At 43.1% G+C, this 71,877-nt stretch overlaps 2 protein-coding genes across 3 annotated transcripts; one reads left to right on the forward strand and one right to left on the reverse strand.

Annotated features, from left to right (window-relative positions):
• The first annotated feature begins 4,733 nt into the window (after window positions 1–4,733).
• Window positions 4,734–11,702, forward strand: Mmp21 (matrix metallopeptidase 21). Its single transcript, XM_028772551.1, has 7 exons — window positions 4,734–5,192; window positions 6,119–6,650; window positions 7,712–7,851; window positions 8,117–8,258; window positions 9,583–9,840; window positions 10,459–10,631; window positions 10,793–11,702. The coding sequence occupies exons 1-7, from the start codon at window positions 5,031–5,033 to the stop codon at window positions 11,090–11,092; spliced, it is 1,707 nt and encodes a 568-aa protein (XP_028628384.1). The 5' UTR covers window positions 4,734–5,030; the 3' UTR covers window positions 11,093–11,702.
• Window positions 11,703–12,513: 811 nt separating this feature from the next.
• Window positions 12,514–55,145, reverse strand: Edrf1 (erythroid differentiation regulatory factor 1). 2 transcript variants are annotated; one of them, XM_028772529.1, is made up of 25 exons: window positions 54,941–55,145; window positions 53,732–53,940; window positions 52,083–52,149; window positions 51,371–51,496; window positions 49,026–49,150; window positions 48,646–48,802; window positions 46,173–46,274; window positions 45,792–45,913; window positions 45,001–45,112; window positions 40,266–40,413; window positions 40,080–40,188; window positions 39,554–39,665; window positions 38,641–38,904; window positions 36,827–36,898; window positions 36,381–36,531; window positions 33,413–33,601; window positions 32,939–33,139; window positions 31,474–31,692; window positions 29,558–29,781; window positions 27,736–27,894; window positions 27,438–27,587; window positions 26,090–26,243; window positions 21,862–21,977; window positions 20,133–20,284; window positions 12,514–14,183 (listed from the first exon to the last, which is right to left on the reverse strand). In XM_028772529.1, exons 1-25 carry the CDS (start codon window positions 55,049–55,051, stop codon window positions 14,009–14,011), a joined length of 3,726 nt encoding a protein of 1,241 aa, XP_028628362.1. In that variant the 5' UTR covers window positions 55,052–55,145; the 3' UTR covers window positions 12,514–14,008. The 2 variants fall into 2 exon arrangements, with proteins under 2 accessions (XP_028628362.1, XP_028628361.1); XM_028772528.1 differs by having other exon boundaries at window positions 12,514–14,186.
• Window positions 55,146–71,877: the final 16,732 nt, after the last annotated feature.

Consider the following 71,877-nt stretch of genomic DNA (forward strand, 5'->3'; position numbering starts at 1 on the left):
TGTAACTACAGCTACACGGAATCCAACTCCCCATCCACAGAGACATTTACACACAGTTTTTAGAAGAAAATAAACCTTAAAAGAGATCGAAATTGGGCGGGAGAGATGGCTCAGAGGTTAAGAGGCTTCTCTTCCTGAGGTCCTGAGTTCAATTGCTATCAACTACATGGTGGTTCATAACCATGGGATCTGGTGCCCTCCTCTGGCCTGTAGACATACATGCAAACAGAATGCTGTATACATAATAAATAAATCTTAAAAAGAAAAAACAAGAGGTGAAAACTGGGTGGTGGTGGTACATGCCTTTAATCCCAGCACTTGAGAGGCAGAGGCAGGTAGATCCCTGTGAGTTTGAGACCAGCCTGAACTACAAAGCCAGTGCTAGGACAGCTAGGGCCACACACAGAAACCCTGTCTCTTAAACCAAAGTGGGGGGAGGGGGAGAGGGAGAGGAGGCCTGATGGGAGGCCCTTGAGTCAGTCACTGGGATGTGCCCTGGAAAGGGAATGGCAAAGTGTGGCTTCTGGCATCCTACTTTAAGATATGATCTTTATTCCTAAACATGCTCCTGTCACTGTTGCTGGCCATGAAGTGATGCAACTAACAGGGAGGGGAAGAACTTACAAGGATGTGAGTGCCATTTGGAACTCCTGTCAGGCCCATATGAGCTACATAAGAACAGAAGAGCTTCATACATGGTTAGTGGTGTGGCTGCAAAGGTGCTGTGGTTGTTTTGTATGAGATCTTAGAACCTATTGTAGACTGTCTGATCTGAAAGTGAGGGTGATTCCCCTACCTGCTGCCTTACCACAGGCAGGGGAAAAACAGAGTGAGGTAAGAAGGCTCAGCTTGATTCAGGACTTCTAGAGTCTGGTCCAGATTGTTTTATTTTAACCATATTTAAGCACAGCACAAGATTAGCCTGGCCCTAAGATAACATGGAAATCACTTAGGCTGTTGTAAAGCACAAGTGACAACACTCCTAAGAATGAGTTTTATGGTCTAAAAGCAATACTCACGATTTAGAGGAAGGGGTCTGGGATAGGTAAAAACATAAATACTGGGAGATACGGGCAGAGCCCTTCTCATCAGACAGCAAAGGATCACCAGGTTGTAAGCCTGCAGCATTCCTGAGTAGCTACACACCTCACTCAGTTGAAGAGGTAAGCTGTGTGTTTAACTTCCCTGGCTTTTCCCGTGCTTGTCTATGCACAAGCCAATGCTCACCCCTCCCCACTCCCTGACCCCCCCCTCCAGAAATCATATTTACACTGTTAACTTTCAAATCCCCACATTCTCAAGGAACCCTTTTCTGTGGAGGGCGCCTGTTCTTGGGGAAGAACAAGCATGATAATCAGTGCTAAGGATGCTGGCAGTACCTTCACATTCAGCTTCTCGGGTGTCCTGAAAACACTGTGCCAGATGTGCAGGAGCCTTGGGGCCAGCAGCTGTACTGAGTGCCCCCTTCTGGCAGACACTATCTCAGATTACAATGTCATTCCACCACGCAAGAAACAGGGAGCTTATGTCACAGCAGACTGCCTGTGGAGCTAAGGTGCAGTGGGACAGGAGCCCTGTGCACAGGCTGCTGTGTCAGCAGTGCCAGCTGGCCTTAATAGTCAACTTTTAGACCAGCGAAATGGCTCAGTGAGTAAAGACCCTGTCATGCAAACCTGGCAACCTAAGTTTGATTCTTGAAACACTTAAAACTGACAGAAGGGATACCCACAGAGTTGCCCTGTGATCTCCACACACACACCAAACACATAACATACACATACGTGGACACAAACATTAGAAAAGTTCACTTCATTCCTATACTTTTGGCTAAGGCAAAGCTGTGTTTTGGCTAAGGCAAAGCTGTGAGGAACAAAACCTTTAAATTATGTAAATTAAATTCCCATAGAAAAACCTTGTTTGGTGGAATACTGTACCACAGGACCAAGTTTCCTCTCAGAAAATTCAGTGAACAGATTTCTATTCCATTTTTAAATGATTTATTTGCCAGTCTGGTAGTACATACCTTTAATTCCAGCACTTGGGATACTGAGGTAGGTGGATCTCAGTTTAAGGCCAATCCTGGGCTACAGAGTGAGTTCAAGGATAGCCAGGGCTACACAGAGAAACCTTGGGGGAAACGATTTTTATCTCATGTTCATTGGTGTTTTGCCTACATGTATGTCTGTGTGAGGGTGTCAGATCCCCTGGAACTGGAGTTAAGGACAGCTGTGAGCTGCCATGTGGGTGCTGAGAATTGAACCCAGGTCTCCTAGACATTAAGAGCAGCCAGTGCTCTTAACTTCTGAGCCATCACTCCAGCCCTCTACTCCGTTTCTTTCCTTCCGTTGTTTTCAAGGCTGGATGTAGCAGGAAACCTAATAGAATCAATGGATTTAGGGTAAACATTACAATGAAATAGTTGGTTTTCACTGTATCAAAGGGAGACACCAGAATGAATAGTTGTTTTCTAGAAGTACTCTGATCTTGAAGAAATCATTATAGGAAAACATGATTGTTTTGTTTGTTATCTATAGAGTTGTTTTTCTGAAGGAACTTAAAGCCTTTGCACAACATTGGTCACAAATTGTCCCCGTACACCTGACATGTCTTGCATTATTGAGCGCTGCAAACTGTGCACAGAGAGGACTAATGTTTCAGGAGAGTGAGGTTTTCCTTCGGGAAACTTACAGATTAGATTAGGGGCTTTGGGATGAGAAAATTGTTTTACTCAAAAAAACTTTTGTGTTACAATCAATAAATAGGCTTTTGACGGCTCTTTGGCAATCAAATCAGTCCACAGAAGCTGGATCTCCCTGCTGCCAGCAAGGCTGTAATTCATCTTTTTTTGATTGATTAGCTAGAGGCTGTTGCCATAGATCTCCAGGTCACCCAGTGATCACAGATGCACAGATGCAGGAATCACCTGTGAAGCGTCTCTGATGCTGGTCACCTTAAAGCAGAATGAGGAACAGATCTCTATTAAAGGACAAGATTGTCCTCTCCAAAAGAAAATGGGGGGCTGGAGAGATGGCTCAGCGGTTATGAACACTGACTGCTCTTCCGGAGTTCCTGAGTTCAATTCCAAGCAACCACATGGTGGCTCACAACCATCTGTAATGAGATCTGATGCCCTCTTCTGGTGTGTCTGAAGACAGCTACAGTGTACTCATATAAATAAATAAATCTTTATTTAGCCGGGTGGTGGTGGTGCACGCCTTTAATCCCAGCACTTGGGAAGCAGAGGCAGGTGGATTTCTGAGTTCGAGAGTTCGAGGCTAGCCTGGTCTACAGAGTGAGTTCCAGGACAGCCAGAACTACACAGAGAAACTCTGTCTCGAAAAACGAAAAAAAAAAAAGAAAGAAAGAAAGAAAGAAAGAAAGAAAGAAAGAAAGAAAGAAAAAGAAAACAGGCCAGAGGCTGGCAGGATTTTCAGAAGTGACCATTTTGGGGCTCTAAAAAGACGGAACATGTGACAATGAGGAGCACGAGCGGTTGGATGCTGGACTCACCATAGCAGGTGCAGAGACGATGGAGGAGGAAGAGGAACCAGCTGAGGCAGTTTGAAAAGAAAGTGGAAGGGATGATGAAAGGGGGTGCCCCTGCTCCTAGGGAGGCTGAAGGAGAGACAAGCCCACTGACAGGCGGTAGAGGAGGAGGGTCCTCACGGTTGGTTGGGAGGGCGGACTCAATGCGGTCTCCATACTACAAATGCCTCATGTGTGGTCTTCCATCTCTGGTGTCGAATGGCACTGATCACAGCGGGGCCTCGGGCTGAGCATGGCAGTGCTTGGGTACAGATGGGGACCGTGAGATTTCAGGCTCAGCTCTAGACTCCAGGGATTGAGGGCTGCCTCCTTTTACTCCTTAGGCTGAGTAGTATGTGTAAGCCTCAGTGGTTCTAATTTACCCTCACCTAGACTCACTGACCACTGACTGGGACTCCATAATAAGAAGCTGTATTCAGGAACACACAGATACCCAGGGCTTTCTATGGGATTGTGACACACGTACAATGTACATACACTTTATAGACATACACATATGTGTCTGCAAGAAAATTCAGCATGGCACTGCCCACTTCAGAAAAACTTTTTCTTGCACTGGTTCTAAAATTCACTTTGCTATATGTTGAATAGACATTCTGAGTTTTTAATTACATTATTTACTATTTATTTGGACAGTGAAGGTTATGAAGGTTATAAAGCCATAGGCCAGGTCCTAAAAGGTATGTTGTCAGGGGCTAGGCTCTGCCTTGCAGCAGCACAGGGGGACACACCCATAGAGATAAGAGAGCAACTTGCAGGAATTTGTTGTCTCCAAACGTGTGGGGTCAGGGAATTTAATCTAGGTCATCCAGTTTGCCAGTAAGTGCCATTACCTCCTGAGCTATCTTGCCTACCCTAGACATTTTTTTTTTAAATAAAGAAAAAACACCAGTAAGGAAGGAAGAAAGAAAGAAAGAAAGAAAGAAAGAAAGAAAGAAAGAAAGAAAGAAAGAAAGAGAGAAAGAAAGAAACTAAAGTCCAAGAAACAAATTAACATGCCCTAAGCCCCAGACCACCCAGAAAAAGGAGACTTTAAACCTAACTGAAGGTTATGAAGGTTTTGAAGGTTAAGACAGTTATGAAGGTTATAAAGCCATAGGCCAGGTCCTGAAAGGCACGATGCCAGGGGGTAGGCTCTGCCTTGGAGCAGCACAGGTGGACTCACCCAGCACTTCTTCCTCAGTTCATTTAGGAGCAAACTCAACCACTAAAGTCAACACAGGAGAGCAATCCACAGGTTCACCACTCAGAAGTACTGTGACCCAGGACTAAAGGAAGAGGAATCGTCACAGCCATGAGAAAAGTGGCCCTGGGGTCTTCAAAGGCAGCTCACCTAGGCCTCAGAAGCAGCCTCCTAGCAGGCACACTTCAGAGCTGGGTGACAAAATGCTTGCTTGCTTATAAAAGGGCCGCACCATGCCCTGTTCCTTAGGAGGGAAGACAGGGACGCAGCAAGGTAGAAGGACCAGAGTCCCAGTGAAGCCATGCTTGCTGCCTCTGTCTTGCGTCTGACACTGCTGCTCTGCTGGCTAGTTGCACCCCAGCCCACCCAGCCTGAGAGGCTCTTCCACAGCCGGGACCGTTCGGACCTGGAGCCATCTCCCCTGAGTCGGGCCAAGCCCATTGCTGACCTTCATGCTGCTCAGGTAAGAGATGATGCACAGAGCACCAGCATTTGCATACACATGCAGTATACATCACACGTGCGCACACATACACACATGTAGAGGCCAGAGCATAACATGGAAGGATAATGGTGCGGAGGCAGAGAACCTGCTTAACCTGGCACCATCTTTGTGGAGCTGGGAATGAAACCTGGAGCCTTCCGCACGCTAGGCAACCACCTCTACCACTGAGTTCCACCTAGTTCCATCTGATGTTAACTCTAGAAGCAGTGGTGTCTAGGCAGGGGTCAAGCCTGCAGAGAGTAGCTTTAAATGTCAGCTGACATTTGAAGGTGAGCATGTGGTGCTGTCAGAATCTAAGGCACTGTGCTGGTGGCATCCCTCAGTTGGCCTCCTGCCAGCCTGGGTATACAGAAAAAGGACAGTCCCAGCAAGAATCCCCACAAAGTGCTATTGAGTGCCATCCACTGCCACAACCGGACTAGGGCTCCCTTTCTCCAGTCATGGCTCTGAAGTCTAGTACTTACCTCCATCAGACAGATGATATAGATTTCCCCTAAACTTCTGGCTCCAGGGTGCCCCTAGTGTGGAGGGCAATGAGAAGCAATGATAGGCAAACCTTGCCTCGGATGCCAAGGGCACCCCTCCAGCCCCCGTCTTTCCTGCCCCTGCATGCTGGAAACCCACCAGCCCACACAGTGTGTATCCACCTCCAGCCTTGACCTCTGGGGTGGCTTCTTCCCTCCCAGTCCAACCACCTGGCTGGCTTCAATTCTGCCCCTCCACAGGCCATGTGGCACCCATGACTTCACTCTGGTAGACCCTGGATAAAATCTTTTTATGTCTATCTTCTCTCTGTGTATCTCCTGCCTCTCTCCAGCTACCACAGCACAAGAAAGTCCCAGCAGGAGGCAACTTTATGAATTTAGGGCTTCTCTTTCCCACAGAATTTCCTATTGAAATATGGTTGGTCAGAGGTGCCTAGCCCAAAGGAGTCAGCAGGAGTCCCCGTGGGCTTCACCTTGGCTCAAGCTGTGCGTAGATTCCAGAAGGCAAACAGACTGCCAACCAGCGGGGAACTAGACTCACCTACACTGGCAGTTATGAACAAGCCGCGCTGTGGCGTCCCTGACACACAGCTGCCCTCTCAGGCTGCCCTGCCAACCCCACCAGCCCTGCCAATCCCTCTAGGTCTCCAGCCAAGGGCTCGACAAAAGCGCTTTCTTCAAATGTTGCTGCCCAAGCCAGGTGGGCAAGAGGAGGACGCCTCAGACACTGGGGCCAGCAGGGCCTTCTCCAAGAAGACACTGACCTGGAGGCTAGTGGGAGATGCCTACAGCAGCCAACTCTCTGGGGATGAGCAGAGATACATCTTTAGACTGGCCTTCAGGATGTGGAGTGAGGTGACACCACTGAACTTCCGGGAGGACCTCACTGCCCCTGACACCATGGTGGACATAAAGCTGGGTTTTGGGAGAGGTAAGAGTGGTGCAGCCTGGGGATCCCTTCCTGCCTGCTCTGCAGACACCCTCTGATTCTTCCACCAAGGCCCTATGCCCAGTACCATGCTTAGGCCAACCCGGGCCAATCACAGCTTGATTGCCTTGTTACCCAGAGTAATGTGGTTCCAACTCCTACCTGTTGGGGTTCTCTAGAGAGGACACCTAAGAGGGTAAGGAGGTTCTACTCTCCGTGGATATTTTAAGGTCTTAGCTGTTGGGGTTTACATGCCTGGAGCACAACACCCACCCTCCTGGTCACACAGAGACACAGCAGGTACAGTGTACTGACCTGTGAGAAGACTTACACAGAAAGCCACCACAGCCTCCTTGTTGGCAGACTGGACAAATAACCTGTCTTCCACAGCTCATCTGTGACTAGAGGTGTTCCCATCCACCTTGCTGTTCTCACTGGGTTAATTTCCTAATTCTAGGGTACATAAGACATGGTTTGTTATAAAAGTAGCAAGGGGACCCAGCTCCAATGCTATTCCCTTCATCAGTACTGGCAAAACACACACACACACACACACACACACACACACACACACACACACAGAGAGAGAGAGAGAGAGAGAGAGAGAGAGAGAGAGAGAGAGAGAGACAGACAGACAGACAGACAGACAGACACAGACACAGACACAGAAAAAGCCCAGTTAGCATCTAGACGTTCCTAGTCTTTTTGGTTTTGTTTTGCTTTTTTTTGTAGTTTTTTTTTTTTTCAAGATGACGGCTTTCCTGTGTAGCTCTGGGTATCCTGGAACTCTCTTTGTAGACCAGGTTGGCCCAGAACTGACATCTGCTAGCCTCTGCTTCCTGAGTGCTAGAATTAAAGACATTCGCCAGCAGGCCCTGCTCGTTTCTAGTCTTTATAACCTCATAGTTGGCAGACACCAGGCAGCTCAGTCTGTGTCCACAGAGGACACCGATAGCTGTAGCAGATCCCAGGAAGCTCTGGTGCTGTCAAAGTCTGTGCTGTTAAGAGAGGGACTCAAGATAGGCACCTTCATTCACTGCTACCCACCCCTCTCCCCACATCAGGCCGGCACCTGGGCTGTCCACGGGTATTTGACGGGAGCGGACAGGAGTTTGCACATGCCTGGCGCCTGGGTGAGGTCCACTTTGATGACGATGAGCACTTCACTCCTCTCTCCAGTGACACAGGCATCAGCCTTCTCAAAGTAAGAGGCTCCAGCTGCTCTGCTGGGAAGCAAAGCACACTAGCCTAAGTTCAGAAACACAGCTTTTCCTTGTGTGTATAGCCTTCTAGACATAGAACGTTCAGCAAATCTCTGGTGGTGATTCCCCAGTAGTCACCTTTTCTCTCCCAAACAAGCACAGCTCTGCTCTGGGGATAGGACAGGCCTCTTTAATTCAGTGATTGGTTCCAGCAACATCAAAGACACACGTTTGGTCCTACACCCGTGGTTTGTGTTCCCCTCCTAGGTAGCTGTCCACGAAATTGGCCACGTTCTTGGATTGCCTCACACCTACAGGGTGGGATCCATAATGCAACCAAACTACATTCCACAGGAGCCTGCCTTTGAGTTGGACTGGTCAGACAGAAAAGCAATTCAAAGACTATATGGTAAGATGGGTCTAGGGCAGACCCTGCCTGGAGGGTACTGAGGAGGTTAAAGCCAGCAGGCTCTGCTCTATGCTCGTTAGGAGGCTGATCTCCAAATTGGTTGCATGGCTAAAGACCTGCCTTCAAACTTGTCTGCAGCCTTTTAAAATGATCACACTAGACCACACAGGGCCACAGGCGAAGGAAGAGCAACAATCCTTCTGTGTCTTCTCTTCCCCTCCTTCCACACTGGTGAGGACAGAGGACATCATGGCTTTTAGATACCCAGTTGTTATGCCAGGCACTGCCGGCTATTTAATACAAATGGGACAGAGAGATGGCTTGGCAGTTAAGAGCACCTTCCAGAGGTTGAATTTCCAGCACCCACATCTAGCGGCTCATAATCACCTGTTGTGGGGAAAATTTAGAGGCCGCCACAGCGGCGGGGCCCCGGAGGAACTTCCACGCTGTGGCGGGTCCCACATTCGGGAGGAACCCTATAGTTCCAGCAGCCTGGAGGCCTTGGCGGCGGCAGGCAGGCCCCAATAACAGGAGGAAGTCCTTGGTTCCAAAAAGGCTTATTGTCACGGCTGATGATTGATGGATCTAGGTGTACCCCCGAAAACTCAGGGCAATCCCGAGTTATATAGGGAGGGAGAAAGGGGGAGGATCGGGGGAGGATCTGGGGGAGGCATGTTTAATTTGCTCTGCCCTCTGGCCTTCATTAGTGTGTAAATCCCTAGGGCCTGAGGCCTATAGCCTGGCCTATGTGACTGAACAATGTAATTCTATGGAGACCGTGACTGCTTTTCAGGATCCTGGATTCTGGGGGGCGCCAAACTCCTGCTGGTTCTCACGCAGAATCCCACGCAGAGTCTGCAGAGTCTTGGGGTTCTAGGCACCTGCTCAACCATGACCCAGGATACCCTTACACAGTCCCACAACCTGTAATTCCAGATCCAGGGGATCCAATACCTCTGGCCCCTGTGGGCACACACACACACGAATATAATTAAAAGTCCAGTCTTTAAAAAAGAAAGAAAAGGGTTGGTTATAGCACAGATACCAGGCAGGGGAAGAGAGTGCTTCCATTCCTAGACCCTCATGTCCCACCTCAGTTCTGCTCCCACTCCTGACTTCCAAAGCCTGTTTCAGCCACATTGTCATCCTCCAGTAGAAACATGGCAGTTTGTGTGTGCCCAGAACCAAACATCTTTCCTCTCATGAAACCAGATAGCTTTAAGGCATTCCAACAGGAAGTGCTAGCCACGTAGTATCTCCATTCCGGACAATTATGAATGCTGATGCTTACAGTCACAAGTGGCTGCGTTTTTTTCTCTATCAGGTTCCTGTGAGGGATCGTTTGATACAGTGTTTGACTGGATTCGCAAGGAGAGGAACCAATATGGTGAGGTGAGGGTGAGGTTCAACACCTACTTCTTCCGCAACAGCTGGTACTGGCTCTACGAAAACCGCAACAACAGGACTCGCTATGGGGACCCCCTCCAAATCCTCACTGGCTGGCGTGGAATTCCCATGCAAAGCATAGATGCCTTCGTCCACGTCTGGTCATGGGGAAAAGATGAGCGGTATTTTTTTAAAGGTAACAATGCTTCTAGACGTGGCTCCATTTCTTTTACTGAACTTGTACTTAGGATATTTCCAGCACTTACCAAGGAATCCATGGTAATGTACTGGTAACCACTGCTTTTCCGTTTGATTAGGCAGACTGCACGCTCAGGGTGGGCTGTGTCCTCTGATCTTAGGGAGACTTGGTAGTCACCAAATGAATAAACTTTGGTCTCTACCATGGAAAGGAATGGTCTGTAGACTAAGTAAGACTCAAGATACTCACTCCATGGTGTTCATGGCTTTCACTGTGAGAGGCAACTAGCATTCCAAACACAGCAGTGATGGGCCGGGCAAACATTACTGGGGTCAAACTGAGAAGTCACAGGAGGCCTGAGCAGATAGCTGAGTGAAAAAGTCCTGTTTCTCTGGAATCACGGGAGAGGACCATGCAGGGCTGACTTAGGATCTGCTGGCAGCTGCCCTTTGGAGTGACACTAAGCAAAGGGGCATGCCAGGCTCTCAATAGGATGGTGGGTGAAGTCTCACTTCGGTGGAGTTTAGGAATGCTGGGCTGCATCGCTGGCCCATGCCATATTTCTTATAGTCTGGGATTAATAAACCACATTGACAATTTTGGTTTGGCTCTCAGGAAACCAATACTGGAGATACGACAGTGAGAATGACCAGGCACACACACAAGATGAACAAGGAAGGAGCTACCCTAAACTGATTTCAGAAGGCTTCCCTGGCATCCCCAGCTCCCTGGACACTGCCTTTTATGATCGGAGGCAGCAGTTAATTTACTTCTTCAAGGAGTCTCTAGTAAGTATCACTGCATCCAACTTCTTAAAAGATCACTTCAGATCTACGACACAATGGCAGATCATCAGATGGAAACATTTAGAACATCTACAGAATTCAGTGCAAAGTCAGATTAACAGTCAGCAATCATCAGCAGCCTGTCTCTCTTGCTTTATCTGCAGGTATTTGCATTTGATGTCAATCAAAACCAAGTCCTTAATTCTTATCCAAAGAAGATGAGCCAAGTGTTTCCAGCAATAATGCCTCAAAACCATCCATACAGAAACCTTGATTCAGCGTACTTCTCCTATGCACACAACTCCATTTTCTTTTTCAAAGGCAACTCATACTGGAAAGTAGTTAGTGACAAGGACAAACAACAGAATTCTCGGCTTCCTCTGAATGGCTTATTTCCAAAAAAATCGATTTCAGAGAAGTGGTTTGATGTTTGTGATGTTCACACCTCTACACTGAACATGTAAAGGGAAGACGAAAATCAAGACTAGGACTCAGAAACAGCTTTAAGAGAAAGCGTCAGCTTTCTTTGCAAAGAAAACAAACCAGATTCTTAGTAGCTAAAGCAAATATGGCTTCCTAAACTAAACCAAACAAGAAGGCATTACTTGAGGATCAGTTGCTAGGTAAAACTTCTTTTAGAAACATCAAAAAATTTACCCTATGGAATCCCCGTCCTTTCTTTCGATGCCCCACATGAACTCCATTCAGTCCCAATAGTGCCACCAGGGTCCCACCATTGTGTACAGAAATGGCTTTTACAGCACTTAGAAACTGAGTTCTGGTCTGGGTTAGGGCACAGGAATGAAATTAACTGCAAAACACACATCATAATGACATGTTTACCATTTGACTGTGGGGTGGTTCTGATGCTGTCCCATTCCCAATTGGGTTCTTGATCTGTCAGTAAAGAAGCCATGGGCCAATTTCTGGGTGGAAGGAATAGGTGAGACTTCTGGGTCCCTAGAGAAAAAGAGATGGATGCAAGGGAGGAGTTTGGCAGGCTTCTCATGGAGAAAAGTTGAGCAGATGTGTGAGGTCTTAGACAGGGAGGTGGCCTGTGGCCACTCCTACAGGTGGGAGGTACATAGATAAGAATGCTTTTCCAGGTGGGATAGCAGTGCCCAGCAATTTTGTCAAAAGTTGAAAAGGAACAACTATGTGTCTTTTATCCATGGATTCTAGGGAAGCTGGGTGGGGCTGGTAGCACAGGCTGTTCATGGAGCTTAGGTGGGGTAGCGAGAGCTACATGCAACATTTGCCAAAGGTCCCCAAAGTATCTGTTTGGGTGACACAGGTATTCCCAGCATCCACATTACTTCTGCAGCCTGTGGCGATTGCCTCCTGCTGCTGAATGCACCTTCTGTGCATAGGGCCACCCACTAACTGGCTCTGCAGATCATAGCCTTTCTGGTTCACTGTAATTTGTGTTCTGTCCTTGCAGAGCAGTGAACACTTCCCTGTTTCTGTCCTGTAGGGCAGGCCACAACAGGGCTCTGGAAGCTAGCTGGGTAACTGCAATTTTCCTCTCTAGAACAGGCACTAACCCTTTAATTTCCACACAATATGGCTTATGAATGCCTTGTTTTTTTTTTTTTTTTTTTCCTGAGATAGGGTTTCTGTGTTGCCCTGACTGTCCTGGAACTCTCTCTCTAGAGCAGGCTGTCTTGGAACTCGGAGATCTGCCTGGCTCTGCCTTCCAGGTGCTGGGATTAAAAGCATGTGCAGCTGCAGCCACCACCACCACAACTGGCTGGCTTAAATTCTTAGCACACAAAAGCCAATGTCATATATGATTATGATATCTGAACAATAAAACTAACTGGAAAAGGTTTAGAAACCTGAGTGACCAGGCCACAGATTCTTCTGAAGGAACAGCTAAAACACATATATTTTAGAAAGCTTTAATTAAAACCAACACAAGTAATTACAACACATTTGAGAAGTATCTTTTATTTCTCCTGCAGAAAATTTCATGTTATTGCTGACAAGGGAAAGAGCCAGAATTTCTACTTCCTTGCTTAAAAACCATTTTCCTCCTATCAGAAGGCTTTTCAGTGAAAGAGAGGGACACGAGAGGGACACCCCAGCTTGTTTCTAGGGAAGCAGGATAAATCCTGTTGGGTTCATCTGCTCCAAGGGTGCTATGCTCAGTGGAAGCAGGCAAAGGGTTCTCCAGTGGAAGAAGGGCTATGTTCCTATGTGTGCATTCGCTGCAGAGCAAAGAACATAGTAGTCCTCAAACGGGACTGAAGAGTTGGCGCAAAGCTTTACAGTTTCACCAAAGCTTTAAGAGTTGCAATGATTAATTCTTGTAAACAGATGCAAATTTGTTCCAATGACAATGCAAATGAAACAAGGAACTGACAAATAGTGAGACAATTTGCTTTGCTGCAACGGAGACCTGCTTACTCCAGTGACAGAAATGGCTGCAAGTGGGGCTTGTGTGAAAGGGAATGCAACAGTGGCCAGACACCAGAATATCACCCAAGCAGAAAAGTCTGCCTGATGCAAATGCTGCACTTCCTTGAAACTGTTAGTTACAGCCTTACAGTCCCACATGCAATAGGCTTTGGACAAGATCCCCAGAGCAGCAGGCACAGCAGAATGTTCCATGAGCATGAATGTGTGAGAGACCTTTGCCTTGAACCCTAGGATCTATGTACTTCATAAAGTTTTGAAATCAAAAGCAAGAAGATCAAATCAAAGCAGTGTGAAGAATGCAAGTGGGAACTACCAAGGTATTTTAAATAAATAGCTTATTTATTCAAAATAGTTCTCTTACCTTATTCACAGTTTCAAGTTAAAATGAGAAAGTGATAGTACCTATTTTTTACCAATGTCACACACAGTCAAAGAAAAGTGAGTCCTTTCAGAACATGCACTGAAAGGAGACCTGCACAATTTTCAGTCTTCAAACCTCCCGCGCCAGTTTGGAAAGGGTACACTTTTGTGTCACTTAGAAGGAAGCGTTGATGTGAACTGTTTCTACATGCCATTTGAACCCATGAAATCACTTGAATAAGAGTTCTCTTAACATTTTGTCCAAAATAATCTCATCTTACACCCAAGTGCTTTAACTTTAACATACTTCAAGAATATCTGCAAGTCTAATCACATCACAGGAGGTCTGTTATCACTAAGGAACCATGTACTTCTTGAGGAAATACATTCAGAAAACTTTCGGTTCCATTATAGTTTCTCACCTTCATAGGAAGAAGCCAAACCACCCCACATCGTCTGCCTGCCATGGGAAGCAAATATCCACTGTGGACCTGATTAAATGGCATTTCCTCATATTTAATATGTCTCAGCACCGAGTGGACAGAACAGCTCCAGGATGGGAAGGCACTGACAAGACAGTCCTCCGGCACAACTTCAGGTCAGGGGACAGCACTGCCACTTGATCCGCTGCTACCAGATGCAAGCTGCTCCAGCAGACAGATGATGACTTCAATTCTCTCCAGCAGAGTTGAGTTTCTGTTGGCAGTCGCTCTCAAAAGCTGCGAGTAAATCTGCTTGTTGGTTTGGAGGACTACATCTTCTTCAGCAGCATTACTGCTAAGGTCAAAAACAGACAGGTGAAGAGACTAGAGGGCAAGGCTGGAGACAACAGGCCCTTCCTAGAGCATCCGACTTATCTATAGCTGCTGAGTGAATCAAAGATCCTGCCTTAGCAGCAGGGGCTCTGCAAGAAAGCACAGTGAGCAGCCACAAAAACATGGTCAAAAGAATAAGTCACCAAGAAAGTTGAGTGGGAGTTGGGCTGATCAAGCATGGAGAAGCTATGTGGCCATTCTTCTACTCAACAGTGTCTATCTCAACTGGCTAAGCTCTGCTCACAGACTCTTGACTCAACTTCTTCTTCTTCTTTTTTTTTTTTTTTGGTTTTTTTTTAGACAGGGTTTCTCTGTGTAGCCCTGGCTGTCCTGGAATTCACTCTGTAGACCAGGCTGGCCTCGAACTCAGAAATCCCCCTGCCTCTGCCTCCCAAGTGCTGGGATTAAAGGCGTGCACCACCACTGCCTACCTGGCTTGACTCAACTTCTTACAACTTGTGTAGATTATGCCTTTCTTAAGCTATTGTCACCCACTGAACTCAAGTTACTATTTATAGTCTCCCCGTGTCAAACAGATCGTTTTCCTCTTGAGATAATTAGCTGGTTTACCTTATCTACCATTTTACTCAACTAAATACTTAATGTTGGTATCTGGTTAAGGACCGTCCATGATGTTACTAACTTCTCTGTACCACAGGACAGGGCTCCATGACCCTCAGATGTTTCATAGCTTTTCCTCTCAAATCCTAAACCCTCTGAAATATCAAGAGATCCCACTCTGCTAGAGCAGTGAATGGTAAGGGCGTGATAAGAACAGCTCAACTTTAATCCAAAGTGGAATAAGTCCCCTGCAATTTAAGAAACAAAATGTGTATTTTGTCCAATAGCACCTACACAGTTGTCATACCACGAAGCACACTCAACAGCCTGAAAATAAAAATTTTCAACAAGAAAATTAATCCTAAATTTTTATTTTTATTTTTTTTTTTTGGTTTTTCGAGACAGGGTTTCTCTGTGTAGCTCTGGCTGTCCTGGAACTCACTCTGTAGACCAGGCTAGCTTCGAACTCTCGAACTCAGAAATCCACCTGCCTCTGCCTCCCAAGTGCTGGGATTAAAGGCATGCACCACCACCGCCTGGCTCATTTTAATTTCTGGGAACCTAAGTGAGTTAAGCTTTTCAATTATTAAGCCCACTTATTTTGCCTCAGGCTAAGGGGGAGAAACAGCAGTCAAAATAAAATAAACTACTAATGTTCCTTTCTGTTGGGGTTACATTCTGATTTCCTTTTCTCTTAAAGAACACAACTAGGTCTGCTTTTTTCAACAATAAACTTGTGAGCTGTTTTCACCTGAACATGAATGAAACACAACAGAAAGTCACAGACTTGGTAACCATAGTGATCTGCTTCAAACCTGTAGAGTATCATGTTTCTTGTTTAATAAACCTGAAAGCACAAACTGGCTCATAGGACACTGGGCCTACATGAAAACTTTAGATTAAAAATTTCTTCAACAAGCCAGGTGTGGTTGGTGGCACACACCTTTAATCTCAGCACTTAGGAGACAGAGGCAGGTATATCTCTGAATTTGAGGCCAGCCTGGTCTTCCTGGTGAGTTCCAGAACAGCCAGGGCTACACCAAGAAATCCTGCTTCAAAACAACAACAACATTTCTTCAACACAAATAACCTGGTCAGAAATAAAAATTACATAAGCCATACATAGAATTACTGTGATAACATATCAAAAGACTGAAACTATTACCTGTCAGACAGTCAATTCAAACCACTAATATGTGAAAAATCTTGCATTAGCTCACAGGATCTTATATATACTGCCACCTTGTGGACACCAGTAAATCTTAAAAACCTACCAGCAGTTCAGTTTTGAGGCAGTTGGTACAGTGACAGACAGGTAGATCAATGGAATAAAATTGAAGACCTAGAAATGAATCCACACACCTGTGTTCACTTAATTTTTAACAAAGGAGCTAAAACCTTCCAGTGGAAAAAAGACAGCATTTTCAACAAATGGTGCTGGTTCAACTGTCAGTCAATATGTAGAAGAAATGCAAACTGATCCATTCTTATCTCCCTGTAAAAGCTCAAGTCCAAGTGGATCAAGGATCTCCACATAAACCCAGATACACTGAATCTAATGAAAGAGAAAGTGGGGAAGAATCTTGAATACTTGGGCACAGGAGAAAATTTCCTGAACAGAACACCAATAGCTTATGCTCTAAGATCAAGAATTGACAAATGGGACCTCATAAAATTGCAAAGCTTCTATAAGGCAAAGGACACTGTCAATAGGACAAAACAGCAACCAACAGTTTGGGAAAAGATCTTCACCAATCCTACATCCGATAGAGGGCTAATATCCAATATATACAAAGAACTCAAGAAATTAGACTCCAGACAACCAAATAACCCTATTAAAAAATTGGGTACAGAGCTAAACAAAGAATTCTCAACTGGGGAAACTCGAATGGCCGAGAAGCACCTAAAGAAACGTCAATATACTTAGTCAACAGGGAAATGCAAAACAACCCTGAAATTCCACCTCACTCCAGTCAGAATGGCTAAGATCAAAAACTCAGGTGATAGCAGATGCTGGCGAGGATGTGGAGAAAGAGGACCACTCCTCCATTGTTGGTGGGATTGCAAGCTGGTACTACCACTTTGGAAATCTGTCTGGCAGTTCCTCAGAAAATTGGACATTTGCCAGGCAGTGGTGGTGCACGCCTTTAATCCCAGCACTTGGGAGGCTGAGGCAGGTGGATTTCTGAGTTTGAGGCCAGCTTGGTCTACAGAGTGAGTTCTAGGACAGCCAGGACTACACAGAGAAACCCTGTCTCAAAAAACCAAAAAAAAAAAAAAAAAAAAAAAGAAAATTGGACATCAGCATTACCTGAGGACTCAGCTATACCACTCCTGGGCATATACCCAGAAGATGCTCAAACATGTAATTAGGACTCATGCTCCACTATGTTCATAGCAGCTAGATTTATAATAGACAGAAACTGGAAACAACCCAGATGTCCCTCAACAGAGGAATGGATACAGAAAATGTGGTACATTTATACAATGTAGTACTACTCAGCTATTAAAAACAATGACTTCATGAAATTCACAGGCAAATGGATGGAACTTGAAAATATCATCCTGAGTGACGTAACCCAGTCACAAAAGAACACACATGGTATGCACTCACTGATAAGTGGATATTAGCCCAAAAGTTTTACCTAAGATACAATTCACAGACCATAAGAAGCTCAAGAAGAAGTGTGGATGCTTCAGTGCTTCTTAAAAGGAGGAACAAAATACACATAGGAGTGGAGACAAAGTGTGGAGCCTAGACTGAAGAAAAGGCCATCCAGAGACTGCCTCACCTGGCAATCCATCCCATATAGTCACCAAACCCAGACACTATATGGATGCCGGGAAGAGCTTGCTGACAAGAGCCTGATATGGCTGTCTCCTGAGAGGCTCTGGCAGAGCCTGACAAATACAGAGGTGGATGCTTGCAGCCAACCATTAGACTGAGTGCAGGGACCCTGATGGAGGAGTTGGAGAAGGGACTGAAGGAGCTGAGGGGTTTTGCAGCCCCACGGGGAAAAGCAACAGTGTCAACCGGCCAGATCACCCAGAGCTTCCAGGGACTGGACCACCAACCAAAGAGTACATGTGGAGAGACCCATGGCTCTGGCCACATATGTTGCAGAGGATGGCCTTGTTGGACATAAGTGGGAGGAGTGGCCCTTGGGCCTGAGGGGGTTCAATGGCCCAGTGTAGGGTAATGCCAGGGCAGGAAGGTAGAAGTGAGTGGGTGGGGAGAACACCCTCATAGAGGCAGGGGGATGGGGGATGGAATAGGGAGTTTCAGAGAGGAGACTTGGAAAGGGGATAACATTTGAAATGAAAACAAACAAACAAAAAAAACTAATAAAAGGGGGAAAAAGTTAAAGAGTCTCTTTTCCACTGTGTGTTATTTACTCTGTTTTCTGTTTCATTGCAAAGATGGATACATGCACTAACTGTAGTGAACATACCAACACACCTTGCTGCGTACTTGAGACTTCCTCCAATAAGAGCTCTCCTTAGGTGAGAGAAAGTTACTCAGAAGAGTGAGTTTAAGACTGAGGTATGCCCAAAAGAACTAAGTCATGGCTCCCTTGGTCCTCCCTTCCCAAACAGACTAAGAGCATGGAGGGGATGAAGGGTGCAATGTGGCTGGCAGTGCCCAGCATGTGTGAAGTCAGTCTCTCTGAGGTGTGGTGTGAAGGGATAGAGCAAAGCCAGGGGCACAGATGATGTCAGGAACCATCTTCCAGAGACCCATCTCACTCTAAATACAAGGTATAATCGACCCTCTCACCTACTAACACTCTTGGTGGATACTGAACCCAGGCACACAGAAACCCATACATTGTATATTTTCCCTAACACATGATAAAACTGAGCTTATACTAGACACAGTCAAGGATTAGCAGGACTTAGCACTGATTTTCTTTCTTTATTGAGAGCGTTTATCCCTTGCCAAAACTGGCATATTCAAATTGTCAGCAACTCTGCTCTCTTATGATCTGGGGCCATTATGAAGCAAGAGAGAATACATGAATACAGGCCACCAGTACTACAACATTCTGATCAGCAAGCAAACTTCTACTAACTAAAACAGGTAGACTACCAGTGTGTGTGGTGTGAACATTCTGCACAAGGGAATGATTTACATCCAAAGACAGCATGTACTTCATCAGGCTATGCAGTGTGGTCTATAACACTTAGAAGTTATTTACTCTGGAATTTTACATATTTTGAACTAGAACTGACTAAAATAAAGTATCAGAGGTAGAACTTTAGCTGTGAGCATCTACTATTGTTAGAACTTGGGTCCTATGCTATACAGAAGGTTGCAGTTTATAAAAAGAAATTCTCAACTGCAGCTCTGTTTCGGTTATAAAAATGAACTCAATAGAATACCTGGCAGGTGAAACCTCTCAGACAAACCAAATCAGCCTCTGCTGTCCTAACTGATGTCCAGTTTCCAACACTTCTGAGCAAATACCTATACAGCCAAGAAATAAAGAACATCTAGCTGGGCAGAGCTGATAGCAAGGGGCTACCTCATGGCTTGAAATGACCACTGTTAATGAGAGAGGCACTAAGAGAAAACTCTGAAACTGTACAATGTCAGCAAGGAGCAATTTGTGGAGTTATGGACAGAAACTTTTGGAATGCTAAATAAATGCTGTCAAAGCTCATAACACTGAGTCATACTATGTATAAATTAAAACATAAAACAAAAATACTTTACCTGTACCCCAAGATAAAATGATAAGACAGATTTAACTAGTAACAATGATGTATGTGGCTTCATTTTCTTTTACTTTTATCTGTTTTCATGTTTTGTAATATGGGGTAGATTGCACTTGTGTTTTTATATCATGGTCCTGATGTAGTACTTGGTACTTAATTTCAAGTTAATGATGCCAAAGAACAGCTCTGCTCAAACAGCACAGTGCACACATCAGCAGAGGACCCTGGGCACCCTGGCTGTGCACCTGATCGTCATTCTCCCTCCCTAGTATCCCAGCTGCAGCTACTCTCACATTTTACTACTAATCTTTAAAGGTGTAACAGGCCCTCAGTATCCACATCATAGCCTCGAATTCACATCATAAACAAGTTTTAAAAGTGTTACTACAAACAACTCAGGGTCTTCATCCCAAGGCTACTTGTTTCTCCAGTATCCGTATTTACCCCATGCAGTAGGCACATGGACATGATTCTTACCTAACAAGGAATAGTACTTAAAATCTTTGCATTTTCTACACACAACATAAATAATACAACCTGTTCTTTACATCAATAGAAGAAACTCATGTTCTTTTCATAGGTGAGGAGTTAGCAAAAAAAAGGTTCAATAAATAACAGAGTAATTTACCTCATTTTCCTTTTAGATGACGCCATCAGTTTGATGGATTGAAGGAGAAGGAATGACAGACGAGATTCAAATATACTAAGAAGTTTGATCACTTCTTCTCGATTAAGATGAGGTGAAGAATCAGCAGCTGGTGTAGCCTCATCATTCTTAGGCTAAAGACAGAATAAAGTTACTTTACCTAAGCTACCCTCCTCCCATATTTGATACACACACAGTGAAGGCTAAGCAGCCTCTTCAAATCCAGCAGACTACGGAATTATAAACAGAAAGCAGACCGAAAAGCTCCCTGATAAAGATACAGTAAAGCCCCCACACCTAAGAAATAATGACATAAAAGAAATGAATCCTACGTGGAATATCATGACTTCCCAGCACTGACTGGTTGTTACAGAAGCAACATGGAAACAGGTACTGCCTAGCCAGGACCTACCAGGAACGGAAGTAAGGGGTGGCAGGAGCCTGGGGCGCACTCAGCAGAAATGCTGGGCTATGCTGCAGAGCTTGTGGAACAAATGCTTCTGGGAAGTCAGCTGGGACTGAGAGCACAGCCTTCCCTGCTCTTGGAAAGTAAAGGCAAAGACACCTCCAAACCAGAGAAACAACTTTACAAGGCTTTGAAACTTCTAACAGGTCCCTTTATAACTATGGCTCATTAAAGACTGGGGTCAGTAATGCAATCATGCAAACACAGCTGCTGTGCTTTGGGGTTCCTGTGTAGTGTGTGGCCGTGAGCTGATGAACTTGGGACATGGGGACAAGGGAAGATAACTGGATCACTGGGTCCCAGCGTTGTCAATGCTGCCTCTGGAGAGTGTATCAAATAAATGTAAACTAAAGTTCTCAGGGGGTGGCTAAATGGGTGTGGGAGCTGCATGTGTGTTAAAGATTCTACAAGGCTAGCTGATTAGAACTTCCGTGACTGTGAAGAGCTGGAAAGCTGCAGGTCAAATCATCTTGGGCTATCTTTAGTACACTTCAAAGACATTCACTGCCCACCTGTGTCTGGCCTAACATCTATCCTTGTGATAATGAAGTAAATTCTTTTGGAATGTACAGATAGAACCCTAGCTTCTGCCAACCCAGACTAAAGATGCCCTCACATAGCAGCTGAGGCCTACCTAAAACAGATGCCCCTGCTTTCTTGTAACTTGTCTGCATGATATTCCCACCAGTATATTTATAAAGTCTGCCTTTCTTGGTTCTATTACTGTATGAGTTCAGGAAACTCGTGACATTCATCTGTGTTCCCAGGCATGATCAGGCATGTGGCTGCAGAATAAATGATCTTATTCTCCCTTGGTGATGAGAGCTATGTCTCTGCATCAACACTGGGCTGTCTTGTAAGTTTAAGTTATTACAAAGAGGATACTTCATGCCCTGTCCCATTCTGCATGTGGCCTGTTCCCTTTCCATGTCACCATGCTCAACATGGTTAAAGAGCCTTTACCAGGACAATGGTGCCTCTAATTGGCTGGATTTGCTGATGTGGATCACAATATGGGCCAATGAGCTTCTTTGTAACAACTTACCAGCCTCCAGCATGTTGTTATAACACACAAATGGACTAAAACTTTTAATTACATAAAAATACATTACTAATTATATTTTTATGTAGTGACACACACACACGTGCACACACACACATATACATCCATAAGTACGTGTCATATACCTGTTATATACATTTACCATTTAGCATCAGACATATAAAAATGTTTTCTCTAATTACCTGGTCACATTCCTCTAAAAGTTCCTTCCGAATGAGCTGGAACGCATGCTCAGTTCTTACCATGATATCAAGTGCCCCAGATAAAGTTTTTAACTTTCCAACATTGCTATTCTGACCTAAAATAAAAAACACAAATGATCATTCCTAAATGACAAGCCTATGAAGCCATCCAATGTTAATGTTACTGACTTTCAGTACTATAAAGGCAGCTTGTGCTAATCCTAACAAACCAAAAGTCAACTTGATTACTAGTTGAAAAAAAAAAAAGCACTCAGCCTACCTACAATATCTTTAACTTTTTAAAGTGGTTGCAGTAATGTTCACTTGCCTCAGCGTATGGTTCCATATGTTAAGCATACAATCTCCCTGGAATAGGAGCTCTAGTATCTAATGTATTAGTTTATAGGGGACCAATAGACAAGAGCCTGTGGTCCAAAGGTCATCCCATTATTTAGTTGGGTGAAGCTTGTTGAGTCAATTTAGTCCTCAATATTGGCTGTTCTACTGTAAAGTATCACACTTTTTTGTTCAAAGACAGATCAGGTGAGTATGACGCTCGTCTACATCCCTCAGGCACTGCAAGACACCTCTACACCTGTTCTCTGTTCACATTCAGTGTATGCAGGGCACTGCTGTGAATAAAGGATTAATCTCCATAGAAAGGTCTGGCCATTCTGTATGGCTCTCAAGGCCATCTATAGGTTTTTTTCAACAGTGCAATTTCTATGGAGTCTCTGGGCTGCAGAGTGATAGCTTATCTTTTAGAGAGGTGGGAGGCTAAGTTCTACCATGCACCCAAATTCTAAACACACTAGACTCCACATGTGGTAGGACTTCCGGGGTGGTTGTAACTGGGAAGTTACACATCACTGCTGGGATGAGGTGGGATCAGTAATACCTGCTCTAAGTACACAATGCAAGCTTTACTTCTGGGGCACTCCTGCTCTTCCTTGGCTGATTTTGCTGTAGGAACAGTGACTTTGGGGTTCTTTTGCAAACTGCAAAACCCCACAGACAGTGTCAGAGTCCTTAAATGTGCAGGAAGCATCAGAAGCAAAAATGGACATGGGAATTCCACATCTGTTAATGGTCACCTCCTTCCATTACAGTATAATCTACAACTTTCAAAATAGCCCACTACCTGGAAAGTCAATGGACAAGTAAGATGTCAGTGTAGATGTGGCATCTGGAAGGTAAGCCACTGACTATGTGAACTGCCTCTGGGAACAAATCAGACAACAGAGACGTGAGGAAGGTAAGCAGGACCACTATGCACTAGGGTGAACTAAGATGTAGTGTCACCAATGACAACACTTAGTAATACTGCTGATAAATTCCACAAAGCTGGCTAACTCCCCCTTCTCGTAAGTATCTCCATTATTTTTTCAAGATATTTATAGTACTAGAATGGTTCAAAGTGTTTTAATAAAAACATTGTTTTATTGTGTGGGGGGAGGTACATGTGTTAAGACACATGTTTGGAGGTCAGATGATAACTTGTGGGTCCCAGGGATGGAAGTCAGGTCATCAGATTTGGTAGCAAGTACCTTTACCTGATGAGCTATCTCATTTGCTTTTAAAATGTTTTCCAAAGGTAATTAACTACATCAATCCAACTGCGTCTCCAGTGACTCTCTAATAAAGTATGTGCTAATTATGAAGAATTCAAACATGTCAGAAAATTGCAAGATGCAAGTGAAAGGTTACCTACCCAGAGCCTAATCCATCCCATATACATCTGCCATGCATACACACTGACAGAAAAAAAAAATCAAAGAGAATAGTTTTAGAAATGGTAATGAATCCATTTCTAAATGGGTCTATAGGAAACAGTTCTCCTATCCTCCCAGAGTCCCTATGTACAGACAATAAACCTGTAGTTTCTTATTCTCAAGGGCTCTGTACCTCACACAAACTAAGTCACACATATTTAAAGTACATGTTACAATCTTTAATCAGACTGCCTGAGGTCAAAACAATTCAGATCTTGCCTTCCCATTCTGAAGTAGGTTATAGATTTTACAGGCTGAGCTTTCTTAATTCTAACATCAGATATTAGGCATACTCCAAAATACAAACTTCTATAAATGAAAGTTTAAATTTGTAATATTAAAAAATATTAAAAAATCAAGATGAGGAATTCCGGTCTGGGCCCGAGCATAGAGCAGGTCACAGGTGGCAGCTCTGTACCCAACCCCAGAAAACCGAGAGAAAGAGGGACTCCCAGGAGCTTGAACTCAGGCAGCATCCCAGGTAAAAATGAATCACCCGTGATGTCTGCTGTTAGAAGTTCTAATCCAGATGCTGGCCTCCAAACTTATACTACTCAGACCTTTGAAGGGCCACCGACAAGAACATCAAACAGCTAGAGATTGACATCACTAATCTGAAGAAATCCCTCGTTTCGCCGTCTGAAGAGACCTCCTAAAATCGCAAAGATCCTTATTGGACTTGATTTACTCTAGTACAACAGAAAAGGCTGTGTACAGCTCTTGACTGTGTACAGCCCTTAAAGAACAAGGTTGCCTTTACACAGACAAGACAAGGAGGGTTAAAGAGACCATGAAATAGGTAGTGAAGGCCCTAAGAAAAATCAGAGAAAGAGACAGATGAATGCTGGTACAAGAATTGGTTTTCAGCTTCTCCAAGGTTGTCAACCCTATTTCCTCCCATCTTGGGACCATTATTTGGGTTCTTTTTGCTTTTTTCTGCTGGTCCCTGGCCCTCAAATAGGCGGACTAACTCTGTGATACAACAGATAAATAATTTGGTAGCAAAACCTACTCAGATACATTATCATAAAGTTAGCTATGGAGGACCACGAGACTCAAGATGAGGTTGTTACTTTATACAGGGTGTTTCCAAAACCCATCTCCACCCAACCTAAAAGGGGGGACTTCTGCCCCTAGAACAAGCAGAGAGGGGCCACCCAGAACCCCCTCTGACAGGCGATCTGAATTCTTGCTTAGGCTGCAAGGCTAAGCACTGCAAGGGAATATAAATAAAAGATAAAAATATCTATCTGGGTTCCCTGAGGGACAAGCCTGACTGCATAGGGGTTAATGTCAAAAGTATCCCCTCTCCAGGAAAAAGACATCGGGATGGGTATGGCCCTCATGCCTCACTGGACAATGACAGGGGGACTGGAGCCATTACAAGGTCTCCTTCAAATACTGGAGGTCAGGCCTCTATCCCCGCCTTTGCAAGTTTAGAATTGCCACAGCCCTTCTATACTTAGAGAAGGGAGGAGATGTCAGGGGCAGCCCTGCTTACACACTGAAGGCCTAAAATCAGCCATAGGCCTAAAATTAGCAATAGGCCTGTCATACATGTATACTAACACCAAGTCTTGAGTCTCAGTGGAAAAATATTGAAACAGATGGCTATAAGCTAATGTAAACAGGCAGCTTTTGTGGAAATTTACAAGCCTGAGTAGTCATAGACCTTGTAAATAGGTAGCCTTGGCAGACAATACCATCTTAGATAAGGACAAGCGAGTCATAGGCAGAGTCATAGTGACTTGTCCCCTGAACCTTCACCCAGCCGATACCTGGTTTGGAAGATATCTGTATTCCCCCTGAACACCCACACTCCATTGTCATTCCCTTCCCCACATCCTGCCTTTCTGTGTTTATAACTCCTGTGTGAATGAATTACGATTTGAGAAAAAATAAATTATAAAAAAAAAAAAATCAAGATGAAATAAAGTTGGTACACTTCAAACAATAGTTGCCTTCCATATAAGAGGTCTCAAAAGCTAGCATTGCAGGCAAGGGGAGCTCTGGGCAAGAATCCTAGGGCAGGAACCCTGGAAGCATTAAGTGGTCAGAATGTTCTCTCATTCTCTGCTGTGATGATGACAATGAAGTCCTCTCACTTCCTGTCACCCTTCCCCATTTGTTTACCTATCTGAGCTCAAGCAGGTACTACAGCAGCAACCATTCCACAAACAATCAGAGCCCCCAGTGTCAGTCCCATATTTAAAGAGTGAGGAGCATGGATCCCATTCTGCTGCTTCTCCACCCAAACCTTTTCATACTTAAAAGTCTCTATTCATTTCTCTAGGTTTTAAAAAGCATTTCAAAAAAATGTAGGGAAAGCTTTAGCTATGGGCAAATTAACAGGAAAATGGTCCTGGCTTATATCCAAGAACCACACACATCATGGCCTCCCTTTAACACGATGCAGAAAACAGTCAACACACACGTATCTGAGAAGTCAGACTTACTGCTCATCTGAAATTCTGCAAATGCCACCCTTTCTAACTGCACTCTAAGCAGTTCACAGGGAGCGTCTTTGAGAAGCTGAAAGAGCTTTGCGGCTTTGCTGTAGTGGAGATCTGCCAGCACTCGGTGCTGCTTCCTAAGATGCTCATCACCAACCTACAAATGAAAATAATATGACAATTTAAAAAAGTTCCAAGGCTGGGGCTTCAGTATTATTACTCAACTCTGCTTGCATCACTCAATGCATTCATTTTTATTTTTTATTGTTGTAAGTTTTAAGTTCATTAATTTAAAATATCACTTAGTACCTGCTATGGAAATAATAAAATGAAACAGGAGACTAAGAACCATGAGTTCTCGATAAGCCAAGTGAGTTCTTGGCCAGTCTGAAATTACATAGCTGGTCTTTGTCTCAAAAATCTCAAGGAACAAAAGGAATAAAATTCAACGAAGAAGCAAGGGGCTCCATGTATTAGAGACAAGGCGGCAAATGACAGTGAGCCATGGGAGAGAAAAGGCAGTGTAACCCCTTCCATCAAGTTCTTAACAAATCAAAAAACAAAAAAACAACAAAACAAAAACCCCCAAAAAACCTAACCAGCCAAAAAAACCCCCCAAAAACAACTCATTCAGTCGTGTAATACAGAGGACCTAAACATGAGAGAACATCTGGAACAACACATCAGTAGGGAAGCCCAGGGCTCTACAGAGGAGCACTCTTCCATCCTCTGCATCCTCTGGCCTCTAGAGCAGGCACACTGGGGCTTCCCACAGTCCTTCAACTGTGTCCATGCTCCACTGATACTTTCTAGATGCTTTCCTGTGCATTTCCCACTTCACAAAGATGAGAGTTGTACTGTAAATCTTAATTTTGTACATGTGGAATAGGAGTGTGTGCACATGAATGCAGAAGGCTGCAGCAGCCAGAGGCACTGGATCCTCCTGGATCTGGAGTCACAGATAGTTTTAAGTTGCTGACTCTCTCAGAAAAACTACTACTATATAAAGCTTAACTACATTTATAACAAATATTAAGTAGCATACCCAGGAAAATACCTGATTTCCACACTAAGACACAATCATTTACAGAAGAGGAAAGTACATGTAATGGAAAACACCTGCACACACTCCTCTTCCACAAGTACATAATGAAGATTTACAGCACAACTCTCTCACCTCTGTGAAATGGGAAATGCACAGGAAAGGGAGAAGTACTGACATGCTAAGTTCTCCTAAAGCAGCGACATCAGCTAGCAGGAAGAAGTGGCATGTAAAACATACCAAAGCATTGGAGGAAAGGGGGATACTTTTAAATAAATGAAGCATGGAATTTAATCCGGATGGTCACACCTGGTTCCTCAGACAGCTGTGGTACATGGAAGCCAGCCTGTGATGGATGGTCGCAGCTCGGTACTGACAGAGGGGCTGCCGAGCAGTTGCCGAGTCAACATCGCAGTGCTTCAGGGACTTCATCATAGCCTCACTGACTTCCTTCTCAATCTGTTCAGATTTCAATGGAGAAGAATAAGCTTATAACTTTATACAAGCTTTCACATTAAATACTGCTTGCTAAAGATGACTGATGTGCAATATTAAATACAGGGATAGGTAGGTTGACTTCAGTTTAAAATTCAGAAAATCTTATCACCTGCTCCTGAGCTTTTCTGGATAATGGAGCATAATCTTGCTGTAGAGTCGCCATGGTGAAGTATGTAGTGGACAATTCCCAGTTCACAGAATCCCAAACAACTGGGTGCATGTCTCTGGTTCCCAATGACCTCAGCGCCTTCAAATAGTAATCTACGGCCTGTGAAGAGGGCAAGTGTTAAACATGTACAAAGAGCACACAGAAACGAGACATGTTTCAAAACACTCAGCCATCAACTGACTCTGGGAGAATTAACTAAAGGACAGCATCACCAAGAAGGAGGCAGGACAGTCAATGAAAGCATTTGGTAGAGATGACTCTGAAGCGGACAGAATGGCCCTGCAAGCTCTGTCCCTGGTGCTGCTTCCTGACTCAGGCTTGATGCAGGATGACGTGCTTTGTTGTTTTTTTCCCCACTTTAAGGGAAAATTACTTTGTATAACTAATAAACCACAAAAAAATGTAGTAAAATGAATTCTCTCATCCTCATCTTCAAATACTGGCCACAGTACTAGTCACATTAAGCTCCATCCCCCAGCAATTCTTATTATATTTCATGTAAGTATTTATTAAGTGTTGTGGATACACAAGTGTTTTTTCAAGTCACTTTTATTTTAAAATGTACTATGTCAGGTATATATTCCATTGAAGGCTAAATTTAAAGTTTCAAAACAGCAAATAATTTAAGTGCTCATATCTTTTTATAAATTTTTTGTTTTTATTTACTTACTCTGTGTATACATGCATTTTTTTTGTTTTTTGTTTTTTTTGTTTTGGTTTTTTGAGACAAGGTTTTCTCTGTGTAGCCCTGGCTGTCCTGGAACTCACTCTGTATACATGCATATTAAAGTCAAAGACAACTTATATGAGTTGGTTTTCTCCTTTGACCATGTGAGCTAAGAGGACTGAACTCAGAGCATCAGGTTTGGTGTCAAGTGCCCTTACCTCCTGAGTACACAGGCTCATTTCTTGTACTTGCTCTCTCCAACACTGGAGACAATGTGACAATTTGGTAAGTCAACCCCTCTCTCTGCAGGGTAGCTTGTAATCCTCCTGCCTCAGTCTCCTAACAGCTAGAGGTACATGAGTGCAACAAGCAGCCCAGGGTCATTCCTTAGACTGATGTTTAGTGTGTGTCTGTATCTGCTGTATATGTGGGGATGCATGCAGAGGCAAGAGAGAACAATGGGTCCTTAGCAGCTGGAGCTATGGGCAGTTGTGAGCTGTCCTACATGGGACCTAAACTCTGATCCTCTGGAAGAACAGCAGGCATTTCCAATTGCTAAGCCATGTCTTCTGTGCCATGTTCAATTTTTTACTATAATATAAACTGTAATTTTTAAATAAAAACACTCATACTAAACATTTAAAAAGTTATTTGCCCTTTTGCATATTCAAGTCTCTTAACTTTTTTTTTTTTGTAACTTAAGGATGTATTCATCTGTGACCTTACCTGTCATTTGTGCTCTGATCGTTTCTACTAGATTGTGACTTGCTTCCACATTTACTCTCTGACGTACATTTCTATCTCCCATGCTGGCTGGGGCACAGAGCCTTCCACCTGTATCTTCTGGTACTTTCTCTCTATACCCATCTTTAGTCCCCTGAACTCCAGCCTCATCAACACCATCTACCTAAGCATCTTTCCCCCGATAGTTCCACAGGTCATCCTCAGCACTAACACCCCACGGTTCCTAAGAGCTATCTGTTCCTTTGTCATCACAATGCTGTAATCACTTTTAGTTTATTTGTTGGAGCAAAGATCAAGTTCAGATGGATGAGAGTGAGTAGATGAAGCTTGATGTGAAGGCAACCACCTTACCTTGCTGTAATACAAGCCCTCTTCTGGAGAGAACTCCCGTTTGAACTCATCCTCTGCACCACAGTGCGCCTGGGCACAGACCCGCATGAGTCTTCCTGTGTTGCACAGCAGAAGGGCAGCATTTGTAGCATCATCAATCGACTCAAAGTTGTGAATCCCCTTTTCAAAACAAGAAAAGCTTTTTTTCCACAATTGTTGCTCTGCAGCAGACACAGATTTGCTCACTTCACAAAGAAAGAAAGAAAACAATTGCATAAGCAGACATCAGTGTCAACCCAATGGGGTCAACTGCAGCACTCTCTCTGATGCCTGTCACATGAGGAAATGCATTCTTCAGGAGTCACTGGGGTAAATCACTAACTCCCACTAGTTTACAATGTGACAATACTTAGGGTCAGGTCTTTGAAGAGGTGATTAAAATTAAATGAGGTCATTAGGAATGAGACTCTGATCCAATATGACTAGGGGAAAAGACACCAAAGGTATACATAGAGAAAGGGCCTTGTAAAAGCACAGTAGGAAGGTGGTGGCCTGAAAGGCAAAAAAAGAAATCTAAAAAATCCAATAGTGATATTGCCTTGACCTGGAACTTCCAGTATTCATAACTGGGAAGTTAAATTCTAATATTTAAGTTACCATCTGAGGCACTCAGTAGTCCCAGCAGGCCAACACAATTAATCACAGCCATTCAAAACCAACCAAGTAAAGACACCTGAGCAAGAAACTACATTATTAAACTTCAAACACACATCATGGTTCCAATTGAGTTTTAAGAGGTTATAGTTTATGTTTTATATAGTTCTCCTGGATTCTTACTATATACCACATGTTCTCTCACTGACAAACTCCAGATGTCACTTAAGCACTCAGGTTCTCCCACCAACAATGAACTTTCTTTCTTTTTCTTTTTTCTTTTTTTCTTCGAGACAGGGTTTCTCTGTGTAGCCCTGGCTGTCCTGGAACTCACTCTGTAGACCAGGCTGGCCTCAAACTCAGAAATCCGCCTGCCTCTGCCTCCCAAGTGCTGGGATTAAAGGCGTGCGCCACCACCGCCTGGCGTAACAATGAACTTTCTAAAGCATCATTTGTAACCCCTGGGCCAAGCATGGTTCACAACTTAGCAGGCATAGATGAGTTCAGTTTATCTGTGGCCCTGAGTTCTAGCCAGGCCCTTTACCTTCTCATAGCACCCAGTCTTTCCACTAAAAGCCCCTCTAATGGCTTCAGCTACCAACCTTATGGGGATGCTTTTCAATCCGAGGAGCATCATCCCTTTACAGCTCTCAGCACATTTATAATCAACTACTAAATTAGATCTTTCCACATGTACAGTCCACTGGTGTCACAAATCAACAGTGCAGCCTGAGCCTCTACTCACTGCTTCCTGAACTCCATGCAGTCTTCTGCTGCGACCCTCATCCCAGGCTCTTGTGCTCTACACACTCATGCCCCAGAGCCTTCCCTTCCTCATATTGGCATCCAGAGATCCTTTTCAGGGATGGCCAACGCAACTTTAGCATCTTTCCCAAAGCCTTCAAATACCCTACAACTGGGACAGACAGCTTCCCCATCCACCGCACTGCATGTATGTACCTTTTAGCATATTTCCCAGAGATCTGCAATTATAGCAGATTTTAAAAGTGGAAGAGGTACACCTGCACATCCAAATACAGAACCTGGCACAGGCTGGCTGTCCAAGCTGTTTCTGAATTGACCAGTCTACAGTATGGAAGATACTGGAAGGAACGAATCCCAAGGGGAAATACTGTTTTCTCTAGTTCTATTTCTTAAGATTTTAAGCAGAGAATCTTGTAATTACACATCCTCGGGTTCCAGTTCTTTGCTCCACCCACAAACAATACAACTGATTCTCAAGTACAACTGGGAATGAAGAGAAGGCCATAGGAGACACTCACCTACTCGCTCACCCTGTAGTGCAGCAGCCTGATTCATGTAGAACACACCGATTTCATTTCTAATGTTTCCCATTCTCTTCAACACTTGCACATAGTGTTCTGGATTCTGACTTTTTAAGTCACTGAATTGCAAGATTTCATTAGCAGCCTCATAACATTTACAACTAACTGAAAGCTGACTTTCTAAGTCTGTAGATAGATCTGTTGCCCATGCAAATCCTAAGAAAGAAAGAAAGAAAGAAAGAAAGAAAGAAAGAAAGAAAGAAAGAAAGAAACAAAGAAAAAAAGAAAGAAAGAGAGAGAGAAAGAAAGACAGAAATGAATGAATTAGATATATATATCAGGAAGTGATGTTATGAGCTCTTACTCCTTAATACATGTTAAATGCCTGACATTTTAAGTCAAAAAGAAACTGCAATACAGTGTAAATACAGACTCTGTCAACAAAACAAAAATTGTAAATGTCACTGTAAAATGTCTATTAATAAAATGGTATTTTCCTAGAATATTCATGTTTGATTAAAATAGTATTTTCATGTCTATAAATACCAGCTATTTCTACCACTCAGATCTTCCAGGCTACTTGTTTTGTTTGGACTGAAGGGACTAGCTCCTGAAATAGAACACAAAGCCAAACTTAAGCCACCAAAGATACCAAAGAGGCTGCTGAGTGACACCAGACTCAGCATGGCACTACATCCAACCCCTGGGGAAAATGTGGTACTCCTGCTGTGACACCAATGCATGGGGGAATATCACAAAGTATTTTAAGTGAAGTAACTATGACGAGAGAAGTAAAATCTCTAAGGATTTTCTCTATTAAAATAATTATTTTAGAAAGAGAAAGGGAAGGGTAAAAATACTAGGAAATGATACATCTCTCTCTTCTAGCATTCTACACTAACTGTAATTATCCAAGACTGATACTACACCCTATTGGAGTGTGCTCACATGGCTGCTCTAAGCTGAGGAGCATGCTCCTACGGTTAAACCACTCTCTCTTGGTATGAGCTTTCTCTTAGCTCCCTGGGCTCATTCATAAAGTACTTAATCCATTTTCATCAACCATTTTTTTTTCCCCAAAACCCTGGCTTGCAGAGTTACCTAAATGTGTACCCACAAAAATCTCATCAAGAGTGAGTAAAGGAAACACAACTGTACTCAGACCTTAGTTAAAATATCTGAAGATTATCAGATACAAACACATAGGATCATGCTCTGTTTCATGGTCTCACTATGTAGCCCTGGCTGTCCTGGAACTCACTATGTACACCAGGCTGGCCTCAAACTCTCAGAGATCTGCCTGCCTATCTCACTTTGGTGAGATTAAAGGTATATACAACCACACTCAGCCACGGTCAATTATGGAACACTTAACCAAAAGGCTAATGTTCCTGACACTTTTGCAGCATACTTCCTGAGCTGAACAGATCATCCCACTGTGAACAGGAAGATGTCTGCATACCTTGGCAGCTGGATTCTCTGTGGAGACTGTGAAGGATCTCCTGGTCTTCTTTTGTTTGGTAATTAAACTCCTCAAGATGTGCTGCTCTGTTATTTGCATTCTGGGCCAGCATGAGTTGGATGTCGCCACAGAGTGTCAGGTATTGAGAGAGAAACAGCAGCACTTCAGACAGCATGTTGGTACAGAGGCAGCAGTAAGTATCTGTTTGAACAATGGTGAGAAGGAGAGCCCACAAGGACGTTAGAACTGATACTCATGGCAAACATGAAATCTGTGCTATGACAGCCACTGTCCACAGCAGGTGGCACTGGGTTTCATCTATTTCATAACAAGATGTTACAACACTGCTAAAAATAAAATTCAATATGCTGCTTTAAAATTGAATTGTTTGAGGAAGAGGAATGAAGGTTCACGATGACTTAATGCTTCCTTCCCTCCAGGGCCTTCAGGACATACTCAATTATGGTGGCTTACCATGGCTCTGTAGAGCTAGCTTAATGTATCTCAGCGCCCTTCCATACTTCTGAAGACTCATGGCAGCATCCGACAAAATGTAGTAGGCCTTTGATGACTTGAGAATTAGTTGAAGTTTCATTTTATGTTGCCAAGAACCAGGGGTCATTCCAGACTGCCCAGAACAACTGCCCTTCTGAAGGGAGCCCACTGTAACAGAGAGAAACATCACATTTTGTCTGAACTTAAGTCTCAATAGAAAATGAAAAAATACCCGGACTCAGGTACTACTGGCAGGCTGAGACTGGTAACTTATGGCAGAAGAAAGCAGCAGTGTCATGGCACCTTTGTGTGGGATTTCTAAGGTCTTCAACATCTGCCAGCTGTCTACAGTTTCTGTATCACACTACTAAACAGTATATAGACTGTAAAACAGAGCCTGTCCCCAGATATCAGATCAGCTTTTCTATTCACACACTAAGCTGTTTCCTAGCAGTCTTCTTGCACCTACTACTGATCAACTAGAGCCATTTCGTATCTGTGGCCTGCAAAGCTGCTTGCTCTTCCCTGTACTTTACTATTTTCTCTATCAAGAACACTGAAGTTGCCAGGTACAGTGACTCATGTCTAACATCAGCACTCAAGAGTCTATATTTGAGGCCAGCTTGGGGTACAGAATGACAACCCTGTCTCTAATGAAACCACAACACAAAAACCAATCCCATCTAGGTCCAGTCTCATTACTGTCTTCATTCTGTGAAATAATCATTTTTACACTAATCATGGTACCAGACACATAAAACAGTGACATAAAGTTAAAGGAGTACCTTGCTATCATACACTGCACCAGAATACTCTACACTGATAAGAACTAAATACTGTGAAATGAAGAACACTCCCAGCCCATGATTTAACTCCCTCCCTTCTCTCTCTCTCATTACTTTTTAATTAATGCCACATAATTTTTCAAGCTACTTTGTTGCTATGGATTGTGCCTGCATCCTTGTCTTCTGTTGCCATAAACATTTCCTGCAGGTGCGGCACTGTGAGAAGGTCTTGCTCACAGCTGTATGTACTGAGAGCTGTTTAACACAGGAGAAGAGGATTAAGTCGTTTCAGTGCAGACGAACTGGTGATATGGGACAGCAGCAAAGAGAATGTGAATGAGACTGATATCCTTTTTTTCTTTCTTTCCTTTCTTAAATTTTGTGTGCCTTTGTTATTTTGTGTGTTATTTGTGTGTTATTTCCCTGGAACTGAAATTACAGACAGTTGTGAGCTGCCATGTGGTTACTGGGAATTGAACACAGGTCAGCTGGAAGAGTAGCCAGTGCTCTTAACCACTGATCCATCTCTCCAGCCCCATCTTCCCTTTTCTTAAGCCTCACTCTATAGCCCAAGATACCATTGAACTTGCAGCAATCCTGCCTCAGCCTCCCAAGTGACAGGACTACAATTGAGCCACCAAGCCCACATTGGAGCAGGGTTTTTCAACAGGAAAGAGAGGCAAGAAAAGACATTTTAGACAACAGTGAAGTCCTGGTGCAGTTCTCTGAATGCAGAATGAGCCTTGTACACAAGGAGCACCACTAAGTACTAGAGAAAGAAATCTATCCCCTCTTCCCCTCTCATTTCTACATGTGTATTACTTTAAAACAACAACAACAAAACAGACTTTCAAATCATTAAAACAAAACAAAAAAAGCTAGAACTGGGGGATAGAGATGATGGCTCAGTGGCTGCTCTTCCAAAAGACCTGGGTTCTGTTCCCAGCACCCACATGGTGACTCACATCTGTAACTCCAGTTACAATGCCCTCTTCTGGCCTCTGTAGGCACTACATGCATGTGGTAAACTGACATGTATGCAAAACACCTATACATATCAAGCAAAAAATGAGTAAAACCTCAAAAAAAAAAAAAAAAATCAAAACAAAATAAAAAAAACCCAAAACTGGAACTGATTATCACAGTGTAAATGGAAAGGTAAATACAATTCATATTAAGAAACAAGATTTGTATTTCCAAGTAAGTCCACACTGTCTTTCTATGAGGTGACTTAGAGGGACCCTCCAGAAATTTTAAAAGCTATTTCTAGCTTATTTGACTATGGTACAATAGCAGCCATCTCCTGTAGGTGCTCATAATGTGCACAGCTCTAAGCACATGATGCTGTTAGTTCTTTACATCTTCTTTTAAAAACTTTTTAATGTATTTATTTAAATGTAGGAGTACTGCCGGGCGGTGGTGGCGCACGCCTTTAATCCCAGCACTTGGGAGGCAGAGGCAGGTGGATTTCTGAGTTCGAGAGTTCGAGGCCAGCCTGGTCTACAGAGTGAGTTCTAGGACAGCCAGGGCTACACAGAGAAACCCTGTCTCGAAAAACCAAAAAAGAAAAAAAAAAAAAAAGTTGGGGTATTAATACCTAAGTGCTACAAGAGAGCCTCAGATTCTTCACAGATGGTCAGGAGCCACCATGTGGTTGCTGGGAATTGAACTCAGAACTTCTGGAAGAACAGCCAGTGTTACTAACCACTGAGCAATCTCACCAGCCCACCTTTACATCTTCTAAGAGCCCCTAAAGAAGCTGCTGTCAGTGTCTCCAGTTTGAGAAAGAAAAGGCAGCTTAACTGAGTAGAGACATGTCCTTCAGACATGTCACTTCAGGGAGTGGTCTGGTTCTCTTTGCTCTTAAGACTCCAGACATTTTACAAGACCAGCAATTCTCTATAACGCTGTTGGGCTTCCCAAGGTTGACAACAGGAAGCAGGAGGTTCTCAGTAGAAAACTGTACAAAATCTCAAAATTATCTTTCAAGGAAAGGCTTCCCTGACTTTTCATTTACATGAATTCCTTTTTCTCAATCCCTTCTATATATTGGCCTTCTATATATTGACCAATGCTATATATTGGCCTTGACACAAGCCTTTCTGGCTATAGGGTAGTATGTTACTCTACTGAAGACATTACGTGCATATCAACCTACTTACTTTTGTCCAGGAACAAGGCCATCTGCTTCTCCAGCCCCTCAGGACCACCCCTTGTGGATTCATCTTCATATTTTAAGGGGATAGGAGTGCTGGGGTCAGCTGCTGGAAGGTCACTTTCTTTTTTGATGCTACTATCTACAGATTTTAAACCCTTTAAAAAGTAAGAACACACAAATACACAGCTTTATTCCATTCTTAAAAAGAGAAACATTTGCTACATCCCATTCACTAGCAGTCAACCGGAACCCAAGCACACAGCAGCATTTCTACCTCAGATATTTAGAACTACGTATGATCTGAAAGATTGGAAAAAGAATGATTTGGTTTTCACTTTAGATGAAGAAAATAAAATCACAGCAGGGCATCATCCAGATCATTAGGACACTAACAAACACCTGCAAATAAGCACAGACTGCTTGATCAATGAGGAACAAATCTAGACTTACCTCCAACACATAGCTAAGTACGAGTCGACAGCGTTCTTCCGTGTCATGGCAAACGGGAAACGCACAACTTGGCTTCAGAGACAAACAATGACAAGTTACCAGCTTGCTACCACAACAGACTAGCTCTCAATTCCCAAAATTATTACAACTTTGCAAAGCAGTAATTTAGAAATGTGCTCTGTATTGCAGTTGGTGAGGTATCTGATACAAATGTTTTCAGCACTCTTTCAAATCTTGCTTAAGACTCTGTAGCCCAACACTTAAAGTTCTAATAATTCTATTTGATATAAATGAAAGAGCAAGGGTAGTAATGCTTTAGAAAAATGCACATCAAAGCAAACAGGTCAGCTTAGCTTTTACTAGCGTTGACAGCAGCACACTGATAGTAACACCATCCACTTAGTAGTAAGTTAACAAGTACCACCCATCACCCAGAGCCCTTCCCTTTCTGTCATTTATTTGCTTAATTAAGAAACAAAACCTGTTAACAGTTCCCAACTAAGTGGCATTAAATGCAAGGGCATGTCACTTTGCTGATTCTGGGGAAGCGAAAAGTCACTCAGATGACTCAGGAGTTTATCAGAGGACAAAGTGAGTAAATGGAGAATTAGGAACCCAAAAGTGCAAACTCCTAAGTCATTCCACACAGGCCAGGCAAAGCTTAGACATGTTCCCAGGAAGATGACACTCTTCTGTGTGCCCCAGACACTGGGAAAGAGTGTTCTCTATAAAATCCGAGGATCTTAACACTCCATACCATCTTTAAATCATCCACCTGTCCTGAGTCCAGGACTCTGTTACAATGCAGTTTCCCCAGTACACGTTAGTAGTAATCACTGCTTTAACCGGAAAAATGTGATACTCAGGCTAAATGTAAACTAAGATTTAGACAGACAGACAACGACTTATTTGTAAGCACATTACTCATCCTAGATGGAAGCTTACACTCTGGCTAAGAGAGAAAACATACAAACAGGGCTATCAGGTACAGACAGGCTCTGAGAGAAATAAAAACAGTACAGTTTGGCCAAAGTGATCAGGGATCCTGAAGGAAGAAGCGGCACCATTTAGTCAAGACACAAGCCTAGAAAAAGGCAGCCATGAAAAATACATCAGGAAAAGCATGTACTAAGCAGAAACAGCACAAGATAACCAACTCTGATGCCTATCTTTATAAAAAAAAAAAATTAAAAAGTGTGGGAGTAAGAAAAGCAGGTCAGAAAAACCAGGCAATGACTTAGGGTAAAAGAAAGTTATGCTTTCAAACCCTGTACCTAAACATAGGAAGGCAGTGTACAGGAAAGTCCACTGTTGCCAACAGAGAGATGGTAGGGTGGTTAGTGTGACTCACGCCAAGAAACAGACCTAAAGAGGATGAAATTGTTAAGGTTCACCTGGCCCTAACCACAGCAGACACAAGACCACAGAAACAAGTACTGGCAACACAGTGGTAATTCACCAGTTTTCTCCACATGGATACCAAAGGGCCATCCCCTTCTCAACTCTGATTCTTTGCTCACTAAACAAATAGTAATCCACCAACAGCTCAAATACTAAACAGCAATGCCCGGGGAAAGAAAGACCAATGCTATATATTGGTCACCAGAAAGGAAAATCCCCCTCATAAAAAGTGGAATATGGACTCCCAGTTAGCACATTTGTTCACCATGGCTTTACATAATGTGGGTCAGTTACTTCAGGTAATTTTACTTCATTGTGCATTTCTAAAGTCAAGTTCTAGAACTCAAAAGTGAGTTATAAGAATGTCCTATTTTGCAAGGATAGCAACATAAATATAAATAAAGCTTGCTTACTCTGATCTGATGAATCGACTTGTATTTTTCTGGTACTGACAGTTCTCCAACAGACTTAATTATAGCCACTGCCTTGTTGTCGTCTGCTGGGTCAGAGCTGGTGCTGTAGGAGCCATTCTCATCACTGTCCGCCATCTCCTCCTCCTCCTCCTCACTGTAGCTTTCATCCGAATTCTCATTTAAAGGGGAGTCTGAACTTTCTTCCTTTTTAGGTTCATCCAACTGGAAAAGCTCTGAAAGCATGTAGTTGGCTGAAGCAATAATCTTATTTTAAAAAAAAAAAGAAAGAAAAAAGGAAGAAATATATGTAAAGAATGAAGCTGCCTCATCACACTGAAATCTTAGGGGAAGTCTAAAGATGAGTTGTTTTCACCACGATATCACACCAAGGACAGTTCCCAATCAAAGCTACAAATACCCTGGGTGTGCTCTGTGAAACCTAGACTGACTGTTTTCTTCCTTCTAGAAATTAGGTGTACTCTGGGTTCTCCTCCTCCTCCACTGCAGACAAGCTTTCATGTGTAAAGTGTCATAAGTAGAATATTAACAAATTCCATCTCATCTCAAGTGAGTGTCTCTTTATAAACTGTGATGGCTAATCTTTAATAGGCAACTTACAGTTACCATATAACCTATGGTTAAAGGGAAAATCTATGAATGGAACTTGGGTTTCCCTTACTAACAAATCTCATTTCTGTAATAAATCTTTAAAAGACTTTCTCATTGTGATAAAGCAAAGGAAAAATGCACACTCTACTAAGATTCCATGAGTGCTTGTCACTAAACAGAACTGTACTCAGCTGCAAGCAGTTAGGGGGATACAGTATGGAACAAGGATCTGACCAGGTTCCACTGCAATAATTCTCTATTAGTATTCCAGGACTGGCTTACTCATCAGACATGGCAATCTTACTTGAGGATGTCTGCTTTTGTCCAACAACTTAACACAGTTGAGAAGTAATGTTCTAATAGTTCCATAGTGTTTCTTGTTTTGATTTTTCTTCATCATCATGTTACAAGCAACCCTGAAAGAAAAGCATGTTAGTTTCACTACTCACTTAGCTTCTCCTGCAGGATATAATGAAGGCTCATCCTGTATCCTTCAAATGGAGTAATTGATGCAAAGAAGCACCCGATGCTGCATCTCAATCACCCACCACAACAGGTTACGCAGCAAGGCTGAACATTATTCAGTATAAAGTGTCTGTGTATTTCACTGCCCAACACACTGCAACCCCCAAGCCAGCCCCACTCTGCCATTACATAAACATTAAAAAGCATTTAAAAGCTTTAGATTAGATAGTGGAACTATTTCCTTATCTTAAAACTTTTGCTTTCAGACAGGGTCTTGCTACATGGCCTGGAACTGGTGATACTTCTCCCTCAGCTTCCCAAGTGTCACCATACTATACTGACACCTGAGTTCTTCAAGGACTCACTTGTATAAGAGGATAGCCACTGGCATCGTGAATGGGTTCTGGTACTTGTCTTCAGTTTCTTCACACAGAGTCGTCAGGTCGTAGAGCTTCACAATATCACTGCCGCTTGCTGAAAAGAGAGAAACAATTTACCTCATGGTACAGCCCTCACGCAAATCACTACCGTCCATTCGAGCATTAGCTTACCTTTAAAGAGCCAATAGGTATGCCCTTCTTTGGTACAATTAGATTTAAGAAATGATAAAATATTTTGTGCAATGTCTTTTATAACTTTAGTAGAAAAATTAGAGTTTTCCAAATTGGGGATTTCTTCTGTCTTTATCATTTCATATTTCTGTAAAGCACAAATGAATGGAGTTTAGGAGACACTGAGGTTAACAGCAACTTACTGTTAAAAACCAAGTAGGTAAGTCCTAAGTACAAATGTATGTAGCATATAGTTTAAACCTGTGTTTTTCAATCTTTTCTGGTTTCAACTGGCAAAGGGAGCTGAGGGCCTTCCCTTGCCCATAAGGGGATCGATCACTTGTGTCATTTTCTTGGAGTGACCCCAGGAGATGCACTGTTCCTACCAGAGCATGGACAGACCACTCTTCTCCACCTGATGTTTACAACTAGGAAGATAAATGAAGGTGGACTTTACCCATCAAGCTTTAAGAATCAATCAAGCACTCACTCTCTCGCACTCTCTCTCTGTCTCTCCCCCCCACCCTCCCTTTGTCCCTTTCTTTCTGCAGACACATGTATCAGTGGGCCAAGGGTAGAACATCACTCCAGATGTATTCCCTGAACCTGCAGAATTTTCCTTTGCAGGAATGGAGCACGTGGCAAGAAGAAAAGTTGTATGGATCCTACTATTGATTTTATATGTGTGCGTGCGTGCGTGCGTGCGTGCGTGCGTGCGTGCGTGCGTATGTATGTTTGTTTTTGTTGTGTTTGTATTGCTGGGGATAATGCTAAAAGTCTGTCACCTTAAGCAAGTACTCTGCTAAGACCCAGCCAAGTATTACTACCTTTAAGGTGCCTCCACATTTTTCCAGTTTGTGTTCTGTGCAAATTGCCCTCAATAACTCTTACCAAGCTTTCTGATTTAAGACTAGACATTCCTAAGGATGTGTCTCATCCTTCTATACTATAGTCCTCAATATGGTAATCTCCTTCTCCAGCACTTCACACTGCACTATCCCCTTCAATTTCACTTCTGTGTGGGAACTCCAATGTGTGACTTTATATAATAGAGTCTTTGGTGAGGAAACATATCAGCACCTATCCAGATCAAATGCCAACTTTTTCTCCAGCCCCAGTGTCTTAGTTAGGGTTTTACTGCTGTGAACAGGCACCATGACCAAGGCAACTCTTAAAAGAACAACATATAATTGGGGCTGGCTTACAGGTTCAGAGGTTCAGTCCATCACAGCAGAAACATGGCAGAATCCAGGCAGGCATGGTACAGGAGTAGCTGAGAGTTCTACATCTGCATCTGAAGTCTGCTAGCAGAATACTGACTTCCAGGCAGCTAGGAGTAGGGTCTTAAAGCCCACACCCACCAGTGACAGAGCTACTCCAACAAGGCCACACCTCCTAATAGTATCACTCCCTGGCCCCCATAGGCTTGTTCAAACATATGAGTCTAAGGGGGCCATAACTAAACACAGCATAATGCAAAATATATTTAGTCCAACTTCAAAGGTCCCCATAGTCTACAGCAGTCTCAACAATGCTGAAAGTCCAAATTTCAAAGTCTCTTCTGAGACTAATCTAATCACTTGACTAATTCCCAAAGCAAGACAGGAAACCAGCTGGGCAAATCCAAACTCTACGTCTCCATGTCTGATGTCAAAGTGGTCTTCACATCTCCAACTCCTTTTTCATCTTTATTAACTGCAACAAATTACTTTCTCCTGGGCTGGTTCCATTCCCTGTTAGCAGCTTTCCTCAGCAGATAGACCATAGCTCTGGCATCTCAAACATCTTGGGGCCTCTAAGGCAACTTCAATGTTATAGCTTCTTGTTCTATTGTCTGGGATCCACACATGATCTTCTGGGCTCCTCAAAGGGCTGGCGTCACTTCTCCAGTTCTGCCCTCTATAGCATTCTAAGCTCAGGTTGATCCACTCTACTGCTGTTCTTGGTGATCATCCTATGGTACTGGCATCTCCAATACACTGGGGTCTTCTGCTGCAACTAGGCTTCACCAACAGCCTCTCATAGGCTCTCTTCCTGGTGCCAAGCCTCAAATCCTTTGCATGACTCCTTCAGTCCTGGGCTATCAACTACAATTGAGACTGCACCTTCACCAATGGTCTTCCATGGCTTCTCACAGTGCCAAGCCTCAGCTGTTCTTCATGACCCTTTCATGCCTTTAAACCCAGTACCACCTGGGAGACTCTTACATATTACCAAGTACAGCTGCAGCATGAGTTACAACCTTGTCTGTCTCTGGAAGACAACTTCTCTGTGCTTTCAGAAAACACTTCCCAGAAGATTTCACCTCAGTGATGCTGGTTTCTTCTTAATCACTACTAATTTCACAGCTCCAGCTAAACAGGATCAATTGTCCTAGTAGTCCCTTCTATTTTTCACTCTAAAGCCAGAGTCACATGGCCAAAGCTGCCATGTTTTGCTGCTTGCTGGGGCTGGAGTGTGGCCTCCTCTTATTCTATTACCAGCATTCTGTTTTCCAACTCCCTTTCTGCCTAAGCTTGGCTTTTCTGTAACTTGCTCTGTAGAATGACCATGAACTCAGAGACCTGCATGGCTCTGTCTCCTGTAATGTTGGGGTTAAAGGTGTGTACCACCATACCTGGATCTAAATTTAGCTGGGTAGGATCTCACCCCTAAATCCTACTCCCTTATCTACTATCTCCTAGAACAAAAGATTCAGCTCCATACCACTTCCTGGTGCCTCTTTAATATTTAAGCCATACATTTTATATTTTTCCTTACTAAGCTTGCTACGTTTATTCAAAATGCTCTTCATGAGACTTAGCCAGAGAACAAAGTCTGTGCTGGGTGTTTCTGAGAGTTCCTTTGCCAATGCAATTAAATCTGAATCTTTCACCTCACACAGACTCTTCTGACAAGGGCAAAAGCAACCACATTCTTTACCAAAATATCACAGAAACAGTCTCTCAGCTACATACTAAAATTCTTCTCTGAAACCTCTAGAGCCAGGCTTCCACAGTTCAAATCACCCTCAGAAACAAAGTCTTCCTTATTCCTAGTAGGATAGCCCATTAAACTCCACTTAAAGCACTCCATTGCTTTCCAAACCCAAAGTTCCAAAATCCACATTCTTCCAAACAAAAGCATGATCAGGCCTATAGCAGTAATTAATACCCCAGTTCCTGGTACCAACTTCTGTCTTAGTTAGGATTTTACTGCTGTTAACAGACACCATGACCAAGGCAACTCTTATAAAAAAACAACATTTAATTGGGGCTGGCTTACAGGTTCAGAGGTTCAGTTCATTATCAAGGCAGGAACATGGCAGAATCCAGGCAGGCATGGTACAGGAGTAGCTGAGAGTTCTACATCTGCATCTGAAGTCTGCTAGCAGAATACTGACTTCCAGGCAGCTAGGAGTAGGGTATTAGGGCCCACGCTCACAGTGACACACCTACTTCAATAAGATCACACCTACTCCTTGATCCAAGCATATACAAATCATCACACCCAGCATCCCTAGCAACTGCATCTTAAGAATACTCATGAGACACTTTTTATGATTTCCTCATTCTGAAATGATTCAATGCCCCTATCTCAGTGAACTGTATCATTGTCCTAGACCTGGGACTCCCCCTGCTCTTCCTCCATCCCCATCATTAATACTTTCCCCCTTTCTGCCCTCTGCCTGCTGTGAACACCTCACTACAGCTACCTCTTAGCGTCATGGCCTAAGTGGTTTTCAAGCAATGCTGAACATTAGAATTGTGTACAAAGCTTCTTGAAAAGAAAGTTGGTTTACTGATCCTAGAACACTGTCATCCAAATACCCAGTTGCTTAAAAATCCTTAGGTGATTTTGAGATACAGTCCTGGAATAGACTTGGTGATGGAAAGCACAATCTTGCCAGATGCAATTATTACTGTGGCATTTTCTTCAAGCTTTTTGTATAGATGGAGTAGGTGTTTGCAAAACAAAGGAATGTGTTCACTGTGCACTTAACCACTTAACTTTGAGTTAGTCACCATGGGTGCTTGATATTAACATTACAGGCTTCAGTGGTATTTATGACCTTCTCAAAAATTTACTTATAATGTGTTGGGAGCCGACACCTCGCCGAAATCAGCTATCATCTTTACAGCCATCTTGAGCCATATACCCTGACAAGAGACTTGTTTTCAACAGCCGGAAACAGCTGAGCACACTCTGATAAACATCTTGTTTTTCTCACATATCTTGTTTTGCTGTTCAGTGCTGCCAGCTGCAAGGCGCACGTGGTCTCCACACTGCTGGGCACACGTTGTCTCCTCACTGCTAGCTAGGCACACGTGATATCCACGCTGCAAGGCACATAATGTAGTGCCTTCAGCTGTGCTTGTCCACGAGGGCAAGGCACGTGGTAAAGGGTATAAATACCTAGGATTTCATTTCAATAAACGAGACTTGATCAGACTCCCTGTCTTGTCTCCATTCTTCGTGTCTCCGTCCCCACTCTCTCTCTTGCTAGGCCCTGACCCGCGGACCGGAACAGCAGAACGGGCCATTACAAAGTGACCCCCAAACGTTAGGAATGATAGCCCTGAAAATCTAAAATTCTGCTCTAGCCAACTTAACCATAAAAATCCTAAAATTTCAGTTTATTCATATCAATCTTCCGGGCCAAAGACACATCTTCATATGTAAAGCCCTAAAAATGGTGACGTTCCCTCTGAACCACTCTACATTTGGAAGATCAGAACTGTCACCTGTGTCTTACCTGTACGATCCCATTTACATGGAAGCACATGACAAGTTCTGGTACATTGCAAATCAAGTTGTCCAACCAATAGTCAATTCCAGTTAACACATTAATTGGTTTGTTGTTATCCCTAAAAATACACATTTCTAGTGTTATTTGGCTCAATTAAAATGTCCCACAATAAATCATCTTAAATAATCTACTCTTTTCTCTCTAGACAAAGACTCCCATAGATACTTTCTGATCTGAAGGACCCAGATACACATAGCTCAATAGTTGGGTTATGTGTAAAATCTTTCCAAAAACTTTCCATTTCTAATAGGCATTGGTAAGTTCTCAGTACAAACAGAAGATGGTATGAAGATGTGACTGTGAGTTCCTTGCATGCTACTCACACAGCCCAAGGAACACTGACCACATAAATGACAATGCCAAGTCAGAATTGACGCTCGTTAATGAACGTGGAGCATTAAGAAAATGTTTACAATTACTTAAGGGGAAGTTGGTCAAGCAATTAAACAAACTCTTCTATTTTCAGTAGTTGTAGCCTCAAGCATAAGATGAGGCCAATTCCACAGACATATGGTTTGGTCTTTCAATCAGGATCAGAATGAACACCTATTTACTGGGCTGTCAGCATCTGTTTTCTTTCTTACTGTGGCCATTCTCACTGGCAGGAGGAAGAAGGGGGAGAAATAGGGAAAGAGGACAAACAAACAGCCAGAGAAGAGCTAATGAGACATTTCACTTTAAAGAAAGCTTATTTAAAAAAAAAAAAAAAAAGCACAAGGGGGCATAAGGTGGTTTACCTGAGACGTAAGCTAACTGCTGGATATCTGCCTCCACCAAATATAGGCATGTTAGAACCAACTAGCATGTGGATATCTTCAAAAGTCCACAGAATATTCCGGACGAAGTCATTTTTAAGACCCTTTAATTTAAAACAGGAAAGATTATAACAACAACAACAGATCGACAATTTTCCCCCATGGTCCAAAGAAACACCAGGAAAGAAGAAGAAGCAGAGAGAGACAAGGTTAATTCCCAAGAGCTGTAAGACAGAGAGATGTTTACAAAGCAATTTGAAGACCAAGTGGAATTACTCCCTATCAGTTCCAACTGAGACTAGTTTTCAAAGGATGAAGTGGACTGGGGACCAGTTGTCGCAGATGGGCACATGGAAAGCATACCTGACTGTTCTCCCCGTCATTGAACAAAGTAGTAAGGTTTTGCTCTTTGGGTGCTGAGGCCACATGCCCCACTATGCATGAGGGCTCAAGAGGCTCCCTGCCCTGTGGAAAGTGCAAGATACGGAATGACTGTACTGCCAACATGTCTTACAACTGACCTATGCTTACAGAGCTATCACTCCCACACAAGAACACACACCCCAATCTACTTGCATGAAAGCCAGTACAACGCATGGTGCTCATAACTCATGGGGTGTGGCTTGCTTTAGCTCTGATTTTTCACAGCCGCTGCAAGCCAATCATATGCATAATCTCAAATGAGACGGATTTAAAGATCTTTCAAAGAATCAGTTTTTATTTCTTGGTTTTTGGTTAAGTCTGATTACCACTCTCTGGAGGCCCAGCATATCTCTACTGAATTGAAACACCTAGCACCTCAGCCACAATTTAAAACTTCACCTTCACAGTCTCCAGTTGAGAATGTCCTATGTGAGCTTCACAGAACCCTAAACCCTAGAGACCCAGAGAAAACTTTCCAATTAGTGTAAAAACCCATTGCCTGCCATATACCTGCTTTTGAAGATTAATGTCTATTGACCATCATTCTCACCACTGTCCTAAAAACCAAACAAAGCCAGACAACCCCAAATCCAAATGTTTTAAATGGTATTAAATTAGAAAAATCTACCTCCCTCTCTGTATAATACAATGTCCTCCCATTTTTTAATATTAAAAACTTTTTCTTTTTTTGAGACAGAGTCTCTCTTTGTAGCCCCATCCTTTCATTCTTCCCAGAATTTGGACTATATTAGAAAAATATCCACATTTTTGGATAAACACAGTATACCACTCAGTTTTGCAGCCATTAGGCAGCTGTTACCAGGAAACACTTTCTAAACTTTTAATGCCTTTGGCCTTGAGATGTATACATATACATGCTATTGCTTCCACAAAACTATCTTTGTCTACTGACTTAGAGGAATACAAAGGCTCCCCTGGAGCTGGAGTTAAAACAGTTGTGAGCTGCCCAACATGGGTGCTGGCATGGAGTGCAGACCCTCCAGAGCAGTGTAAGCTTACCTACTCAGCCAGTGTTCTAGCCACAGTAGCCCGAGTTTCAAGAAATCCTCTGGTTACAGATAACCACATGCAATAAAACACATAAAGTAAAGAATACAGAATGATATGCCTCTACTTTTTCCTGTAACCACTAAGTGATTTGCATATTAAGCACCTCCTTCCTTTTACATTTTCTCTTTGGGGAAAAAAACCAAAATACCTCAAATTCATTTATGTACTTTTATGGAATGTCTTCTCTTCTTTAAAACCTCTAAAACTTAAAACCAAGTTAGTCATTTTTTTTTTTATAAAAGCAAGTTAAATGTGTTAGTTTTTTACAAGTCTATTATAATATATAAAGACTGAACCAATCTAGCTGAATCATGTTCAGTACATGAAAATACACAGCAAGACAAAAAAAAAAATTACCAAGTTCAAAGTTTTACTTTTATTTCTTTGGGCTTATTTTGGTGTATTTTCCTAAAAATAGCAATGCTACAATTAGCATCTATAGTGTTATTTCATCCTATGGAAGACACAGTAAGTTAAAAACAAGTAACTCTCGGGGCTGAAGAGATGGCTAAGAACACTGGCTCTCTTCCACAGAACCCTGGTTCAATTCCCAGGATGAACATGGCAGCTCCCAGTCAGTTAACTCCAGTTCCAGGGGATCCAATACTCTTTTGTGGCCTCTGTAGGCACCACACATGCACACAGTACTACTCAGAAATGCAGGCAGATAAACACCCATATACATAAGATAAAATAAATAAAATCTCAAAAAAACAGTATATAAATAAGAAGCCAAGAAGATGAGACAGATGGCCGAGCAGTCAGGAGCACTAACTGCTACTACTCTAGAGGACCTAGGTTCAAGTCCCAGCATCCCACGTGGCAGTTCACAACTGCCTGGAACTCTAGTTTCAGTACAATCTATCATACCAGGCATGCATGTGGTGCACAGATCTGTGCATGAAGGCAAAATACCCATAGAAATAAAATAAATATTTTAAATCTTCATATAATATTACTGTGGGGCCAAATCTATTATCTAGGGGGAACATCATCCATTTTAGGCCGAACAATTTAAATTATGGGCACATCTAATGCCTCAATGTATGACAGGTACTTAGTACACATCTAGAGTTAAAGATATACTTCATTGTTACATTCAATAGTACTCAATTTTAAGAGAAAAAAATCAGTTGACTAAAATATTTTGTGTTATTTAATAAAAAAAGTAATCTAACAATTCATGTTAACTCCTGGAAATTCTACTTTGGAAAAATGCATTTTTTCTAATTCTGAGATGAGGCTGAAAAAATACTCCTCACCCTTCTTCATCACCTGTTCTTTAGTAAGGTTCTGTTTTCCTAAGCGAGTTCACAGAATCAATATCCAAGGACTAACAAACCTGACTGGAAGCACTGGGATCTTCAGAAACTGAAGAAGGCATTTCAAAGGGAGCAGGCCAGGAAGCCCCTTCAGACTCATGTGTCTGATCGGAACTAGATGATTCTTGTTGTTCTGCAGGAGAAGGGACAGGCTGAGCAGCTCCATCACCATTGATGCTGGGCAATCAGAAATGGAGGGGAAAAAGTGATCACATTTATATTACAGTCTACCCGTTTGTATAAACTAGATTCTATAATCAAGCATACATCTTGTCTATAAGAAACACAGTAAGTGTTGACAAAAGCAAAACTTGAATTGCTAATTTTACCCTATTCAAACTGTTTGTAAATTTTTAGACAGAATCTGATATTTTTCTTAAAACAAACAGTAGTCAAATACCTGTAGTACAAGAACTTGGAAAGAATAGCCTTCTGATACCAGTGCTCCTTGCTTTTCTTCTTCCTCTGCCACTTCTGATCGATCAGTCTTTGATAGAACTCTTTCAACCATGTCCAATCACCAGTCTGAATAACACAAGACATTACTGAACATATATGAACACATGTGATGAGTATTGGACACAGTGTGTTGAAAGCTCAGCCCACAGCCAGTAGTATTTCTAAGATACGGAGGAACCTCTAGGAGGGAGAGCTTAGTGGAAGGAAGTCAGGTCACTGGAGGTATGCCCTTGAGGGGATACTAGGTTCCTGGTCCCTTCTTTTTCTCTTTGCTTTTTGGTCACCATGAGGGAAGCAGAATCTCACCCTAGCTCAAAGCAGCTGTGCAGTAAACTTCTGAACCCACAGCAGAACAACCCTCATGTCCTTCATGTTGTTCTCCTGGGTGTTTTATCACTGTGACAAGACACCGACTCTTACTCATCCAATGTTCTCATCTAAAAGGAGATCTTCTTTAATTTCTACAGACTGTTTCATAAGCATGCACTTATAGAACACATTGATCTTTCTGCACTCAATTCACATCTCTTCTAAGAAGCTCCTACCTTTCACTTCTAAGCCAGGCCTGGAGAGGAAATCCTTTCCTACAGTACCTTCTTAGCTGCCTAGGTAAGCCCTACTTTTACACTTTGTTCAAAGTATCTATGTATGTCTCAACAATCAAACTGAACTAAGGAGCAAGGGCTATGACTTACTCACTGTCACATCCCAAAATCTGACAAAGGACACGAACGCACACACTACACTGTGTTGTTTTCCAAGGAAAAACTATCTTTCTTATCAATTTAATCACCTGTAACTTATTTTTTATTATGAAACCATTGGAGAAGTTAGGACTGGTGGGAAAGTCTGCAAATTCCAGCTACCTAGAGGCTGAAGCAGGTGAATTACAAGTTTAAGACATGGGTGAACTACAAAGTTGAGTTGGAGGCCAGCCTGGGCAATTACCAAGCCCCTGTCTAGGGAGAGAGATGTTTGTAGGTATAGGTCAGTGGCAGAACACTTGTCTACCATGCATGAAGTCAGGTTCAAACAAAAACAATGCTGTGTAGGAATATTCTTTAAAAGGTAGTTAAATATTCTTTAACAGGCAAAACCATCAACTACTTGTTAGTAACCCATGAAGGTAAGTGTAAACATGAAGTAGGCCTAGAGAAGTCAAAACTGTCCTTAACACTTGGAGGAAAACATCTGCTGACCAATGGCTTGAGAAGCTAGAAATCAACTGATATAATCAGTTATACTTATAGGAATAGCTCTTTAACACTGTTTACATTTTGGCCAGCCATGTTTCCAGAGTATGTCTATAATAAACATGAAAAGATTTTTCAAAAATCCAATTTCTTTAATTTCACAGATTTAACAACCCTCTCTTTTAAAAATTGACTTTATCCTTAGTTTCTTAGTTTTAAAAATCAATAAAAGGGGGTGGGGGTTGCTGGAGAGATACCTCAGTAGTTAAGAGCACTGACTGATCTTCCAGACGACCTGGGTTTGGTTCCTAGTACCTATGCAATGGGTCACAATTGTCTGTAGGATCCAACACCCTCTTCTGGCCTCCCAAGGTACTAGGCATGCATGTGGTTCACAGATGTGTACATCATCCACCTAAAATGGTCTTCTCTGTTCTTTTCCATTAAAAAAAAAAAAATGGTCTCTCTATATAGCCAGAGCTGTCCTAGACCTCTTTACATAGACTAGGCTGGCCTTGAACTCAGAAATTAACACTTGCTTCTGTCTCCTAAGCACCACCAACCATGACCAGATTTTTCTTTAATAAAGCTTTTCACTATTTTAAATCTTTGATGAAACACTTCATTTCTTTATTGCTGAAGTACTTAGCCACAATTCCAATTTGGCATTAAAAAATTGTGTAAGTATGAATATGTATGCATGTGTGTGTGTTTGATGTGCAGGCGAGCAGGTCTGTTGCTGAGGTCAGATGAGGTTGTCAGATATTCTGCTCTCCCACCATCTATCTCACTGTATCCTAAGCTTGTCTTTTGTCATTCTCCACCAGGTTCCTGCCAAGCTAGCAAGCCCCAGCAATCCTATCTCCAGCTTCCAGCAGTGGTGTTACAGGCCTGCAGGACTATGCTCCACTTTTTATACCAGGTCTGTCTGGGAATCTGACTCAGGTCCTTATGCTTGCCCAGCAAGTGCTCTTAGCCCTACTTTAGCATTTTCCTTAAAACATACTTCAGCATTTCCTTAAAACAAAATCACTTTCATAGCTCCTTAACTATTAAGAGAAATGCTTTTATAAATGATTTTTGCATAAATTACCTGAGATGACCTCATAAAGAGTTCTTGAATATCCAGTTCATCTAATAAGAGGGTCCTTCCTATGCGGTGGACAGCCATGCTTACATGAGACTTGCTGTAGGGAATCTTCAGGAGCTTTTTTATGTTCTTAAAAAAAGTTTAGAAAGGCCCCATTAGTATGACCCAGAATCTTACAGATTTTAACTTCATTCAATTTGAAGCTTAATAAGCATTATTTCTTTACGGTTATACAAACTAGATTTTCCATAAGAATAATCATATGGAAGACAGAACTTTAAACTGAGTTATACTATCAATGTAAGTGCAACCAACATTTTACAATAGAATTCCTTTTTATAGGAAGGAATGGAGGCATGCTGATACTAATCAAGGATCAACAGCTACTACAATATCATTTTTAACTCTCAATTGGTAATATACACAGAATAACTCCCAACATATTATGTTTCAATTATTATTGTTAAAATACAACCAAGAATATCCATGCTTTTTATCATTCCCATTATTTTGGAATTGTCCCCTCCTCTTAAAGGAGATAAAAAGTATTTTTAAAACAAACAAAGGCATTAAATAATCATGTAACTTCACCTTATTGCATTGCTGATAGCAAGATTGTAAAACAAAACATGGTTTATCACCCGCCGCACCCCACACACACACCTGCCGCAGCCCAGCACTGCATATTCCCAAAGTCACACTGAACAGCACTTACTTCTGAGTCAGAGACGACATCCACATCATTCCCCACCGAGTCAATGAAGTCATATGCCATGCCGAAACTATGGAAGGAAGAGGTCACAGGTGGAAAGCTGAACAGAGTATAAAGTCCCACTGCTTCTAGGACATGCCCAGCTACATGTCACACTCAGAAATCAAGATGCACATTGCTATCTGGCTGCCTACTACTCAGTTCTTCTTAGGTGCACATAAAAGAAGGCACATCTTAAAAATGCATCTTTGACTTAGTGAAACAAGAACTGTGAAAAGCAATTAGTATTAGCATAAACCCTTAACCTCTCTGATGTAATGAAGTTTTTATTTTACATATGAAGAAAAAAATGAGAAAAATATTATGATTAACATATATAAACATATATAGATATAACACCAATAAAGGAAAAAATTGTACCTAAAATCAACTCAGCTATAAAGAGAAAATGAAATGAAAAACTGGTAATCACCTAACTCACTTCAAGTCACCATATGAAGTTCATCTATGCAATCTACAAGCTTGAAAAAGCAACTGATGCAAAAATGTTGAAAAAGCGACATTTTCCCATTAGTAGGTGGCAAAGTCAGGACATTTACCTAGGACTGCATGTTGCATATGCTTGTATGATTTTTCTATCTGCTCTGGGTACCTAGGTTAAGCTTGATTTCACATGTGTAAATAGTTAATAATGTCTATCTTAAAAGATGTTGTGAAAAATACAAGAGAAAAAAATCATCTAACAAAGTATTTATATAGTCAACAAAACTACTGAAACCAGCTCACCACATTTAATATAATTAATCCATTTTTAAAATAGTAGAAACACATGGTTATTTTCAGACTTTTCACAGATTCAAAAATGCTACAAACAACCAACTTGTAAACAAAGCTATTACCTTTTGAGGCATCAGGATAACTAGCTCAGAGGGTATTAACGCACTTGTGGCTCTTTCTATGTAGGTTATTTGAAAATGTTTCAAGTCCAATCATTCAAGGGAAGAAAAAGAAAACACAGCCCGGCGGTAGTGGCACACACCTTTAATCCCAGCACTTGGGAGGCAGAGGCAGGCGGATTTCTGAGTTCGAGGCCAGCCTGGTCTACAGAGTGAATTCCAGGACAGCCAGGACTACACAGAGAAACCCTGTCTCGAAAAAACCAAAAAAAAAAAAAAAAAAAAAAAGAAAAAGAAAACACAGTCTCCCATATACTCTCAACTTTAAAAACCACCAGGAGAATTTCCAGTGTGAGTCAAGGGTATAGGTTACCCAGCATGTGGGGTTTTAAACTTGAAGCTTTTTCAAACACTCCATTGTCATTTAATAAACACTCCAAAGGGCAAGCAAGTAGTGGCTTAAATCCTGCTCCTCACATGCCACCCATCTGTACATATCACAGCATACACAAAAGGCTAAAACAGCCGAGTAGCAGTCAACATGGATACATGTTACAGTGATGTGCTGCAGACTTGGAGAAAGCATGTAACTCTGATATCTTCTCACTGTGCCATGGACTTCGAATGACAACTATATTCTTTTATTAAAAACATCTGAGCAAGTTAACGTGCATCTCAAACTGAATTGCAAAGAAGCTTTAAAAGCTTCAAACGGGTTGAAAGGCAGGGAAAGGAACGCCAGGGATTAAAATTTACCTCGAAAACGGCTTGCTTTTCTTACTATTGCCAAGAATGGTAGTTCCTGCTGGTCCTAGTTTGGCACTCTCTCGTAACCAGTTGGCAGGTGGGAGTTTCAAGTCTGTTTTCTCTTCGAGACGTGCAAATGCTGTTCGAGGAGGGGCAGAAGAGTACTTCACCACGGCTCGGCTCTTCACTTCACTGCCTCCCAGAAATGAAGCTGATCCCTAGTTAACACATGGAAGGAAGCTTTAATGAGCACTGCCAGGAATGACAACCTCACCTTCAGAGAAACGAAGCAAGGACCCACCAAATCAGGATTTGCAAGGAGCCTCTGATGCGTGTCAGCTCTAACACTTAATAAACAAGCTTAAATTATGCTTACCTAGCTGTTTTTCATGAAACTTAAAAAAGAAAAGGTCAATCAAGAAGTGGATAAAGGCCAACCAACCTGCTTTTTAAAAATCTGGGCATAGTAGCTGCAAACACGTAGTACTTCCAGCACTGTGGAGGCAGACAGACAAGGGCCAGTACAAGGTCTAAGGCCAGCCTGACTGGTCTGGATAACCACTTCCACACCAGCCATGACTCCACCCAGTATGACGAGTCATATAAAATGTTGAATCAGAAATCTAGTGCGCTCAATTGTGTCCTGTTAACTGTATGCAAAATGAGCAAGACGTCCGTACGGTTCTAATGGAATATTCTGATGTAGCAGAAGTCAATGACAAAGTCATCTGTAGGAAGATACTGGCTCGTGTTTACTTTATCAAACACCTAGTGATTGATCTGTAAGCGCATCCTAACACATTCTAAATGAGGTCCAGAGCCTACACTACATAACTCCCAAGCACGCTCAAAGTCTGGACTCACACTATGCGAATCTTCTTCCAGAACCCTTTTAGGCTTTGCAAATTCTCTGTGCCTTTTGAGAATCAGCTCAGTCAAGATTTCTGCGAGCTCCCCCCGGCACTGTCCCTCTTTCCTCTGCCTTCGGAGGACGGTGGCACATTCTATAGCCAGTCAGTTGTCGCCGAGTGGGAAGCCAGGTGCGTTTTGCATTGCAAGCAAACACCTACAGACCCGACGACAAGCACGCCTGGTGATTCATTCTGTACTAGAGGTGCCAAGGAGGCGTGGAAGAAAGTTCCAGAAGCTCCACGATTTCCCTCCCAGGCCCACAAACCTCGAAATCCCTGCAGGTCGCGCTCCGCCGACGACTCTCACCTGTGCAGAAGGCTCCTCGGAATCCGCCTGGGCTAGGAGGCTGAGCCCTCCTCGGGCGGCCGTCCCTGAAGGAGAAGCCTCGGCCCCTGCTTCCTTGGGGTCCCCCATCATTTCCGACTCTGGGGAGGCGACCAGACGCGCGAGCCCTGGAGTCGGCGACAGGAACGCGGGCCCAGAGTCGCAGGAGAACCTCAGAGCGAGAGACTCGGACGCTCAGCGGCACGCACTTCCGGCGACTGACAGGAAGGGAATGTAGGTAACGCGATCAAATCTCGCGAGATTTATCCAAAGGTCCAGCCCGTCCTCCGGCTCTAGCTCCTCCTTCGCGGTCGGGGCAGGAGCTGCCGCACGCCCGCTCCTGTGACACCATTGGGACGGCCACTTCTCGCGATAAACGACTCCCGGGCTCCTCCCCTTCGCTCGTGGCCGGTCTTTGTTGGCAAACAGTTCTTAGGACTTGAGTCAAAATCAGGGTCGTTGGGGTGGGGAGGCGTCGCCTCGGGTACTGGCGTAGTCAGAGCCAGTGTCGTCAAGGCTCTCACTGGCGGCCGCTCTCTCGGTCTTAGCACCTTCAGATCAGGAGGGCTGGAGGGCCAAGAGCCTGCGTTTCTCCCTGAAGCAAGGAGAGAAAAGTCATCAGTCTGTTTAATAATTTTCTAGGCAGGGTCCTATGCAGCCCTAGCTGGCCTCGACCTCGCTGTGTAGCGGAGGGTGACCTTGAACTTCGTATTCTGCCTCCAGCACCCTAATGCTGGGGTTTATGCCTGCCTTGGGATGGAAACTAGGGCTTCGTGTAGGCTAGGCAAGCACTCGGAGCTACATTTCCACTCTGCACCTAATAACAGACGAACTGCGCCACATTCCTCATAAAAAATGTTTTTGAGGTAAAAGGTTTTGTTTTATGACGAGGTATTGAGTTTGGGGGGAAATGTTTATGTGTTAGTGTTTTGACTGCGTGTGTGCATGTAGTACCCGAAGAAGCCAGAAGAGGGCGTCAGATCTCCTGGAACTGGAGTTCCAGGCAGTTAGGAATTGTGGGCTGTGGGTGCTGAGCTCTAAACTGGGGGTCCTCTGCAAGAGCAGAAAGTGCTCTTAGTTGCTGAGCCATCTCTCCAGCCCTAGGGTATTACATTTTCAGTTTTAAGTGTTTCGGCCTTTGCAGTAATTTGGCCATGCCAGGTTATAATTTTTCCTTAGGCTCTGAAAACCCAGTAACTGCAACTTTGGGAATCCTTGGAGAAAGCAGATGCAGTCTGCAAATTGTTTTCAAGTAAAACAAGACATTTTTATGAATTAAATTTTTGGTGCATATTTTGCAGATATTAAAGCATGTCTTGTGATTTTTTAAAAAAGACTTATATTTTACAGACAGTTTTTGCTTTTGTTTTTGCTTTTTTCCTTTTTTGTTTTTTTATTACATTAGAGGCTAGGAAGCTAATCAGGTAAAAGCTCCTGCCAAACACATCTGATGACCCGAGTTCCATGTCATCCCTGGAATCCACTGTGGAAGGAGAGAACTGACTCAGGAAAGCTCCCCTCTGGCCATCACATGTCCCGTGGCGTGAACACACGGGCACAGACACAGTAATAGTATAGAGATCTAAATAAAACTTATGTAACTAACTCTAAAAGATTAAATTTACTTTGAGTACTTAATAATAAACCCTGTCCATCCATTAACTCATTTTACAGGAATATTTTTAAAAATCTAATTTGCACATCATAATATGTTAAATGATAAAATTTTTAAAATGTAATACGGTCCCAACTTAAAAATTCATCTTATTTCTGAAATGGAAATCTCTGGTTGTTTTTTGTGCCTCTAAATGAACAGATATATGTAAGAAAAAAATGATTCTACATTTAGTCTTTAACATTTTCCTATTTTTCTTTCTTGTTTTATAATTAATTTTATTAATACTTTTACAAGTACAAGTTCTGATAATCTTACAGTTTTGTCATTTATTATATAACTGTGTATCAGTAAGAATTTACTGAGGTAGTGTTTTTTTTTTCTTCAGGGCTCAAATATTGCACATATTTCCTTGACATGTTAACATTTGGACCCTTTTTAATGATGCTTAGTAGGAAAATGTGCTACTAATATCCTACAAAAAGGCAGAAATGAATGAAGCAGAACTGAGAACTTGGTATACAGAAAAAAAGGCTGACAACACCTAGGGGCTCATGGGAGCTCAGAGCTCAGGCAGGCAGGCAGGCCTACCAGGACTTACGGAGGGAGGCCTGGCCAGGGGCTAGGTTTTTGAAAGCCACACACAGGCAGGGACTAATTTAGTCGAGGGAGGAGAGTGGTCCCTGAGGCCTGGAGAAGGCAGGCACATCTGGGTTACATAAAGTTTATACATTCCTCCAGCTCTAAGAGCTTTCCCCCCATAATCAAACACATGCTGTAGGCTTTTAAAAGTTATCATCACTGCCTCTAATGTAAGTGATTAAAATCCCATGTTGTGAGGGAACAGATCACTCCTCCCATAATTCAAACGGTACGACAAGAACGCATGCTCTTTTTGAACCGTGCCAGACTTTGCCTGACTTATGCCCCCTAGGGATGGTCTCTGTCCCCAGACAGTTGTGTCAGCTTTGGGCTCTCGTGTTTCCTGTCTCAGTGCCTCATGGCCTCTGCTTAGGACACACATGTTGAGTGGATGACTAACTTACTATGTGCCACCGCTGAGAGTATCATTCTCTTGAGTTACCTAGCTTATTCCTGCTCATCTTGTAGATTCAGCTCAGGTCACTCTAGTAAGTCCTTCCTGACACCTCCCACTTTCTCTATACACACATACACACCCTTTGGTCCCCTATGCTTGTACAGCTTTATCCTATATTTTTCACACACAAGAAAATGACATTTGTATCTGCCTCCCTTGCTGCCTTTGGACTGTATCCTGTCTGATCACCTCCGGTCTCACCAACAGCAGGCTCTGTATCTGCCAACAGAACTGTTTAAGCCCTTAGGCAGTGTAGAGCAAATTGACTGGTGCTGTCAGGTTTTTAAAATGCTTTCAAAATGTTGGAAACACAAAAACAATGTTGTTCACTCCAAAATACTTTAATACTTAAAATCCAGGCTAGAAATGTCTGACAAAGTAGCTCCAACGTAGTGTACTGCCTGTGTCATTAATTATTGAGGTTAATATTGATGCACGGTTGGTACCATTCTGAAACGGTTTGTTAGCTAGAGCTTCTTAGTTTGCAAAATTTCCCTCGGCGTGCAGGAGTCTCTCAGGGAAATGGTAGCCAGTGATAAACTGATTGAGTTGCCAGGTGTGGTAACACGCACGCTTAATCCCAGCACTCTGGAAGCAGAGGCAGCCAGACCCCTGAGCTTAGTATCAGCCTCAGATATGTAGTGATTTCTATGTTGGCCAGAGATGCACAGTGAGACCCAGTATTTAGTTATTTGTAGCACTCAGTATTTTTATTTTGTTTTGGGAAAAAGAAACCAATGTACCCTCAAAAGTGGGATCTTTAAACAGTAGGTTTTCTTTTTTTTTTAGATTTATTTTTTATGTGTGTTAGTGTTTTATCCGTATATATGTATGTATGTGTATGTATGTATGTATGTATGTATGTATGTATGTGCATGCCTGGTGCTCTTAAAGGACAGAAGTGGGTGTCACATCCGCTGGAACTGGGGTTACAGATGGCTGGGGGTAGTCATGTGAGTGCTAGGAACTGAACCTAAGTCTGCCTAAAGAGCAACAAATGCTCTTAACTGCTGAACCATCTCACCAGACCCCCACTGAACAGGAAACAGTATTCAGATAGTATAATAAGTTTGCTACCCACTGTTTTTTTTAAAAAAGATTTATTTATTTATTTATTTTATATATTCGAGTACACTGTTGCTGTCTTCAGACATACCAGAAAAAGGCATCAGATCCCATTACAGATGGTTGTGAGCCACCATGTGGTTGCTGGAATTGAACTCAGGACCTCTGGAAGAACAGTCTTAACCGCTGAGCCATCTCTGTAGTCTCCAAGAGAAGTCTTATAGCAAAGACAACATTAAATTATTTTAGAAGTAAACTTTTTGGCTTTTCATTGTTTTTATTTTTTGAAAGACTGATAGTTTATTTATTTATTTTGGAAGTTAACCTTTTATTCTGATACCTGCTGCTATTTCAAGACTCACATCTCAAGGAAGTCACCTCGGTCCTCATTGTCCTTGTTTTGCTCCAACCTCAGGGCAGCTTAGGGAGGCTTCTCAGGACTGCTTTCCCTGTGCCCTCTTTCCTTCAGTCTGAGGCTCCAGGCTCTTGAGGTTCTCTGTGGTTCTCTCAGTCTCCTCATTAGCAACCCAATCATCAAAATAGGCCCTGTTCCATGGTAACACTGTGGATCCTAGATCCCTTCAAATTAAAGGTCAGTTGTCATGATGCCACTGTGCCTGCAGGATGCTCTTATTGGAAGAGTTGCCAGAAACTGACTCGTGCTTGTCCAATACTTTTTGAAACAGAGTTAGGAATCCTTTATAACACCTTTATAGAAAGAGAACTGTATGAGGGTTGGGAGCAGTTGGGGGTGCTGCTGGGTCTAATGGGGGAATTCAGTGCACTCTGCAATTTCTCTAGTGGAGGCTGCTGACTTTTGAGACTTTATACTCGGTAATGGTTCCAAATGTGGGCCTCAGCTTACCTTGGGTCTTACATGTAGCCAATATCACTCTCTGCTTGTTGAACACTGGAAGCCATGAGCTTCTGACTCGTGGCTGTGCTCAAAACTGGACGTTGGATTTGAGATGATCAGAACCCACCTCTTCCTTCTTTAAAGAGAGTGGCATGGTCTAGAAAGACAAACAGAATTGCATCACTGAAAGACATGCAGTCTTTGCTAGAAGCAAAGCTGGGCAAGTGTTCAGGTCCACTACTCAGGTGTCTTTATAAAGGTTACACTGCTAACGTAGGCTGGTAGAGTTTCATTGTTTTTGTTGTTTCTTAGGGTTTCCTTACATAGCCTATGCTGGCCTGGAACCCATGATGCTCTTGCCTCAGCCTTTCCAGTGATGGGAAATTCAGCTAGAACCTTAATTTGTTTCATTAATAGCTGGCTGAAACAGCAGACTCTTAAGCCACCATCAGTTTTGAAATCAAAATCTCTGGGTTTGCCCAAGAACTCTACATTTTTAATCAGATTGCTAATTCTAGAACACATTGGCCTATAAACCACAACTTAGGACAGTGACCTCCACAGGCAGTTCCCAGGTTGCAGAAAGAGTCATAGCATCTTACAAAACATAATATACTAAATGTGTGCCCTTCTTGGGCCCTGGTCAGTGTTGTGCCAGGCAATGAGACTCCATATGCAATGAAAGCAGTGCTTGTTGTTTATGAAGATTGGTTGCCAGGCAACCAATAGGGCAGTAAGTCAAAACTAGATTTCAGATGAATACTGGAAACACTTGTAGAGTGAGAATATACCAAATATTTATTGTAAATATACCCCGTGCAGCGCTTGAGTTCCACTAGTCATGTTATCTATGTTCAGGACCCAGCTGCTAGTCCTTAAAACCTTTGGTCAGTGACAAACACTCCTGTTTTTTCTTTGTTTTAACAACAACAACAAGGTCACATGACCAGCTGCTACATTCATAAGGTTGGGAAGAACACGGCTTCCCTCGAAGCTAAACATTGGATCTCAATGACCACTACACCACATGTCACAAGTGAAGGCTGTCGGATGGCACTAGCAAGGTTAAACTCAATGACAAAACCAGGCTTTCCAGGGATCTTCTTTGCAGGTGTGCAGTGGGGTAAGGAATGACCTTGAAGCAGCTCATATTACACACAGAGGTCACAGGTCCTCAGTGACAAACCACTAACGAGAGCTGTCAAGCTTGAGAGGGAGTTACTCTTTTTTTTTTCAGAGTGTTCCACGTTTTCTCATCTAGTCAGTGACGATGAGTAGCTATCGTTAGGAAACTACTTAGAGAAAGTTTCCCCAGCAGATCTCATCTGTCCATTCAAGAGAAAAGTGATGCTCAAGCAACGATCGCTGTTGAAAAGATTTTCAGCCTACTGAGGGAGCATCTCTGAAGACAGACATTTGGAAATCTTTTCCACAGCTTACGAAAGCTCGATCTGACTGGGGGCCTGTTTGAGTGAGTAAAGCACTTGCTGTACAAGCGTGAGGACCTGAGTTCAGAGACACAGAGCCCACATAAAAGCCAGGTGGCTGAGCTACTCCGCCTGTCGCCTCGCTGCATAAGAAGAAGAAATGGAATCCTTTGAGTAAGTTGCCTAGTGAGACTAGGCAAAATGCCAAACTCCCAGTACAGTGAGAGATGGCGAGCCAATATGTAAGGTAAAGAACAATCAAAGAAGACACATGGTTGTCAACCTTGGACATCCACATATATGCATACATATGTGCCTGTATACATGCACACATGCATCCACACATATGTGAACAGGCACATATCACACACACACTTGCATAGGCAAAAAGAAAGAAAGAAAGAAAGAAAGAAAGAAAGAAAGAAAGAAAGAAGGAAGGAAGGAAGGAAGGAAGGAAGGAAGGAAGGAAGGAAGAAAGGAAGAAGAAAAGCAAGAGTTCAGACTGCATCCTTAGTGACAGTGGGTGCTCTCTGTAAAGAGCAGCTCTGGCTTAGGCAGGCTGGATGCTAAGAGGAGAGAATCAACAAGGTCAAGGGGCAGCTGGTCCATATACCCCTCAGTCATACTGGCAGCATTGGGGAAAAAATCTAGTCATACTTTAATGTGTCTTTTGATACTACTAGTTGACCAACGCAGGTCACCTAGGTTAATCTTGTCAGCTGTAAACCTACCTGTTTACCTCATATCTGCTTGCAAGATCCTCAGAGCCAGCCAGCCAGCAGGTCCGTCCTGTTATTCATCCTGGTTTTAAGTTTGTTCTATGACAACAGTCTGGCAGCCTGTCTTCTGGATGTATGACAAAACACGTTGTAAGTAAACAAGCGACTCGACTAACTTAGTCCTCTGTCCCGTGTGACTGATCCATGAGAAGAGCTGCTGGCTTCCAAAGGATATGGAAACGTACACAGACAAACCTCAGTTTAAAAACCTCGTGTGATTTGTGGCCACAAGGGAAAGTGCAGACTGATACAGTAAGGCCTGAGGCCATCTAAAGGAGGTCTTTATCTATTAGATAGATTAAATGGGTCGTCCATCTAAAATCATTTAAAAATAAACAACTGGGCCTGGAGAGATGGGTCACCTGGCATGTGAACATGAGGACCTAGGTTCCGGTCGCAGTACCTCCATAAAAAGTCAGGCTGGGCATGTGCTCACCTGGAACCACAGTGTTGTGGAGGGCAAAAACAGCAGGATCAAGGGCTAAGCTAGCTCAGGATTTGGTGAAAGATCTTGTCTCAAAGGAATAAGGGGGAAAATGACAGAACAGGGCACCCAATGTTCTCCTCTGTCCCCTGCATGCACAGACTCACATACTCATGCATACATACAGGCACATAATATAGTCAACACAACACATACACACACACCACAAATGTTTAATGATGGATTGTTTTAAAAGTTTCTAAGCTAGTGCTTTTGTAAAGATTATCTATTTATTTTATTTATTTAGATTATTTATTTGACTTATTTGGAACTTTAAAGACATAGTCTCATACAGCCCAGACTGGCCTCAAACTTTCTAGATAGCCAAGGACTACCTTGAATTCCTGATCCCCCTGCAGCTGCCTGCCATGTACTGGATTTTTAGGCATGCATCATCATGCCTGGCTTTAAAAAGACTATTTTAGATGCAATTAAATGCTATCTTTAAGTCAAGAACAATTAGCAAGTTAATGAGGTACACTTTGCTTCACACTTTAATTTGACAAGAGTAGACAATTTTGAAGCACAATAAAAGGCTGGATGCACAAGTCACTGATGTAATGGCAAGATGGCTTTGGTCACAACTGCCCGACGCCTTATTTATGAACTGATAATTATTTAATTTCTGTTCTGAAATTAATAACACCTAAGCAGAGCATTTGAAAACCTTCTCCCTCCCAGCCCCCCCAGTATTGGAAGGAGCTTGTTTCCTAGACATCCATGAACTTGGATTTTTTGGCAAGATCTCAGCATGGGCTTTCAGAATACAGACAAGTGTTTGTAAGGGCAAGCTGTCTCCACTAGTGCTCTCTCTTTCTGTGTCTGCCCCCACCTCCCTCTCCTTCCTTCCATCTTTCCCTCTCTCTTCTTCCCTCTCTCCCTCCCTCCTCCCCTCCCTCCCCCGTCTCTGTCTCTGTGTCTCTCTCTGTGTCTCTCTCTGTCTCTGTGTCTCTCTCTGTTTCTCAGGGGGTTGGGGAATGACTGTGTGTACATGAGGATCCCAGAGGAGGACACTGGGTGTTCTGCTCTGTCATTCTCTGCCTTATTCTCTTGAGAGAGGGTCTCCCAGTGAATCTGGAGTTAGGCTGGCATCCAGTAAGCTCAGTGGTCCTTCTTCCTCTGTCCTCAGTATCATTAGAGCTACAGGTGTCGGTGCAGCCACACCCAGCTAGCTCTGCATGCTTGAGGTTTGAACACTGGTCCTTATGCTTACACAGCAGGTGCTCCTACCCATTTAGCCTCCCCAAACCCAGATATAGCTTCTTACAGGAGGAGTGTAGCTGGTCTTTGCTACTTTGTGAGTTCTTCTTTTTCCCACCCTTTATCCACCCTTCACCCTATCACTAGATAGGAGAGAAAGAAAGATAGAGGGGAGAGGGAGAACTCTAAATCTAATTTCTTTCTTGTTTCTTGTATTGTATCTGGTTCTTGCTACTTTGTGGGTTCTTCTTTTTTCCTAGTCTTTATCCCCCAAGTTTCACCCCTATCACTGGATAGGAAAGAAAGAAGGATGGAGTGGGGGAGAGAGAGATAGAGATCCCTGAATCTGATTTCTTTCTTCTTGTTTCTTCTTTGTACATGACTGCTAACAAACCGCAAACAACCCCACTGAATGAGCAACAACCAACAACCAACACTTCTCAGGGACCTCTGAAAGGTCTCAGAATTACAAACATCACACCATCGGAGAAATTATCTGCAGTTGGCAAAGCCACGCCTCTGCTAGAGCACAAGGCAAATCATAGTCAGCTGCCCATATATCCCTACACTGGGATTAAAATGAAAACATATAATATTTCTGTGTTTTTTAAATAAATCGAAATTCCAGAATTCTTACTATAGAGGAGTGTTCTTAGAGTATTTGGATTTTATCCTCCAAGCCTAATCAATACACAAAATGAATCCTGGGAATACTTTCAAAGTCGCTAACATCTGCTCTTCAAGCATATCAGTGGCTGAAGCCCAAAAGCAGTTATTTACACAGCACATAGACGAATGAGGAAAAGTTGCCCAGTGAACCACCCGACAAGTGTGCCAGTCAACAATGCTGCGACCCCCACTCCTTCCCCTCCTTCCCAGCTAAGGGCGCAACTTTCCAGACCCGGATGAATCCTTCAGCTATTAGATATTTACAAGGAGGCATTCAACGGGGGCAACAAAATGGCCACAGCCGGGGCCTCTAAGCATAACATCATCTGATTATCTTCCCTCAGGCACTGAAGAGATGTTGTTCCTGTTCTCAGGGTCACACAGTCATGAGGACCCCACTGACAAGACCCATTGCTTATGAACGCCATGCAGGATGCCAGCCGCTGCCTGAACTGTGAGTGTTATCCACATATGACAGTTTTTTTTACATATTTATTTACATATTCCTCTCTCCAGGAAATGGAGCCAGAATCCACAGATGCCATTATCCATCTGCACACATTTGTTTACTACCCAGAAGGCAAGATTGCATTTTAAAGTCTTGGACGGTTATTCTTTCTCATCACAGGTGACTCCAGAAGCTCTGACCATTCACAGTGACCCTGGCTGAAAGCGTCTGTCAAAGCCTTGCTTCCTGGAGTGCTTTGAGATTCTCCTACAAAAGGCATTTTCCAAGCACAGAGTGGAAAAACATCATTTATATTCATTCGTTGCTGTGGCATTTCTCCCTGGAATCTTCCTCTTGTCTGTCTACATTGGGAGAGGGGCACTGACCTCATCTACATTACAAATGGCCTCCTTTTAATGGGAAGTAGGTAAGATACATGCAACACACACACACACACACACACACACACACACACACACACACACACGAGCACATGCATGCGGGGAGGGGGAGAGAGGGAGAGAGAGAGAGAGAGAGAGAGAGAGAGAGAGAGAGAGACTGACTTTTGTTCTTTACTAGGGGAGTCTCAGGCTTGGCTATTAGCTAGTTGAGCCAAATAGGTTATGTGTGTTACAAATGTTCTGGGAAGACTTGAGTATTTGAGTATTCAATCAATACAGTATTCTGTAGATTTTGTGGGATGTTCTTGGGGAGACATGGCACATCTATGCTGAAGATTTCACATGGTTGCCTGGTTAGAACTTCCCCGATTATGAATAGTTGAAATATTGCAGTCCCAGAGCCAAATTATCTTGGGTTATCTTTAGTCCCTTGAGCAGTCATCCATTGTCCAGCTGCATGTCTGACCTAAAGTCCTTTTGACAGTCAGGCAAACTACTAGCTTCTACTAACTAAATATATATATATATATTAAGACTATCACGTGACAGCATTGAAATCCTACAGTGGTTTTCCCTGCTTTGCTGTGACCTGCTTAGTTTGTGCTCCTGCCATTATTTCCTGCAGATGCCTTGACTCATGACTGTTATTTGTTCTGTGATAACAGGAATTCAGGTAACGGTTTCCACACTGGGACATGTTGTTAGGGCAGCCTGAATCCCTCTTGCTGGGGGACATGCCCACTCCTATTGGACACAGAATAAACTGGCTTTTTCCCTTTCAGGTGAGAGCTGTGTTTCATATGGACACCCGGCCGCAAAAAGCGTGTTAGATTTTCTATCTGTACTGTGACTTACAGGAGAGTCACCAGACAGAGGGGAGGACTCCCTAAGGTGTTATTTAGAATGTGACTATTCTGGGTGGCCATCAGTCTAAACTGCTCTACACTCTCCTGGGACTGTGTTCAGAGTAGGGAAATTTCTACCAAGATGGCTCCATGACCTGAACATACTCTTCTTTAAGGAGGTCGAGGTCCTGCTCAGTGTGACTTAAGGGACATTAGAGGGATATTCTTTGTCTTATTGTAGGGGGAGGTTACCAACTGGATCAACAGGAGGTACAGTCTCCAACCTAAAGGCTTTGGAGCGTCCTGAGCCAGTGCCGAGGTGGAAATATCAAATGTGGAAGTCCACATCTGTCAATGATATCGGGTGGAGGGCTGGGGGCTGCCCTGGAGAGGCAGGGGCCCGAGGGAAGAGAGACCCACCCTGGAACCCTTCTCCCATACCTCCGCCTGACAGCCTCTTGGTCTGCATATCAGCTTCTGCTTACTTCTCGTTCATCTTAAAATCTTTTCATCACCAAAAGGTTTCAAACTCGAACTTCAGTACAGAAGACAGAAAAGCAGTCCCAATACTTGCACCCCAGTCACCATCATCTGCTTCCTCAATTATCTACACATGGACCATCCAGGTCCATGTTCCCACCTTCCTTCCTCCTCCAGGAGACGACAGAAAGCAGTTCCTCTCCCCTAATTGTGTTTAATTTCGTCCTCCCAGATGCATTTCTTCTCGACATGCTTTTCTGTCCTGTCAATCACTGTCATCAGTCAGTCTTGGATTGCCCTAGAAAACCCAGATCTCCAGAGAGCTCTGAGCAGCTTTGAGAGAAGTGTTGGGGTTGACTAGCATCATGAGGTATGACGACTTTGGTGAATTTAATTCATTTCAATGATCTCTTCCATTCCGCATGCAGCTCTGGGTGGAAGGTTACTATTCAGACACAATTCCTGACCTCTGAGGTCTGTTCTCTAGTTCAAGGTTCTGGATAAGGGCAATAGCAGGTATCAGGCATGAAAGGCAGAAAAGCAGTTACTGACAAAGGAAAGGTACAAGGCTTGATGACCACAACAGTTTGGTTAGGAGGGCTGATGGGGGAGGGGCTTGGGGAGAGACTGACAGGCTGGGGGTGGGGTGGTAACAGTGAAGTATGGTGGTAGAAGTGGCCACAGCAGACAAAGTAGCCATCTAGGTGTCTAGAACACCCTGCACATGGGGCCTGGCAGGAGATAGGTAGTTAGGTTCTCAACCCCAAAGTTCTTTCTAGCTCAGTAATGAGATAATTCTTATTCTTTTACCATCTTCTTTCTTTTTAAAGACATATCTATTTTTATTTTATGTGTATAGGAGTTTGGCTGGCAGGTATGAATGTGTACCACAGTCTCATACATGGAGACTGGAAGAGAGTGTTGGATTCCTGGGATTAGAGTTACAGACAGTTATGAGCTGCCATGTGAACACTGGTTGAACCTAGGTCCCCCAGAAGAGCAGCCTGGTTCTTAACCCCTGAGCCATCTCTCCAGCCCCTTTTCTTTTTGTAAATTGTGAAGTTTGGGCAGAACACTCTCTCTTTGTAAGTGAAACAGAACACTGACTTGATTCCTCAGAGGAACAAGGTTTCATTAGAGATGAGAGCACATTTGTTGAAGAACCCTCAACATCAGCAGAATGTGGGGGTGGGTGGGAAAATTCGTTGTCCTAAGAGCATGCTCCCTAGTCTTCTGAGACTAGACTGATGATTCGGAACATGTGTCTTTGGTATGGGAAGAGTCCAGGGCATCATCCCTCCACTGACTCCATACATCATTCTTTCTTCCTTCCTTCCTTTCTTTCTTTCTTTCTTTCTTTCTTTCTTTCTTTCTTTCTTTCTTTCTTTTTTTTTTTCGAGACACGGTTTCTCTTTATAGCCCTGGCTGTCCTGGAACTCACTCTGTAGACCAGGCTGGCCTCGAACTCAGAAATCCACCTGCCTCTGCCTCCCAAGTGCTGGGATTAAAGGCGTGCACCACTACTGCCCGGCTCCGTTCATCATTCTTATCAATGAGTTTGGACAACTATTTATCTATCTGACTATTTATCATCGGTCGGTCTGTCTGTCTGTCTGTCTGTCTGTCTAGTGTATGTGTGTACATGTGTAGCTAAAAAAGGCTGTTGGATCCCCTGCAGTTGGAGTTAGTTATAGGTGTTGTGAGCCTCTCTCCCGAAGTAGCAAGCTCTCCTAACTGCTGAGCTTTTGCTGAAGCCCCAGAACAATCACAGTTTCATCTTTGTTGATGGGAAGTATCAATTCCCCCTTTAAACTTTGATTCAGAGATGCCCAGAGGATACTGTTGGAAGGCAGCTTATGGGCCCCACTGTACCTTACCATACCCCATGAGAGAATCCTGATATAAAAAAAACCCATAAAGTTTATTTTCAGGCCGGGCGGTTCTGGCACACGCCTTTAATCCCAGCACTTGGGAGGCAGAGGCAGGGGGATTTCTGAGTTCGAGGCCAGCCTGGTCTACAGAGTGAGTTCCAGGATAGCCAGGGCTACACAGAGAAACCCTGTCTCGAAAAACCAAAGGAAAAAAAAAGTTTATATTCAGATACACAAGCGTCGTGAAACAAACGCAAGGCTTGGGATGCTTACAACCAGAGGCTCACACAGCATCTGTCTACTATTAAAGCTTCCGTAGACTGTGTTGTTCTTAAAACAACAGAACCCAACTTCCTTCCTTGATAAATACATCTTCATAACAGAAACTACTTTAGAAACTACTGACTAAAATATCTCATTTATTCTCCCTTGGCTGCTCCCTTGGTAGGGGGCTGTTCTTTAGAGGATCAGAATGGATAGAAAGAACCTTTATATATTAAAGGGGAATTTATTACAGTGGCTTACAGGCTGTGGTCCAGCTAGCCTAGCAATGGCTGCCTCCCAACAGAAAGGCTGAGACTCCTGTGATTGTTCAGTTCACAAGGCTGGACTCAGGGGTCTTCAGTCTATGTTGGGATCCCCCAAAAGTAGGATCTAATACCAGTGAAGGAATACCTCAGCATCAGGATAAATGAACTTGTCAGTAAGACTAAGAGTGTGCTAGCAAAAAGCAAGAGCATCCTTCTTCCATGTCCTTTCATGTGGGCTACCATCATAAGTTTTAGGGTGGATCTTCCTACCTCAAAAGATCCAGTCAAGAAAATCCCTTATAGGCATGCCCGGCTGCTTGGGGTTCAGGTGATCCCAGATGTAGTCAAGTTGACAACCAAGATTAGCAGCCATCACAGAGATATATACCAAGTGCCCCAAGGGACAGGATAGGCTCTGGAAGCAGATTTCAGCTGTTAGTAAGGATTTCTGGAACTGCAGGTGAGGTGATCCATCTCTACCCCTAGGCTACATTGAGCAAGAGTAGGATCCAAGGCAAGTGGCCTTTGGGCCCTTGTTTGAGGTTATCATTCTCTATTTCCTACATATATTTAGACTGGGTGCTGGGGCCAGCATGTGCATGTGGAAGCCAAAGGGTAGTGAGACTATTTAGAAACCTTAACTAAGGACCTCTGACTAAGACCCAACAGGAAGGAGGTTGTTATGCAACCAGGGGTGGGAAGGAGGACACAATGAGAATTCCAGGAGGAGGAGGGTGTTCAACAAAGTCCCAGAAGCTGAGTGGGGCATCCCTGGGTAAAGGGCCACCAGTGAGACTGGAATACAAGCAGCAGAACAGGCTGTGAAAAACTGGACAAGCAGGCATGGACAGGCCAGCAAAGACCTCTGTGACAGGGTTAAGAAACCCGTGTCCTCTGCACTAGAAGCTTTCATCAAGGGTTCTCATGGCCAGGGGAGATGAGGCTAGCCCAACCAGTGAGGCAGCCCTGGCTTGACACAATCCTTCTCTCGACCAGAGGGGAATGAAAGGGTGGGGAGAGGAAAATGAACATCAGATGACTAGGGTTTGGGGGCTCCATTGGCTCTGGTGTGTGGAAAGATGAGTGATAAGGATGCTTGGTCAGGATGGGGTACATAAAGCAAGGGTGCTGAGAGGGCCTCGGCAGGAGGCAGTGGCAGGCCACTTGTTATGGATTTGGAACATTTAAGCAGGTAGAAAGGAGGCAGGGGATATGCCAGCCCAACTGTCAAAGGAAGGTAGAGATTATGATAGGCGCGAGTCGTGTCTATGTTGCTGGTGGGAAGAGGTGACATGGGGGCAAGACCTCCAACTCACTGACAGAGTGGACAACCCAAGCTCTCCCAGGCAACAGCTTTCAAAAGGAGTTACGTGAGCAGCAAACTCAAATGAGTGTGGAGGTGTCAGAGAAATAGCACAGTGCTTCATTATTGTTTGTTTGAGACAGAGTTTCTCTATGTAGCTCAGGCTAGCCTTGAACTCACAAAGAACTACCTGTTTCTGCCTCCCAAGGGTTGGAATTAAAGGTGTGCATTGCCACCATGGCCTAAAGTATTAGTTTTGAAAGAAAAAAAAAAAAACAACTGAATTTGATCCTAGAACTCATGTGGGGAAAAAAAAAGGTCAGGCATGGTGGTGATCTTGTAATCCTAGCACTAAGGAGACAGGTGAATCCTTGGGGTCACTGGCTAGCCAGCTTAGAACACTTGCTGAGTGTTGCATCCAATGAGAATCCATGCCTCAAAAACAAAATAGAAGGCAGAACGACTCCTGAGGTTGTCTTCTGGTACACACACATACACACACACACACGTACAGGCACACACATACACCACACATACACTACCCACCTCCTCCATACACCACACACACACACACACACACACCACCACCACCACCACCACACACCACATATACACCACATATACAACACCCTACCTCCTCCGCACATACACCACAAACACATACAATATCACACCACTCCACACACACACACATACACACACACCATATACTACACACATGCCCCTCTATACACACAGCACACAGACACACACCATAACAGCATACCACATAGTACACACACACACACACACACACGCACACACACACACGCACACGCACACGCACGTTCACTGCGGACATGAACACACGTATGCACACACAAATGATAATGGAAGACCTTCCAGTCACCTTGTGTCATTGTAACCAAGTGCCTCAGTCAGATCATGTGTAAAAACAGAGAGCTTTGTGGATGGATCTGGTCACCACTGCCTGAGGTCTTTCATGCCCATGAGTTAAGTCAGAACCGTGTTATCTGGACACTGTTTTGCTGGGTATGTTTGTAAATATATCTCCCTAGCATATTTTATGCTCCAGTTAATTTAGTTGACATCTAATTTAGATGACATATAAAAATAAAATCAATTTCAGACAAAATACCCATAAAATAAGTGAAATGGCATAATAGGTTTCAAGAAATTAAAATGTAATGTATTTAGGCTTCTATTCTAAAGCAATTTCATCTAGAATAGTAGCTACTGTAGCTGTAATTTAAAATAAAATCCCTGTCAGTTGTACAATAACAAATGTTGCTACATATTCAAAAATTTGTTGCTTGGAATACTTCATTGTGAAAAAAAAATTTGTTCAAGTGTCCTTTAAAACGTCAAAAAGCCTAAACAGGAATACTTGGTGCCTTGATGATCAGGCTGTAATTAAGCTGTGACAATGATTATTACTTTGGATATAAACACTATCACATTTCACTGGGTGAGTTCTTTAATTAATGTCGGGTTCTGTTCTGTTTATTACCCCGTGTGCTTATGCTTCCTGTCATTTTCCAGTTGTCTGCTTGAATCCCGTTTTAAACCGTGATTTAGCAACCGATAATGTGTATTGATTCCCGTGTTCCTTCTCATTTACATTTTTATCACTCTGGTTGGCGTATTTGGGCTTAATCATTTTATTTTTATAAACAGTCATACAGTGTGCTAATTTAACTGCATGGTTAAGTTTGGCTTCTAAAGAGAGTTTGTTTTAGAGAGCAGTCTCTGAAGTAACTCAGTGTTGGGTATTTTCCACGAGTCAAAAGGTCTGCTCTCCTGCAAATAACTGGAAACATAATTCTAGATTTTCAGAACTGCTTCTG

Source organism: Grammomys surdaster, unplaced genomic scaffold (genome assembly GCF_004785775.1).
Source record: "Grammomys surdaster isolate TR1022 unplaced genomic scaffold, NIH_TR_1.0 214, whole genome shotgun sequence".
NCBI lineage: Eukaryota > Metazoa > Chordata > Mammalia > Rodentia > Muridae > Grammomys > Grammomys surdaster.

What these genes read in the sequence shown, in the direction of transcription:
- Mmp21 (XM_028772551.1), top strand. Translation starts at nt 5,031, where the DNA reads ATGCTTGCTGCCTCTGTCTTGCGTCTGACACTGCTGCTCTGCTGGCTA. An exon ending in AAAGCTGGGTTTTGGGAGAG is followed by an intron (nt 6,651 to 7,711) that starts GTAAGAGTGGTG and finishes TCCCCACATCAG; the next exon opens with GCCGGCACCTGGGCTGTCCA. An exon ending in TGAGCGGTATTTTTTTAAAG is followed by an intron (nt 9,841 to 10,458) that starts GTAACAATGCTT and finishes TTTGGCTCTCAG; the next exon opens with GAAACCAATACTGGAGATAC.
- Edrf1 (XM_028772528.1), bottom strand. Translation starts at nt 55,051, where the DNA reads ATGATGGGGGACCCCAAGGAAGCAGGGGCCGAGGCTTCTCCTTCAGGG. An exon ending in ATGTAAATGGGATCGTACAG is followed by an intron (nt 40,414 to 45,000) that starts GTAAGACACAGG and finishes TGTGCTTTACAG; the next exon opens with AAATATGAAATGATAAAGAC. An exon ending in AGGGCTTGTATTACAGCAAG is followed by an intron (nt 27,895 to 29,557) that starts GTAAGGTGGTTG and finishes CCCTCTTCACAG; the next exon opens with GCCGTAGATTACTATTTGAA.